Below are 72,089 nucleotides of genomic sequence, written 5' to 3'. Positions count from 1 at the left end.
CGCGTGTGCTTTTGAGCGTCAACCAGACAAAAAACGAGTGCCAAATGTAAATGGTTTGGGAAGAAAAGGCCGAGCCACTTGTCCAAAAGCCACCTTAACGGACTCGTCTTCCTTGTCAGGTACAACCACTTAACGATACTCCAGAGCGAAGGACTCAACCTTGACCGCTCTCTTATCTCTCCCACGCACGTATACGCACTCATCACTGAGATAAAACTGCGAGAGCTTGCTGTGATGACATAATCTTTCTATTATTTAAATTATCATTATAACGAAACTTGTCCGATGAACCTGGAGTGGCCGAGCTCGAGTCCTTCGAGAATTATAGTTTTTTCTCACTCCAAATTGTCAACCTGGTCCTGGACTCTCAAAGCAGCAGGTATTCGAGGAAGTTCTATCAAATGCTGAGATTTGCTGAGCTGTACGAGCATCTTCCTGGTTACCACCTAGGAAAACCTGAAAACTTGACAATTTTTTTCTTTTCATATTATTTCAATATTTCATATATTTCTAAAAATAACGAAAAAACTTGAATTTCTTCAAATTTTTCTATGAAAATTTTCATTTTTATTGAAATTTTTTCGTTTCGTACATTGCATTCGATTGAAATTAAAGTAAAAAAAATGAATAAATTTCATAAATTTTGGACGAATTGACTGCAAAAAATGTATTTTTTAATTTAAAAAAAACCAGTACATCGCTTCGTTTTTTTTTTCAAATTAAGAAATAGCCAAAGCTTTTAAAACTTACGAAAAGTAAAATGTTTTCCTGGGACTTTATTTTGGCCCGTTATCCAAGAGGATCATCAACAAAAATAAATTTAAAGTATCATTGTTTTACCGATTGGAAATAATAAATGGAGCAACGCGAAGCTCCAAATGGTACACGCGTGCAGCGAAAGCGACGTAACGTCTCTTCAGGAATAGAAGAACCTCGTTCACGAACACTGGTCATACAGTCATAAGCATTGAATCGTTAAGAAAGACGAGGGTGCTCGAACATGGGGACTCTTGTGTGGCAGCATCGGGAGGACTAGGGTTGAGGGCACGCAACAGTGGGTTTATGCAAAACGGCATTCCACGCTCGTGTGTCTACTCAATCCTTATCTAAAGCAGTTATATAGAGTCGTTGGGACTCGCGCCTTCTTCAGAAGGTAATGCACACGCGGGTCGTATCTCTCTCTCTCTCTCTCTCTCTCTCTCTCTCTCTCTCTCTCTCTCTCTCTCTCTCTCTCTCTCGCTCTCTCTCACTTTCCTCGGTACGTGCCTACACACCATAATATTGCTTAGGCTCTGGCACTTCACTTATATGTATCCATCTCCTTGTTTCTCTTTTCGTACCCCCTTATATTCACATTTACCAAGGTGTACTCGTTTCTCTCCGTGTCTATCAGCGATCGCCTCGTCCCTTCTCTCTTCCCTTTATTTCCGAACGCATATCCTGAACCTCTTTAACTGGCGCTACATCCCCCGGGTTATTTCCTCCTCTCTTCACTGCAGTATAGTGAATTCCATCTTTGAACACGGATCATTGAATTATGTCTCATTTAATTTCGTAAACTCTTTTCAGCTACTCCCATCGTCATATGAAGCAGAGGTGAGACGATTAAAAGTATTTTCGAAAGTGTAAGTGAACTTGGAAAAATGGTCGAATGACCATCACAGTAGTCACCGCATCATCGTTTATCGATGAATTCTTCTTTTCAATTAAAAGCAAGAATACTCAACGACGCCATAAGTTACGTCATATTCGGACTATCCAACTACACTCGAGGTCTCACCTTATTCAGAGTACCCACCAACATCGGACATGAAGTCCCATTCAGCCTACCCAACTACGCCTGAAGTGGTGTCTTTCTCGGAAGACTCAACCTCACCGGAAGTGACCATGAGAACCCTAACCACCTTGGAAGCGGCGACCAACGATGACATAACGCAATTACCGGCACCCCAAAGCCGAGATATACCCAATAACAACCCATGATTGGGTAAGCCATGCTACCGAGGCTTACCCAACAACAGATCACCCGACTAGAAATCACCTCATCCTTGATTAGCCAACCACCGATCATTAAACCAAAGGTTCAATGGCCAAAGGCTACCCGACTACCCTCTACGCAACCGCTCCGGAAGCAACCGAGGATATTGTATAGCTACGGTGATCGAGGATAACCCAAAGGATCCAGAAGCAATGACGGGTTTCCGGATCACCGATTACCCAAACAATCAGGAAGAAGCCACGGGGGCTACCCAACCGCGGACTTCTCAGAAGGTTTAAGGAGGGTCACTACATTCGTCAAAATGATAAGAAATTGATCAAATTTGGTGATAATGTTCTTCAACATCAAGTGCGAAGACACAATTTATTTTTTAATTTTCTTCTGCTTAGTTATCATCGGGTAATTAGGCATTTAAGCAGATTTCTTGTGCCCGGAATGTATACCTATATATATGGAAACGCTATGCTTGTACACGTGAAGTTTAGTGATCAATTACTCGATAACTGTACAGAAGAAAAATCTTAAAAAATTTGTATTGTCAAATTTGGCACTAAAGAATATGTTGACCAAATTTTATTAAAATCTTATCATTTTGAAATTTTTTATGTATTCAACATGGTTTAGCATGGCAACATTGTATCGTCGCTATCCACCCTCCTTAAGAGTATGGATCAGTCGACTAACCTCACTTGGAATTTTCGAAATCGAAATTCTTTGACACAGTTTGACTGATTAAAAAAAGGCTCTGTCAGCTCACGCAGAACGATGGCAAAAATCGACTGACAGAGCCTTTTTTTAATCGGTCAAACTGTGCCAAAGAATTTCGATTTAGAAATTTGCAGCTATCTCTCTCGCACTCACGGTTGCGATATACCGACTGATCCATCCTCTTAAGTGGTTTTTCTAATACTCCCAGTAATACAGAAGCCATGGACATATCTAATAGTACAGTCCATATTAAAAAAGTGATACTATTTTTAAGAAGTAATACAAATTACAAATTACACGGATAAAAGAGATTCGAGATGCTGCTGACCACAGCCAATAATCTCAATATACTATTAGATTGCTAGTCTAACATGAGGTTTTTCTTAATTTTATTATTTATGCCTGTGCTCCTGAGAAATGAAATATGAAATAAATAATCATCAAACAATCAACCATGGACTTCCCAACAACAGATTACTCGACTATGGTACCCAACACTCGAATTAGTGAAATAATTCATTAAAAACTACAAAACACACTACGAGTTACCAAACTACGGTTCATCCAAAAACGCACTATCCAAGTAAGCCGGAAGCAGCCCTGGATTCTACAGTCAAGTGAACTAGAACGTCGCGAGCGGCTGCCCAATAAGATGTGACGGAACCGCCTGACCCCCAACTACATCAGAACTAACCACAGATCCGAACAACGAGTTATTTAATCACGCGGTACCTGTTCACGTCGGAGTCAAATACTCATTATCCAACCCCAAAAGTGGGGTTGCAAGTGTTCTAGTTTACATGTAATCGACTAGGAGTCATTCTGTACTTTTTTTAAATATATTTTATCCCAGCAGGTTTATTTTTATTTTCCACGCCAACATCGCAGATCTTTGGGCAACAGATGGAGATCAATTTACATTTTAATATTGAATTTAATGATCATGGTATAAAATTCAATTGAAATATATTTAATATGGAAAAGAAATGAACGAAAATGAACGAAGGCTATTTACATCGTTCTAGCAGTGCCAGTCTGGGTCCAAATGACCCACTGGCAGTAACGAGGGTTTGTTGTTCGATAATAATTGGGCTGCTGGATTCATTCGAAGTCGAAACGACCAAATAGCTGTAAACTGTATTAGCAAGAAGCAGATTAAAGAGTAAAAATCAAAGAATCTTCATTTGTTTTATTGTTTCAGCTGCCGGAAAACTGGTCGATGGAGTGGCCAAGTAGTGCCTCGATCATGACAATGACAAAGACTAAGTACTGCAGTCGGCAGATTTGAAGACATTGCACTTGTTTTTGAACATTACTGATATGAAAAATCGGGGTGGAACGTGATACTTCAAAAATGACGTAAATTTTTACTTAATTTTTTCAATTTTTCCCCAAAATTGAAAAAATTTGAATTCCCAGGAAGTTTATTTTTTAATTTTTCCTTTCATTTTTTTTTTTAAATTCGCCTTTTTCCTCTCTGTTCTTATACTTTTATGCAACACACGTCGACAGCTTTTTAAAATAAACAGTACATTGAATTAGAATTACAGCCGAAAAAAAAACCACAAATTTTTAGGAGCTCTGCAGCCGAAAAATCCCGTTCGACCGAACTTTTGAATGCTTTAAAATTACAAAAATTTGAAGTACATTCCTTGATGTTTACGAGTAAAATGAACAAAGATTCTCAAAATCCTGAACAGTACAATATTTTCTTAGGTACCCCGTTTTGCCCCGGTCTCCCTTACAAGAACAATATTCCATTGAAACAGCAGTAAAAATATGTTCGTCCTCCAGTCAGAGCGCTTTTAACATCCCCAATTAAAGCAATAAACTAGAAAATCTCACTAAATCCATATTTGCCGATCTTTCCGTGCCACAACATGATAAAACGTTGTAACCCTCGATTAGTGAGAAACGTAAATGAGGAAGTTAATTATCCCGGAAGATTAAAGCACAAGAGCACGTCGCAATGTAGTAAATGGGTTATATGTACAGCAATATAACTTGCGCAGTTGTCTAGGGGGAAAAAGACGTTTAAATAGTGAAGAGGAGCACGCGTGCTTGGGCCGCGAACACGCGAGAAAGCGCGCACTGTTGGCAGAAGGGATTTTTGAATCATTTGATTTTTGCCAAGTCGCGAGCGCGAGCCGTTGATAGGCAGATTGCTCTAGGATAATAACGCGCCGAGGCGTGTGTGCTTATGAGCTATCTCTGTCTTCCGTAGCGCGTGGGTGTACCGAGAGGAAAGCGGTTAAAAGATACATATACCGGTTTACGACATGGGCTATGGTCGCAGCTCGGGGAGCTCTACTCGGTGGAGAGCGAGTTAAAACTCTTTTCCCATTCTGCGGTTGGAGAAAGAGAGATCCATGCTCGTGGATACGGGCGAAGGTTTGCTGGTGAACAAAAGGGCGTTGCTGGAATCCCCGTGGATCTTTGCACCTTAAACTCCGAACAATCTCCGTCCTTTTGTTCTCCAGGCTCACATCATTATACGTATGAGCATATATGAACGGTCACGGAGCTTTGCGCTTACAATATTCTATCCCAGGAGCGCCTTTGGCTAAATAAAAGTTCCCTTGAGTTTCATTAAAATCTCGTTCGCACCGCGAGTTTATAGACCCGTGCGGGAATTAAATTACGCTCAGATCGTTCTATAATTCAGTGCAATAAACGCGCGTGCGCTTGAAATATATACCGGTGTATAAATCACATGATATTGAAATTTCGAGCGCCACGCGCTACAATTTAATGGCCGTTTCAGGATCTTTCTCACCGGACTATTCCTTTTATCAAACGTTTATGTTTCGCCTCAGTCGAAATTTTTTTTTTACAACCGATATTCATTGATTACGTACGAGCTTTTCTCACTGCAGTCCCAGTTTATAGCAGAGTCATTTCACTCCGAGTATTGACAAAGTAACGCGAAGTTGTCTGCGTAACCACGAGTTTTACAAGCCTCATATTAGTGATTTTTTTTTTTTTTTTTTTTTTTTTACCTAGTCGAAACTCGAGTTTTTTCCATGAAAGACCGAGAAATCAGGAACGAGCTAACCGAAATCGAATGGGATTCAAACGGATTACGTTGTTCGTTCGATGCCAGTGTTTTCCATTACTACGACATTTAAAATCGATCTTGGACCACAATTGCTTTTATTTTTCCGACACTAGTAACCCTGGTACTACAATGATTGATCAGGAGATACCTTAATTGATTGTCTCAAGCTCTATGTGATGGAAAACTTGTTTTTACTCTTGTCATTCTGTTGGAACAGCAAACAGAATTAGTGGTAGAATTGAGAGCATGAACAAATAAAAAATCGACACGAGATTGGTTGGACGTGTTTTGACTCAAGAATCGTTTACACAAGCGAATAAAATCTCTCAAGGATATGAAAGCGAGTCGTACTAGTCAATTAACAGTCTTTGACCATATTTTTTCAAAGAACGGGCAATAGCACAATTATTAACAAATCTTGTTATGATTTTTTAATAGTAAATAATATTTGACTTTATTTCATTACGGCAAGGATTTTATGCAGAGTTATTAAGGAGTTTCAGTACAGAAGTCTAAATGTTAAGAAATTGATCAAATTTCGGGATAATGCTCTTCAACATCAAGTGCGAAAACCCAAATTTTTTTCAAATTTTCTTTTGCTTAGTTATCGAGTAATTACCCATTAAAGCAGATTTCTTATGCCCGAAATGTATACCTATATATATATGAAATACACGTGAAGTTTAGTGATCAATTACTCGATAACTATACAGAAGAAAAATCTGAAAAAATTTGTATTGTCAAATTTGGCACTAAAGAATATGTTGACCAAATATTATAAAATTCTGAATTTTTTGAAATTTTTTATGTTTTTAGCATGGTTCAGCATGGCAACATTGTATCGCCTGTACCGAAACTCCTTAAGAGGATGGATCAGTCGGTATATTGCAACCGTGAGTGCGAGAGAGATAGCAGCAAATTTCGAAATCGAGATTCTTTGACACAGTTTAACCGATTAAAAAAAGGCTCTGTCAATCGATTTTTGCCATCGTTCGGCGTAGGCTGACGCAGAGCCAGAGAATTTCAATTTCGAAAATTCCAAGCGAGGTTAGTCGACTGATCCATATCACTGTAAAAAATGTTATGAAATTTACAATACTTTTACTATACAGCGGTGTATGAATTTTACAAACTGGGTATATGAAATGAAAATTAATATACTTGTGTGGTAAATTTAAAAGAGTATTCTGCATTCCTATAACTGGTATGAAATTTACAATACATGATATTCAATATTCAAAACGGGTTTGAGAATTTTTCGAACTAGTGATGTAATATCCCATATTGTCAATTGGAAATTACAACATTTGTATATGAATCCACCTGTCGGAAACAAAACATTGAAAATACAGTACAACTTTGAAATTTATTTGCAGGTATTTGTGGTTCCAACAATGACCTTTCAAAAATGCTAAACGAGAATAAGAAACAAAAATTAATATACACGGTCAAAAATTATATTATGAACTCCTCAATAGATTTGCCATACATTTTTTTTTTCCATCGCATGTGCATTCATTTTCATATACACAAGTATAGTAATTTTCATAGGCTCCACTTTTACTGGCACAATACCCAGTTTGGATTTCAAAAATCGTATCTGAAATTTCTCACACCGTGTCCGCGTAAAAACTTCCTATACATGTATATTAATTTTCATACAGACATTTTTTACAGTGATACTTTTAACATGACTCGGTAGTACAGTGTGAAAAGTTTACGTCTGACAACATCGGACAACAGTTGACAGCTGAGATTAGAGCTTACCATAACCTCAAAAAAGTTCCATAGAGCATTGTACAAATGTTTACATTTATAGATTGTGCGACGTTGCCACAACTTCACGCGGGGTTATGAAATCCTGAGTTTCCGTGAGCATTTGCCCTCTTCAATTTTATATTTCTAATTCAAGATGCTCGTTGTGACCCCCTTTTTTTAACGAACCATTAGAATCCTAAGGGCTCAATGCATATAATAGACGTTTTTTTATCATTGACATCTCATATAAAAATATATGAAATTGTGAGTTATACAGGCTTCGAAGTCATTGTGGCTATGGGTGACACGTAAAATTGTGTTCTTTTTGACTAAGAATATTTCGATCATAAATAGTCGTTAAGAGACCTGGAAATTTCACAGAAATTAAGTATTAAACCTGGACTATAACATACAAGAAAATTAGAGCGCCATCTGAAACCGAGCCTAGTGCTCATGCATCCTTAACAGGCTTGTGTAAAGCAATATGGAAACTGCTGGTTAATATCGCCATATTAACAAAATTTTCAGATACTTTAAGCAGTAGGCTCACAAGTGAAAGAAGTTTTAATGTAGACTTACGAGCTACTCGAGTATTGGAAGTCGAGTAGCGAGACAACTTCCATGCATATAGGCTTTGGACGTAAAGAAACTCACTCGACTCAGAAAGTGCAAAAATGTATGACGAGTGAAAAAAGTTTTCAATAAAGACTCGTCGTACGCTCACGATGTCAGAAAGAATCAATCATATCGATGAATAATCATATCGACAGATATTTTAGTATATTCACAAAGTCACTTTGATTAGTCGTTGGGAATTAGATAATTGTCATATTCTTGACGATATTTATTGAGATTGATGACCTTTGTAAACAATTATAAATCCAAGAAATCAGGAACAAGAATCTTGTTTTAATTCATTCCATCACCATTAATCAGAAAGCTCTTCTTCCGAATTTAAGGAAGTTGAGGCTGTACAGTCATTTTTTTTACCCAAAAGTGATGACCTGTACCTTTCAAAAGTTAGGCCAGTTTACAGTTTGGCAATGTTGCATACACTTTAAAGAAAAGTTGGGGAAAAAAAGACGAAAAACTGGTGAAAGCTCAGTCGAAAACACGAACAGTGACGATCCTAGCCTCAAAAAACTGCACGGGAAACAGATTATTATTAATATAATCTCAGCAAATCTCCTAATAAATCTGAAAAAATTGACATTATTCAGCAAGCCTTGCTCATGTTGCCCGAAAAATTTCATATTTTTAGCATCATTTCTAACGGAGATATCATTGAACGTGTCTTGACTTCCATAAGGTTACATGTTATTGGGCCCAAATCGTTATTGATTTTTCTCAGCAACGACGCTCCTAAACTGTCTGAAAATTAAACTGATTTTTTTTACACTTCACTTTATAAGATGCAATCGGTTTAAAAGCGATGACATCATTTTCATTTCTAATGCCTCAACTTCCTTAACAAAAAAAAACAAACACACACAAAAAATCAACAAGAAGAGAAAACTCACTAAAATAAAACGCTCATTTACATTTTCTTCTGTTTTTCCCATATTGCCAATCTAAAAATTTGGTAACCACATTCACTTTCTTCAAACACACTCAGATCCAAAATTGCACTTGACTAATTATCCAATATTAGCCATCAGTGGCGCTGCTCTCTGCGGCTCACCCACCCTTTCGATCTTTCGCTTTGTGAAGTTCGATTTTAACGATCTGTACTCGCTGTACCGACGATTAGAACTGGAAAATTCTGTTGTAGGTTTTACTCCATAATTTTTCCACTGCGAAATGTCATTTTACGTTCATATTGTAACGAATCTTGCAGTTCGTTTTTTTACAATCTCGTTCGCCTTACGGTAATGGTAACTCAATTAATATTCTCTATAAAAATCAAGATCTAATTGAAACCGAAGCTTCGGTGCAGTTGACAATAATAGCATTGGAAAAGGAGAGAAATTTTTTTTCCCAATTCTTTGTAATCCTAAAGGTGTTTGAGCCGCAATTAAAACAATTTATCATATTCAGAATCATAAAAGTCTGAAAAACTCTCGAACTAGTATTTTTCGGCCAGTTTTTAAACACTACCGAGTCCATCACATCTCATTTCAGTTAACAAACTCGGTTACAGCTGGCTAAGTTGCAGAGAGGGAACAAGAGAGTGATTTCCGCTGATATCTTCATCTCAGAAAGACTCTTATACGCTAACTACGTTGAACGAATAAGAGAGAAGAGGCAGGCACTAGACTAGAAGTAAGTGTTTCGCTGAGTTTCGATAACACGTTGAGCCAGTATAGAATCTGAGCGTACAGGCGTTGAGGTCGAAAATATGTGGAATAAGAGGATCAACGGAAGGTGGAATAAAGTTAGACGTTTTAAACGAAGGTACGTTGAATCCCAGAGTGAGACGACCTGCGGTTACAGGTACACGAAGAGCACTGGAATAGTGTGTGGAGAAGAAAGCGGGAAAGGGAAGAAGAATTACAGAATAAAGCAGCTCATATAAATGCAGTAAAATCCTAGTTGGCCAATGAAAGTAGGTCAGCAATTTCGAAAATTAAAAGTCGTCAACTTTTCTCATGGATTGACGAGCGTTTTTGCTAGATAATTCAAATCATATCGGGACATTTTTATCACAATTCTTTTATGCAGGTGTTAAATTGTAACAATTTTTATAATGATGGTTATTACTATTTAATAATTATGCGAAAATCGCAGTATTTTTTTGACGACATTAGCAATATATTTGCAAGAGGAAAAACAACTGTGAGTGATCACTTTTACCAGTTACAAGAATAGGTAAATTTCGTATCTTTTTATAGTGATAGTGGGAAGTTTTTTTCGAAATTTTTTTCGAACACGTCAAAAGTCTTTGGCATTTTTGGCTTTTCCACTTTTCCACTCTTTTCCACAATATTCAAGACCTGGCTGAACAAAAAACTACGTAATTTGTCTAATAACGATAGAGAACTGTTGGAATTTAAATCCGCTTCCAGTACCAACATCAAAAGACCCTCGAATATGAAGAAATGTCGTTTAAAAAGCGCCCGATGTCTTGAGGTTTTATAATCACCGATCATATGGAATAGGAAACGAGTAATAAAAAATAAAAAGAAGGAGAAACGGAGACTCGGAGAGATTAAACATATTGAGGAGTATGTGCAACAAAGTGCATTTTATTATTAATAATAACATTGTTTTTCACGTGCGATGAACTCGTGGAACAAGAAGCGGATTTCACGTCGAATCACTTTGTCCTCCAGTAAAATTTTTAACGGTCAAATATTATTTTAAAATCTCTTTGACTGTGACCATTGTTTGCCAAAATAATACTAAATTTTCTGATCAAATTTGAAAAAAAATACGCTACCACCAACTGTCTGGACTCGATCATTTTACAGGTTCCTAAGGCCCAATTCGTCAGGGTATCGTTCAATATTGATGGGAAAAACTGCACCCGTAGAAAAAATTAAGCAACTGTTACTTCTTTCGCTGAATTGGAATCCAACATAGAGAGACATGACTGAGAGTGAAAACAGAAAAAGTCAGTTGATATGTGTTTTTCCGTGGGTTTAAATCAATTGCAAGACAATTTGTAAAGCTGTAAAAATGCACCCTGCAAAATATTCTGCATGTGCACCATTGAGAAAAATCACTTTTACTGGGTTGTGCAGGGGTGTGAAAGTTCATCCAAAAAAATATGAAGTTGAGCTTTTCACGTTGATAGTTTATACACCCAGTACTCAATAATATTGAAATCGATATGTTTTTCAATGCACAATTTCAACGAGTGGGGCCGGTTGGTACAAGGTGTCGTATTTTATAAAATAGAATTTATCTGCAATCCTGACGTGTTCACCATTTGGATCAATACTATTGCTTATTTATTTTTTTATTTCAAAGTTTAAGTTTGCATTTCCTGATCGAAGTTATCCAAAAACATGTTTACAATTTTACAGTTTTCAACAATTTTTCTTCTCCAAAGCAATTACTTTTTTTTTAAATTTAGTTCCAGAGCTTGGCAGATTTGATCATATGCTTTTCGAAACTGTTATCGATTTTGGTACTTAGCCGAATCTACGTGGAAAACATGGAAAAACATAAAATTCCTTCAAGTTTACTTCTCTTGAAATACATTTTTTTTCCCATTCTCATCATTTCCTATAATTTTTTATACATTTATACGATACACCTTCATTATTCCTCAAAAGAAGTACGGTGCATCGGATTGAAACTGCAAACGGATTTCAGAAACTTTTAAGAGGTACTCTGTTTTGCTGGAACTTTTTTTTTAATTGCAAAAAATTCAGCATTTTTTCGGGGTTTAGGAGTAAAAAATAATTTCTGAAAAGTTTTTACACAGAGCAATTGAAGATCGAGGTAATTCAGGAATAAAGTTCTCATACCAAAAAGTCATCTAAGAATAGAAATGCTTAGGAATGAAGCTGTTTTAGAATATTGATATTCGATTTATTTAAGAAGAAAGAAATAAATATTAGAGTTGCTGCATTAATATTTAGATTGTTGGAATTTGGATAAACTCCATTAAAATTGTTGGGTCATAATTCTCAGCTATTACATTCCTCTACTCAATAACAATCTGGAAAAACGACAAAATATTTTTGGGACTAACAATAAACGCACCAAAACCGTACTCGATTTGATTACGAATTTGCGTGGAAATAGCTCCAACCTAATCTAAGACGATGGGATTGTTTACTGCGATTTTTCTACATTTTCGTTTGCACCGCAAGTTTTCTGCACTGTCACTATGGCGTTCAACTGGAAAACAGTCAATTTCGGTTTAATTTTGTGGCGATCGACGAAAAAAAGGGAGGTTTATTCGCACAGAGCGAATAGTTGATTACGCTATGAAAAAAATGTTGACGCTTGCTAGTGGACGAAAGTGGATACCGAGGAAATAATTTCGTTGAATTTGCAAAGGCATTATAAAATGCATCCAAATAAATATAATATTTCGTACATTCAAGTAACCGTTCATTTGCACGGATTCTTCGTTTCGTCACACTAAATAAAAATGAGTATTGACGCAACTCAATGAATTTTGTTTTCTCAACGAAATTATATTTTTAAATCATTGATCGTGGCACGAAACAAGCTTGAAATTGAAACACGAAAATCGTTTGTTGACTTTGAAACGAGACTAAATTGCAAAGAATTTTCGTACACATCGAAGCTTAACTAAGGAAAATCATCAAAAACTGGTTTTATTCGCCAAAGCTTCCGAGCTCATAAATACCTGAATCATGAATGAAAGCTGAGGCTCCAGTGAGTGGATAGATTCGTAGAAAATTGAAAACGTGTGCGCAGAAGCGATCGATTTTTTTTTATAATCAAAGTCCAATTCATCCGTTCAGAAACTGAGCTGCGTTTGGAATGAAAAAAATGGTTTTATAGAATGAACTTTCGCGAACCTGATATTGTATTTTTATCTCAATCTTGGTCTGATCTTTACCTAAACTTTTATCTGATATTTTCTTATCTGAAGATTTTACAGTGCAGATACTATTATCTCGTTAAAAATGTTGCAGAAATATTTTCGAAACACGAAATAATATTGGCAAAACTTTCTCAATGATATTTTTAGTCTCATATTTGTGTAATTTATTTTTTTTTCCAGTTAAGCTTGAAAAGAAATATTGAAGAAGAAATTTCGAGCTCCGTTTTGGAATTGTATCCCGCTTACGATCTCTCATTCCGGAAAGAGCGAAACAGCGAAAAAGAGAAACAGAAAGGGGATGAAATAATCCAAGGATCCCAGGAACGGTAATCCCTCGCTCATAATCCGAGTTTCCTCCGAGAGAATAATGTATAATAGCAGAAGTAGGAGGGGACGAATAGAAGAAAAGACGAAGGCGTTTGTGACGATTGCCAAAAAATTAACGCCCTCTGCAACGTAGGAGAAAAAAATGTTACGCAAGTCCTTTTTCTTGCTTGTGTGTTGTGATGCGTTTTGTGGAGATGGGCAGAAGAATAAACAGAGCCGCAGCGGCTTCCTGGTGTCGAGCCACCTGTGTGTGTAGTCAAAGAGACCTTTTCGTGTCCTGGACCGGATGTCCCATTGAACATTCGTCCGTTTGGGTCGGCGGTTTTTTGTGCCTCTTCCTGACAAACGAGACTCTAAACGAAATGTAGTTTGCACCTTTGAGAAGCTCACGGGGAGACTGACCAGTGTCAATAAGCATTAAATTGTACGTTGGACGAGGGCAAATGCCTTTCGTATATTTGTAGCAACGCTCGGGTTACGACACGGCCTGTAACTTTCTTCAATGACGATTTTCCGTGAAATTTTCGTCGCGAAAACATCTGTAAGATTCACACGACGATTCACTTCACATCCTGCGAACAACTCCGACTCCGTGACATTTATGTGAGGAAAAAAATCTCCAAGTACAAACGGTCTTGCCGAACGAAGATGAAAAAAAGAAGTGAGAGACGCTCATCGAGTTACCACAACGACAATAGATTTATTTGAATTTCTGAAAGCATGTTATTTTCTTACAACCGGTTCTCTTCTCAAAAAAACTTTTTCACGGTTCAAAACGAGATGAAAAATCGTTGGTCGAGCAATCCGTAGCTCACTCAACGAAATATTTTTTTCATTGATTTTTATTATATTCTAAAAAAACAAATAAAACTATTAATAATGCATCTAGTGGAATAAAAAATCTGAACTAAATGGTGACGCAAATCGTAACAATTTTTTAATTCTGGTGTTGTTAAAATGTCGTCCCAATACGTTGAAATCGACTGGAAATCGAGACTTAAAAAAAATATATGGGTACAATTTTTTTTTACTCTTCTTGTGATATTTTTTAAACTTTTTTCATTTTATTTGAATTACACTTAGTTAGTGCCATTAAGTGTGCATAATTTTATCGTACAATAATCTCTTTTAGTTCACCAATGATAAGCGAGCAGTTTTCTGCATTCGTCCAATTGAATTTGTTTTCTTTATTATTAAAATTAAACTTTGGCTTATCAAGAATTTTCAAGTTTGAAAAAGATTTGCCCTTTTTCCGGCCCGACTGTAGGATTTCCATAGAGGAAAATTACAATAGAGAAGAATGAAAATTGATGCTCGAAGCGGCCTCAATTTTCGAAATATTCACCAATTCAATAACCCAAAGACTTTTTCTTACAAATTTATTTGAGCCCAATGAATTGGAGCAGCGAAATAGCATTGTTTGAGGATGAAACGAGCGCGTGTCTTGACTCGTGAATTGGCCGAATTCACACAGAAAATATTTCGTCCTCGAACAAAGGTGTTGTTAACCTGCCGAAGGAAATGCCGACTCGTGCCTCCCACCGGTAATTAGGAACTCGGAATGCATTAATGCAATTCGTTCTGCCCTGGAGGCAACAAGATTTTCGGGCGTGAACCGTCTGTCGCGGCTACCAAGAATAAGAGGGGGTCGGAAAATCCGCTATGACGAACATCTCCCTGTTTCATACGAGCCCCCGCCGAACAATGGCCAGCCGAAGTGGCGCGTGGTCGGCATTTCACGGTTTGCCGAATGAATTAGTCATTAATTTACGCCCGGATAACACGCCATGCGCCGAAGGAAAGATCCGAGGAAACTACACCGCTGCAGTCCGCTCTTTTTCTCTCTCGGGGTGCTGCACCAGACGTTGTCAGGGCTCGTAACCATTGTCGGTATATATACAAACACTTATACCTGATGGAGTACGAAGAGCGTGTCGTGGGTGTGCCGGTGAAGGTAATGAATGGCAGAGACCAAAGGGAAAGACCACATGGCGCGGGGAGTTCGTTTTCGATACTTTTACCCTCGAGGAAGAAGCTATCGAAGGCTGTAACTAATACACCCACCCGGGGATCGAATCTTTTTCAGGAAAGCTGCATTCGGGTGGGGATCAAATGTTGGAATGACTAAAATTTCGAACAGCTAAAATCTCGAGTTTATAAACTTGGAATGATAATATGGAGACAGATAGATTCGACTAGGGCTTTGAATGCTGAAAATAAATAAAGCAGAAACTGCAAGGTTCGAAGCACGTTTGCATCGAAAATAGAATTTAACAATCGCCCATGGGACGATGACTAAAATATCGATTTTTCGAAAATTCGACTATCACTCTGTCGATTCATAAATTACTACGGTCAGCGATACTGTAAAAATTCACAATTTTGAAAATATAATAACGAAAGACGAAATATTACTGAGGTTGAAATACTGAAACACCAAAAAGTCGAACAGTTGAAATAGCGAAACGTTAGAAAGTCGATCGATCCAAAATAAAGAAATGCAGCGGAGCTCCAAACACACGCGTCTCGCTCACCCACTTACTCAGACCGGTGTGATCTCCAATTTTAAACATCGCCATTTTGACTTTCGCCTTTTCGAGCCATCGCTATTCTGCATATTTAAGTTTTATAGGCTCGAAAAAATCGAAAGTGTAAAACAATTACTCTCCATTTTGAATTCGAAAATATGAACTTGACATTCAGATGGTGCTGTTAAAATTGCATTCGAAATAAAAACTATTGAAATATATATTTTCGGGTAAATATGAATTCAAAGAAGGAATTTTTGATTAAACGCGCAATCTGCTGAATAGTCGATCGGAAATAAGAATTTCGAATTACTTATTTTCCTCCAAGCTGATATGACAACTTTTAAAATTTTGAAATATCAACCGTTCTACAATTCAGTTATTCGACATATTGAACCCCGCCCCTGCATTCATCTCGTAGGGAGCGTCTCGATACTATTTTGTGAGTAACTTCTTTTCCATTGGGTTAGAAATTATTCGAAATTTTTAAGGAAAGGAAATTGGAATTTCGTAGCTCTTCGTGCATGCCACCTCATCAAGGTCGTGTCATAATTGACACTAAAAAAAATTCTGAACAGTGTAAAGTAGGGAGTTGCCTGTCCCGAGACATGGGTAGGCACTAGCTAGAGTTTTTTTTTATTAAGGAGGGTGGATCGCGACGATACAATGTTGGCATGCTAAACCAGGTTAAAAATATTAAGAATTTCATAAAATTTGGTAAATGCATTCTTTCAAAATATATAAGACAAAGTAAATTTTATTAGATTTTTCTACCACATAGCTCTCGAGTAATTGAACACTAAAGTTCACGTGTATAAGCAAAGAGTTTACATCTCGTGCATGAGAACTTCGATTTAACGCTCAATTATTCGATAACCATGTGGTAAAAAAATTTGAAAAAAATTGTATTCGTATACTTGATGCCGAAGAATGTTTCATCACCAAATTTGATCAAATTCTGATTATCTTGATTTCGTGATCCACCCTCATTAAGTATTCGAAGTTTGTAAATGATTTACTCAAAAATGGCTGAAATTAAATGGATTAACAATTGGAGAGGCTATTGGAAATATATCCAAAAATGTATTCTCAAAGTTTCATTAAGCTGTCACCACTTTTCCCAAGCTGATGTTCCTCCTTAATAGAATAAAAATTCAGCAGTAAAACAAAAGCAGCATCAAACTATTTTTCCCTTATTTCTAGTTCCTTTTGTTTTTGTAAAACATCAAATTACAACTCGGCAATTTCACACTACATAATAGTCGTCGTCATTTTGAACAACGCGTAAAAAAACGTTTAGCAAACTTTGAAAACTCTGCTCGAACAGGTGATGAAGTAAAATATAAATATTTCCTTCCGTCCACGCTCGAGGCTCCGATTGTCTAAGTCAGTCGACCAAGAATATTGTGAATTGTGGAGGAAACTCCCAGTTTCAAATTTACATATTCTGGAGTCGCTTCTACCACGCTGAACTTGTATAATGCGAAGGCGTATTAACCCTCCATTTTCTAGCATCATTTTCTCTGTCATTAATCCTCAATGAAATATCCCCTTTGTCCCAAAGTCCCATACACCAATAAATTTAGCTTCGATAAATAATTTTACATCGCATTCGAACGTCAAAGTTCATTTCGATCGAAACTAAATGACCGAAAAAAATAGAAAAACTGCTGGGAGCTCTCGTATCGAGAAAAACGCAATGGGATTGTGCTCAAAAGAGTTTATTCTTCACTGCACATTCTTCGGGTCCTCGGCGTCGAGCCGCCCCGGCGTCTCGGTGCATACGAACACACACACACACACACACACACAATGTTTGTCCACCTCTATAATTGTGAGTTCCCGAACAGGATATGGAACCTGAGAAGTGGCAGCGGGCGTAACACGCTCCTGCTTTCGCTGGTGGAAAAGAGAGGATGCTGCGAGGAAGAACGGGAGTAGAAAGACGTACTCTCGAGGCGTCGGCCACGAGCAGCACTTTCGTGTACGTTCCGTTTGGCCGTAACACATACTCTCACTTTATTTCTCTCTCTCGGTACGCGGAAGATCACACGGATAAGATGCTCGACAGCGTGGGTGGCCATCCGCGCAGGTCATATGCATCCTCACACGAATTCAGCATCGGTATCTGTGTAGCAACACACGCACGCTTGTGTAACACTCAAATCTTTTGCGCGAGATGGTTGTATACGCAGGCTGAAGAATAACGAGGAATATAACGAAGATCATATGGGAGGCGCGTAAGTGGGTAACGCTCCTTGCTCACGATTACGACTTTTTTCACTGGGCAATCGATTATTGTATGATCACTGTCCTGTACCCTGTGGTCGTGCTAAATAATAAAGAATTCTTCAACGTTTCCTTTTCCAGACGCCTTTACGAGGGAGGCTCGAATGATTTTTTTACTCTTTTATTTTTTACGCTCGATTTATCGCTGCTCGAGTCACAATGATTTTTTACAGTTCTCTCTCATTTCGTCGGCCCCGTGTTTTTCAATGCTTTTTATTTTTTTACCTGCTGATTACAGGCTTATGGTAAATATTCGAGATCGAGGGGTGAATTGAATTTGTTGCTGAATTGTTTCATGCACTTTTTTTGTCCAACAGAATACTTCGAGTTGCTCTAAAATATGACGAATCGAACTATTTTTTTTTTGTTTTTGTTTTTTTTCTTTTACACGTTGTCAGATTCAAATCTCAACGTCAACAATTTTGTCAGTCAGCAAAATAATAACTGCGGTCCTCATAATTTTGTCTAGCTAAGGTAGTTCATGCATGAAACGATTCTCTTAAGAAAGTCTCGAAATTTACAGAGTTCAAATGGGCAGTCGACTGACATGCACATCAAATTTTCAAGGGTTCGTCTTAATGGTCGTTTAAATACGAAGAAAAATACGAATGAACGGTTCTTACGAAGTTTATGAAAAAGTAGACAATAATAATGAAGTACGTAATGAAGGTTTTGGGAGAAATTTGAGACGATTGTCTTATTAGTAATAAAGATATATTACGTTAAAAATTAAGGAGGGTGGCTAGCGACGATACAATGTTGCCATGCTAAACCATGTTAACCCTCTCGGACCGTATGTTGCTTCTACGCAACACGCGCTTCCAGGCCCAATGAAACTGCATCGGTCAGTAAGGTCGGGGTTCTAACTGCCTATTTCAATCAAGCAAGGTTAGATTGCACCTTAGATACTCCTAAACCAAGAGATAAACTGCTTTAACTCATCGAAATATCAATATGAAGTCGGCGTTTCATGTTGAGTTGGCGTTGTGTGAAAAGGTGCTTTAGTTATCGCAAAAGAAAAGTGGGTATAAATTTTTTTTTCGTACTCCAAACGTTATTTCCTTTCAAAGGGAAGCTAATATGATGTATTTAAGGTATTCGGTGCTAGATTCATTCGTAAATTTTCCTGATTTTGCTCCCTAAGGACCTGGTGCTGCGCGCAGCGAACATTCAAAAATTCATATTTCCCAACAAAAAAACCGAAATGTCACAATGGATTCGGAAACTAGAAAGTATTTTGAGATAAAATTATGAAAGGAATCATTTTCCGTCAACGCGAAATAGGTCTCGGTCTGAGAGGGTTAAGTACATTAAAAATTTCAAAATTATAAGAATTTTATAAAATTTGGTGAACATATTCTTTAGTGCCAAATTTGACAATACAAATTTTTGAAGATTTTTCTTCTGTACAGTTATCGAGTAATTGATCACTAAAGTTCACGTGTATAAGCATAGCGTTTTCATATATATAGATATACATCCCGGGCATAAGAAATCCGCTTTAATGCGTAATTACTCGATAACTAAGCAGAAGAAAATTTTGAGAAAAAAAGGTGTCTTCGCACTTGATGTTGAAGAACATTATCACCAATTTTGATCAATTTCTTATGATTTTGACGAATGTAGCGACCCTCCTTAAACGAAATTGGTAACGAGCACTGGTATAAACCTCACATTTTCTTATTTCGGCATTTTGTTTATTTTTGGTTCGGCCCATTCCTGTCTTTTTATTAATACTTTTTTCTTGATCCATTTCTCATTGTGTTTTCCCTTTGCGCTCTCCAATGCGATTTTTTTACATGAAATACTATAGTATTTTAGCCAGGGACGAATAAAATTTCGGGTTCGGGCAGCGATGGATCCTCGATTGATCAATGGCTCTTTATTTCATTCGCCAAAAGATAAGTTGAAAAAATTTATTTACAATTTTGAATTAATAATTCTGACATTAATTTAAAGTGATTACATATCTTCAATTAGGGAGGAAAGATGGATTCAATTTAGACACCCATAAAATGCGATCATTCTGGGATGATCTACCTTAAATGGGCTTTCGTTTGATGCACTGAAAACATTTTTTCTCGGTGCAAACAAATGAATTTGCTTTTTTTCACACGGATAGAATATTTTAAAAAGTTTTATGATGGAGAAAAATCGATTGGGAGCCTCATTCTTTGGAATAAATTTTGAGAAATCATATTCGTTCTAGCCCATGATGAATTTAGGTTAGATAAATTTAAAAATCACTTTGAACAGTCTTTGTTTTAAAACGTTCTTCGGAGATTTGGGAAAAACAAAACAGTAACAAATTCGAAGTAATCGTTTGCGTCATCGCAGTTCGAGTAATGAGCAAAAGCAAAGACAAAGATCCAACAAAAATTACAGTCTAACCGAAAACCTTGTTCAACATTAATGCACATTTTTTTTCCCCTTCAAATTCTATATTTTTGGGCTAATTTGTAAAATCAATGATTATCTAAATACCGGGACTTCCCCCAGAACCAGTGTTTGAAATATTTTTTTTTATATTCACTGAGATTCATTTTAATTCGTGTTTCAACGAAAAAAAAAATATCAAAATTAAGGCTGGACTCAATATATGCATAAAGGCTCGGACTTTTCACACGATTTTATCGATGAGTGGATTCATGAGTCGAAAATCAATGGAACCGAAATGATTTTCGGGAATCAGATGAGTATATGTCCCTTTCATTAAAACTCAAAATGTCGTCACGATTGGAAAAGTAGTTAGAAAAAAAAATGAAAATATTTAATAAAATTTGTTTGAGCACAAAATATTTCAGTTACATTGTAAGAAGAATAAATAGAAAAAAATAATGGGACCACTTTAGTTATGAATTTGAATTCATAAAGTTACTAGAATTTTTTGGCTTTTCAATGAAAAACTAAAAAAATCCATTGCAAAATTTGGTCAGTCGATGGAGCTATAAGAAACACGAATCTCAGAATCTAGAAACTTGTTTTCAAACTTTCTATGACAATAAAACGATAACAATCATTAGATGGAAAAACGACGAATTAAATGTAGAAAGAGTTAGAAAAATAGGCTCGTAATAAATGAGGACGAAAGATCGGAGACCCGAGATATTTGAGATTTAAGAAAGTTGAATAGTACCTGCAGGGGATCGGACGTATAATTATGAAGGATAATTCTTGGGCACTTGAGGGTGCACCTGTAGAGCTGTTGAGTGGCCATCCCTCTCGAACCTTTCACTTTCCGCACCATTCCTCAAACATTCTCTTTCTTTCCTTTACCTGAGATATAACAGGACGATTGAAAAAAAAATTTTTTTGTTTTTTATATTATTTTTTATGCAAATCGATCAAATATTCAAACTTTTATTTTTGATAAAAGTAATTTTCAGTGTATAAAACGTGGTATCAAAATTCTATAAAGATTCTAAGTGCTTTCGGTAGGTTAGAAAAATATATCACCAGTGAAATCATGGAAATCAATGGTTGTAAGACTTTCAATTTGAGAAAAAAAATATTGTCAAATAAATACACAAGTTTGCACATCGGATTATGAAAAAAAAAAAAAATTGAAACAAAAAAAAATCTGGCCGTTGGACTCGGCGTTTCTTTTTCTAGCCAATATTATCCAATTCATCTTATACTCACGAACTCAAAAGCCGAGTAAAACACCAATTACAACGGTCAAATTTTTTTGTTTCAATTTTTCGGTTTATAATTTTTTTTCGTTCGTTATTATTATTTTTTTTTTTTTTAATTTGTGTGATCCTTTTTTTGATCGCAATTTATTTTTTGAATGTTGTGTCTTTGTATTTTTGACCGTTGTAATTTTTTGCCTCCAATTTTTCTTCTTTTTTTTTTTTTTTTTTTTTCGTAATCCGATGTGCTTGGCAACTTCTGCATTTATTTGATACATAAATACATAAATCATCGTAAAATAGAAAATAGTAATTGATGAGCCCTGTTGAAAATTATCTCTGGACGCGGGTGCACCCGTGTAAAGGTGTTAAGAAACGAGAAAACAGCGATTCGATTTTACGTTAGAAACTATTGAAAAATTTGTTGTTTTTTATGAAACCCTGAAATGTTTGGAAGTGATTTTGAAATCGGCATGTCTGTATACCGAGAGGCGGGTGCTGGAGGTTCAAGGGACACGAAAAAGGCCCGAACGAGCAACGAAATGGCCGAGCGTTTTATAGAGAAGAGTGTCCGGTTCCCTTTGTGTATGCTACCTGTCTTAAGACGTCTCTCCTCTTCAGCTCTCCCTTTCATTCTTTTATTTTCTCCTCATTTCATCATTTTATTTTTCCCGCTGTTTATCTCGGCCCGAAGACACAGAATAATCGTACTCGAAGCCCGACGAGGAAAAAGGGGGGCCGAGAGATGGGCGCGAAACCTCTGAAAAGAATAATATAAGATTGTAAAAAACGCAAGCGAGCGAAAAGGAAAAGGGAATTTCTCTTTTTGTCAGATCATTTGATAGCCCGGCATTCCTGACCATTTGTCAGACATTTGATAGCCACACGTGGGAGACACGGAATTCTTCTTGCACCTCTTCCCTAACATCACGTAATCGAACGTTTTATGTGCGTTCATCCCATATATAAATATCCACGAAATACTTTTTCTCTCTCTTTATGCCCTTTCTTTTTTCATCCCCAATCGCTGCGCAGATCACGTTCCATGTCAAAATTGACACAGTACTTTTTAGTATAATTTTTCCTTCAATTTTGAACTCTAAATGTTTTTTTTTTTTTTTGTTTTTGAACTTGGATGAATACGATTTTTTTGAAAATTCCTCACTGTTCAAGAATTTAAAGTAATTAAAATATCTGGAGTTCGTTGATATTCGTAACTTCTGGAAATGTCTCTTGAAGTCGTGAATTAAAAAAAAAATTAAAAAAAAAAAATAAAAGTAGCACAATTTCTGGAAAAAAAAATTATTGTGGTTTCAAATTGAAAAAAAGGTGTGAAAATTAGTGTTGATATTGAAATCGTTTCATTTTTACAGAACGACAATTTGAGATGAATAAAGTATCCTGCTATTATTTTTCAATGAATATCTTTGTTTCTGGATTATGCAAAATTTGGAAAAAATTTATCAAGTTCAGCTGCTGGTCTGAGACAAGAATCTAGGTAAATTTTTTCCACCTTTCGGGAGAATATACACTGCCGGCCAAAGAAATCAGCATTTCGACAAAAATTGATTTTTAGAAAATCTCGACCAAAAATTCGAAAAAAATTCTAGCGAGTACATTTAGCCTTTTGACAATTTCGCTAAAGCCTCATGTTTTAGTCGTGACGCCGTGCTTTCTGAAAACGTTATTTTTTCGGAAAAAATGGAATAACGCCGCGATAAAAAATCGCACGCAACTTTTTAAAGAACGATATAAAAGCTAGTACTCTCCCCTTTATGTTTTCCATGGTGAATACCACTGAAAAATTTGTCTGCTAACCATGCGTGCGATTTTCAAGGGCCAAGAAAAGGTTGAAAACTGCCAACTTCAAAAGCATGTACCAGACCGAAAAAAAAAATAGAAAAAAGTTTCATGAGAGCGCAAATTGAAGCTAGATGTGTCCCCTTTAACATGCCATTTGCAAAATTTTGATACGTCCTTCGTTCATTGAGCAATCTAACTTTTAATGCGTCAAGAAATTTCAACTAGCCTCCCCATACTTTTGGCCACTAGTTCAAAATAAATTGAAAGACTGAAAAAACATTTCAGTGATTTTGCCCCAGTCTCCCCAAGTGAGTTGAAAAAATAAAAATCAAGTATTTTGCACCAGCGGAATTTCAGGAAATGGCAAAAACAAAAAGTTTATGTGAACGCGTCCTGCGATCGGGGCACACGTGTTATTTGTATGATATTAACTCGTGAATAGGAACGCGTAACATGCTGTGGGCAGCTTGTAATATATTTGTAGATCGCGATGATAAGGGACATGCAGCGTCATTGGCTCTTTCTAGCCGCAGCCCTTTGAGCCGAGCGGCGTTTTACTGCGAGCCGAGTTGCCCGTAGCACACTCACACACATGGGCAAACTGACGAGCTCGTGGCGCATATGGCCACGTGTGTTCATGATCTGATAAGGAAGGAACCAATTGACTGCAATCATACCGGGGCAGGGTTAGCAAATTAACTTGGGAACGAACGCATTGATTCGTCAAACCTTCACCAGCGCTCGCCAAGGTTTCACCTTCCGGAGACGGCACAGTCGTTAGCTTTGAACCAATCGTATTATGGGCTCCGTGCCAGTTATCATGCACTTTTTGCTCGTGCATTTTGAAGCTGTGAGAAAACGTTGTTTTTTATGCTCCAAGGATGGAAAATAGTCACGATGGCCGTGGCATTTTTTTCAAAGTTCTCCAAAGATTCCAACGTTTTTGCTAAGGAAATAATGCGAATTTAAATTTCTTCTTAATCCTTATGGTTTCGATTTAAATTTCTCCCCCTTCGACAACTTTTTTTCCATTTTATTCGAGCAGGATTTCCGGAGCTACCAGCTTCAGCGCCTTGGAAGTCTTCGAATCTCATGGTGAATTAGCCTGTGAAAATTCGTCAAGGATTGTTGATTTTTTTCATCGATTTCGTGAAGTTTAAAAAAAAACAGTAAATTGTGAAAAAATTCATGTGTATAAGAAATTTCCAAAAAAATTACTGAACAGGCCATCGAATAAACACGTGAACGATTATGAATTGTGATATTTTATGTTTATTCTTTCAAATGCTGTCCGACGCTACATTTTTCGAGAACGTCAGATCTGAAAACACTGATCAGTGTCGATACAGCTGCAAATCCGAAAAATTTCATCTACGATATTCCATAATTTTTGAATGATAAAAACGCGAGCAGAACACACGAGCCGTGGTACCAGCAGCCTGCAATTGACACATTATTATCGACTCGATCTAAAATTTATTTTCCCACCAAGGGATTGACGTCAATCGTCAGTGAAAGATGAGAAGATTATTGCCTCCAATACAGGAAAAGGGTGCGAGTACAAAGATTTTCATGGTAACGAGAGCCTGCAATTGACGGGTTTTATCAAGCTGCGTAATCTTTTAAACGAACAAGGAAAAAATGTGTCGACTCATTCATCGTTAGTGCTGGTTGAAATTTAGGAAACACGCAGTGTTTCCTAAATTTCTGAAAGGCCACGCTCATTTTCTTACTCATTGCATTTTTCTGGGATTCCAAAATTCCCAAGTTCAAATTGTCTCGAAAAATTGTTGATTTTTTTTTCACAAAATCTCCAAAATTATCTGACTCACTGTTACAAAAACGTACGACCAGTTGAGAATTCGATATTTTTTTTTTTCGAGCACTTCAATTTGTTAAGGGCTCCCGTGTGGTAGCCGGAATTGTTGGGTTTTTTGCGATTTTTTTGAGGCGAGAAAAAAAAACATTGACTCTTGAAATTTTAAAGGTTTATTTATTGGTATTTCAACTTTATGATAGAATTTTTTAACTCTTTCGGGTAGATTCGGTGTTAAATTACTCCACAGGAACCCATATGTTTCTCCGTGCTCTCCACGATTCCGAGGGATCGGTTAATCTGAGATGAAAAAACCTAAGAACTTTTTGATTAGCAAAGCAGTCGCTGTCTCCTGAACTGAAATCATATAGAAATATTAAAAATTGCACGATCTTCGTGCTTCGAAATACAAAATTTCGATTTTCGATTTTCAAATTTTTAATATTTCTGTATGATTTTAGTTCATGCGATAGCGATTACTTCACTAACGTAAGAAGCTTTATAGTTTTTTGATCTCAAATTAACCAATTCATCCTTGAAATCTTGAAGGCGATAGAGAAACATTAGGTTCTTGTAGAGTAGTTTTACACCGAAACTACTCGAGATATCAAAGTTAAAAAACTCTATCATAGAGTTAAAATACAAATAAATAAACCTTTCAGATTTAAAAAGTCTACGTTTTTTTCTCGCCTCATAAGAATCGCGAAGAGCCCCCAAAAAATTCGACTGCCACACGGGCTGACCCCCTTAAATAAAAACCGTCGTTCGAGACTTTTTTCCCCAAAGAATTTGTACTCGCATACCGATTAATCTACTTACTGCATTTGAATTAAAATTTCCTAATTATAATCAAATAAATCATTTAAAATTTAAGCATCGCGAGTCCATTTTTTTCACGAGTTTTATTATCTAGTTTCTCCTTTCAATTCCACTTTGGAATTACACTGAAATGAATCAGGCAATTATTTCATTGCGTGCTAGAAGTAAACTGTAATAAAAAGCCTTTTGGCCTGACTGACTCGATGCTCGCAGATCGAATCAATTTATTTAATGAAGCCAATATGCTGCCTGCTGTATCTACGTTATTTCATTCCAAACGGCTGCACGTTTTTTATATTCACAAATTAATCGGGCACCCATCACTCTTTCAGCCCGTATCCTCCATATATACATATGTACGTTACATTCCCGTGCTGGATGATGACACCAGCAGCGGAGTCAGATGGCACGAGAAACGACGAGGCACGCGACATACCGAGGCACGTGACGAGTCGAACAACTTTTTTTTTTTTATTTTATTTTTTCCTCCTCTCTTGCTGCCAGAACAGACCTTGTTCAATGAATTCAGTGAACGAATTAACTTGAGGGCTAAACTCACCTTACGGAATTCGTTCCATTTGGAGGGTCGCACCGTTAAGGGGGTGGGGGGGGGGGGGGGGGGGGCTAAATTCAATTTCTAATGATACATTTTTTTCGATTTACATTAATGAGCTTTTTGCAGGTCTGTCAATTATTGAACGGTTATTAAACTTTCAGACTGTTCGACAAAGTGAGATCGTTGCTCGAAGTGAAAAGTGTTGCAAGGATAGAAAAACTAGAAAAACAATTATAAATTTTGTATTTTGGGTGTGTATATATTTGACTGAACTGTTGGTGGAAAAATGATTTCATCAAGTTTCTGATGAATATATAAGAACCGAACTAATAGTTTCGCGAAGCCGGGAATTCATTTTATGAAATGACAAAGGAAGGTGATTCACGAGTTTCCAATGACTTTAAGGTGGTTAACGAAGTACTTTGTGAGGACACGAGAAAAGCGTTGATTCACTCGAAATTTCGAGCCTCTTGGCACACACAGCATTCGAAAAAATGTGTTCTTTCTGAATAAAAATGTTCGGAATTCTTTTGTGGCGGCGACAAGGCTCCGGGGGAATCGTCATGTTGACCCAACACTAGTCGAAACTGCTCTCAAACAAGTTGTCGAACGCAGCGTGGGTGTGAATGCAGAAGAGACAGGAAAAAAATCACCCCCGTCGATGAGAAGAAGAAGTTGCGTATTTCTTCGCTCGTAAAAACGCCAGTTTCGGGATTCACAAATATTTAGATGTATGTGGGCTAAAAGTTGAGCAATACAGATGAATTCCCGGAGCGAATACGCGGCATAAAAGCACCTTGCATTGTTGAGAAGCTGTCAAAGCGCTCCACAGGTTTCCCCGTCAAAGGTAGCCTCGCCAAATTCTTTTCGAATCGTAACGAGATTATTGTAGGCGTTGAGGCCATCGAGAATAATGGCCACAAACCGATCGACAATAAAGATCCCACAAGGAGATGATTTATCACGTGGAGGGAGAAAAAATCGAGGTCAGCAACTGGAATGACAAAAAGCACTCTGCAGGAACGTTTTGCTGTTCAATTTTCCGGACGGTTCTGCTTTCCACTATTCAAGATCGAAGATTTCTTTTTTTACACGTACTACAGCCATCAAAAGACCGGAAGATGGACGACGGGTACAGAACTGCATTGTAAAGGCAGTTTCAATCGAATACCGAATCTTGACAACTCAAAATGGAGAAGATATTTTGATGCAAGTTGAAGACATACTTTTATCTCAATTACCAATTTTTTGTGGAATTTATGAACGAAAAAAATGTTTGCTGAGTGCCCTTGAATTTATTGTTACTCTGTGAATTCATAAGGAATTGAAAATACGAAATTTTTCTTAAATCAACTTCATTCGACGATTCATCGACTCTCAAAACTCGTTAATTGCGATAAAAAAACTGTTACGCATTTTTCAAAGGAGTCGGAAAAGTGAAACGAAAATGAAAAACTTTCAAAATTCAGATACCTGGATTCACGTCGAAAAACGAGGCTATGATCCCTTGTCGCTGGATCGAACTAGAACACAACGAAACAAATGATTTCACAAATTCACTTTCACCACGTTCAATTAGTACATTAAGGTAGCCATACCCGAAGGATCGTATTTTATCGATGTCTAAATTGGATCGATTTTTACTCCCTAATTAGAGATATAATCACTTTAAATTAATGTCAGAGTTATTAATTCCAAATTATAAATAAATTTTTCCAACTTATCTTTTGGCGAATGAAATAATAAGCCATTAATTAATCTGGGATCCGTTACCAACTGAACCCGAAATTTCATTCGTCCCTGGTGAAAATTCTATAGTTTTTTTTTTATGTGAAAAATAGCATTAGAGAGCGCAAAGGATCAAGAAAAAAGTACTAATAAAAAGGCAGAAGGCCTATGACAGAAATGGGCCAAGCCAAGAAGAAAAAAAATGCCGAATTGAGCAGATGTGAGATTATACGAATGCTCATCACCAATTTTGTTTAATCTTTAACCTAATATATTTTTTTAACTGGTAAAACAATCGTCTCGATTTTTTTCTCAAACCTTCATTATATACTTAATTAATATTGTGTACTTTTTCATAAACTTCGTAAGAAGCGTTCATTCGTTATATGGAAAGATGAACGATTTTTTACGCCCAGTCCCTGTAACCCTGTATATTTTTTCTTCACACTTAAACACATTTATTTAAATAAGACGTGCCTTTTCAAATTTGATGTGCGTATAAGTCGACAACCCAATTAAACTCCGTGTAAATTTCCAGACTTTCTTAACAAAATCGTTTGGTACACGAACCACCTTAAACTCGATATAAAAACATTGTAAAAATTAATTTGAGATCGCGATCCCCAAATTATGAACGAATTGAGAGTTCGTCTGATTAATTCAACGAGAGGGGATCGGCAGAGCGTTACTGTTGTTTCCAGGGCCCTTTAGGCGTATAAAATAATGCACAGCTCGTGCCATTCACAAATACGCATATAATATACGCAGTATTTTAATGATGAGCAACCAGCACGTCCCCCCCTGCAATGGTTCGTGCCAGATGACTCTCGATGGTTATCTACCCTCTTTGCCACCAGCAGACGCCTTCGATGCACCCCCTCGTTGATGCTCTCCAACACCACTCGCAGGAATGACGTTGTTCCTCTCTAACTCGTCGACTGTCCACGTGCCACGCTTACCGATAATAAACTCTGCATGAATATGGATACATGCACGAGTCCGTGAACAACGCATGTGACCTTAACGGCTGATTCTTGAACCGCCGAGTTCAATTTTTTTTCCACCCAGACATCGAAAAACTAATTTTCTTGTAATTTCTAAGATATTTTGGGCAGTCAAGCGACTCTTTTCAGTGAAAAAATTTTATTTTGGTGGGTGTTTCTATCGAACTTTTGTGAGAAAACTGAATATTTTTCATGGCACTTTTTTCATTTAATTACATTCGTAGATTTTATTTTCAACACTATGCGAAGGTGTACAAATTAGTTTGATTGTTTAGAGATGAAACATTTTGTGTTTGGTTCTTCACGATTCACCTCGCCAAATCCAATTGTCAATCGATCGTGGAAATCTCGATCCATAAATTTCCACTTTTTCTAATAATATAATGCTAATATTATATAATATAATGCTAGGAATAATGCTAACATTTCAACTTTGTTATTGGCAGTTATGAGCCTCCGATGTCAAAGGCATTTCGTATTTCAAGGAGTTTTTAATTAATGTAAATGAATAAAGGGAGAGTTGACATACAGAAAAAACTCGGACTCCCTTGATCTGATTGTTTTTTCACACCCTTTATTTGCACAAAACACCAAAAAATTTGTATCACAATCAATCAAACTTGAACATCAACTTCAGCACTTTTATTTTCACAAAGAATATTCTATGATAAAGATCATTTTACAATTAAAATATTATATTTCAACGGTTCTGAATCTCAATACCTCAACAATGTCGTCACTTATTTTTTGACTGTTATACAATAATCATCATGCTGACGGACAAAAGTTTTCGGTGTGGTTGACTCGTTCAAAAAAACAAATATTATTGCTACTTGCACACACTTAGGTTTGTTAACGTGAGAAAGGCACATTTTTGTGAAATTTATATTTCGTTAAAACCATTTTTTTATTATAATTTCGTAAGATAAAGTAAGAAAGTAGTGATTTTCGAGTTCCCTTTCTTTCTTGTGCCAAGATTCGAAAACGTTACCAAACTATTTTTCAAGAATAGAGTTTACAAATCGTATCCTCGATGTTTGTATTTTTGGAATATGTGTTTGGTTTTTTTTTTTTTTCATTCGAGGCTTATCACTCCAAATTAACGGTTGGATTGTTAAAAAAAATGTTCAATTTTCAGAGAATTTAAATTTTCTAATGACAGCGAATTTTCAATTAGTTAATAAATCATCCATGAGGTCCAAAGTTTTCTCGGGTCGCTAGTCGTTAATTGACTACTACTTAAACAATATTAATTTATTGCAAAGATCGATCATCTAGTTGAATATGGACGATGAAATATTTTCCAATGGAGCAATAATTTCCTTATTTCTACAATATGTTTTGCTTAATAGATGAAAGGACTGTTCCAATGAAAAAATGAATCTATTTAAAACTAAAAATTATAGTCGTGCGTATTCAACTGAATGACTGATCTTTTCAATAATTTTTTTTCTCTGAGTCAGTGCTTATTGATTTTTTAATTGACATCAATTTAAAAATATTTTTCAGAATTTTAGGAGATTCGATGTGTGCGTATGGATGCGAACATAATAGAGAAAAACTATTTATGTGAGTTCATTAGCCCCAAACGAATGCTGTTTCACCTGCCCTCCCCTCTCTGCATTTTTTTTCAATTGATTCAATCAATTTCTACCAATCCACTCATAGTAGCTTAGTGTAATCAACAACATCTGACGTTCAGAAAAATATTTAAGACTAGAGAAAGTAGTGGAATGACCACAAATCATTGTTTGAAATTCAATTTTTCGAAAATCCTAAATCGAAAATCAGAAAGCTCGGTCAGCTCACGCAGAATGGCAAAAATAGGTGGTTTTATATATTGTAACTTAATCATAATCCTGCAGTAAAATAGCACCAGTGTTGCCTGCCCTGTTGTTCAATAAATCACTTTTTTCATATATAATAACTCTTTTCAATAAAATAATTGATTTCGGTAATTATCGATGTGAATTGATATTTTTAATATTTCAACATTCCAATTTAAACGAAGGAGCTAATCATTGTGTTTTTATAAATTGAACGCTAAAAAACGATTCACTTTTTAGACAAGACTAGAACTCTCTATAAAGTTTTCATATGTCCGCTAGAACATGATTCATCTTCGACCGCCAACAACGAATTTCGTTTCGTATAGGAAATACAAGAATGAGCAAGCTCCTTTTCCTTTTTTACGCATCGAAATTCGGTGGTACATGATTTCAACGAAAAAAAAAAAAAAAAAAACAATAATTTCGGAATAATAATAAATTCTAAGAAATCGATTTTAGGTTTCGTTTCGACTTAATCGGAGCAGAATTTTTTAAATACATCTGTAGTAGCGCTATGAAACTTTATAAAAACGATTTTTTATTTTGATATCTTTAAATGGGATAAATTTTTTTTTCTCATTTCCGCAAAATTTAGCTCCAAAATTATCGAGAAAATAAAAATTACGTGACCAGGCACTAGTAATACGACTGCTTATCGGCTAATTAAAAATCAATTTAATTTTAGAAATTCGAGGTTAGGTTAGGTGACCGATTCACCCTCGTAATAATGCCAACCTGGTAGGGTTTCTCTTGATAACGCGTGTATGACTAAAGACTTCTTAAAAAAATGCTGAATCTATATTTTTTATTTTGGCTTCCTCGAAGGGGAAGCTTTCAGCATTGTTCTAAAAGCTTGAGAAAGCAATTTGTTACTTTTAATTTTTTTTTAAATAAAATTTTAACTCATTTATGGACTTTTAACTTTTCCAAATTTCCAAAACGTATATCAGCTCTATGATTTTTTTTCTAAATTTGTATTTATAATTCAATTTTGAAAAGGTTTATTACGCAAAATTATATATAAAAATATCATTATTCTACATTTTAGTTAGTTTTTAGCCAAATATGTTCGTGATAACTATCAACATTCCCAATAAGCATTTATAACGATATGTATAAGAAGATAGGATCTCTAAAAGCTTTAAAGCAAAGTTGAAAAAATACCATACTTGGTATTATCCAAATACGATTACTATAATTTTAATTTTGTTATTGTTTAATATTTTCTGGTTCAGTGTGAACGTGCTTAAAATGTCTTACAATTTTTTAAAATGATATTTATAAGACATGTTTTCCTTTGTGTGTCTGTGTATATTCGTGTACTGTAAAATTGAAACACATATTACTTCGTTTCCAAGCTTCTGTTTTCAAGAAATGTTAATCTTTACAACTTCTCGAATCTCAATCTCGAATCAAATTCTCGAATCATTGTTTTTTTTAACATAATATTGATACATTACGAATTTCACGTCATTTTATGCGAACCGCAAGCTTTTTTATATTTTAAAAATAACAAAAAAGTATGTCGTTACTCACAATCTATTTATGGCTCGGATTCGCAATCAGTTTTTAAATACAAGTCGGTATTTAAGTCTCGTTTTCATCAACGTATGGAGTGTTAGCCTTTACAAACCAGGTCTTAAAAACGCGGACTAATATTTGAAAACTGACTGTAAATACAGGCTTGTGATGATTATGATGAATCTGTTGGGAATCTTCATATTTTATTTTAAACACTTTTGTTTTCGAGATGCATCACGAGAAAATAAACCGATACAGATTTCATAAAAAAATTTTTTTTAAAGTTATTACAACAATACAAATCAGTTATCGTTTTTTTTTTTTATAAATATTACTGTATAAAAGTCATCAATAATTTTTTTTAATCATTGTTTCGGTTTATTTGGGGTGCTTGTTTAGTGAGAGGATAACAAAATAAAAAATATAGCACCTCATAGAGTAAGCTTTGAGCATCGTGCATCTTGACCATTTTGAGGAAGCCATTTGCAAGTTTTAATTTTCAGCATTTTTTTTGTATACAAGGAAAAATGTATTTTCTCTACCTTTTTTTACGAACAGCAATTTATTTCTTTGTTTAAATTTATTTAAAAAGACTGAATGACAAGCCATCAGAAAAAACAGTTTGCAACTTTCGATTTTCATCGTTTTTCTATTTACATTTAAATTAAATAATTCTGACAACTTTGCTGGAAAGTATAGAGGAAGTACAGACTTATACACGATATTTTACAAAATTTCCAAAAATTAAAGCGGTTAGACGATTTTTTGAAAAACTCATATTTTCGTAAAACTCAAAAAATCATAAAATGTAAACCGCTCAACCGATATTTCCCAAATTCAATACCAACCTTCCTATTATGATAATCTATTTACAAAAAAAAAAAATGAGTAATAAATCTTAAAATTTTCGGAAGTTGGAGCGTCGACACTCTTTTTATGAAAATTCCAAAACGTCGTAAGATTCTTATTTTTTTTTTTTAATTCTGATAAAATTATCAGAGAATGAAGAGCTTGTATACGATTAACATCTGTGCAAAACGGTAGCCCTGTATCTCAAATAATTTTCGAGTTATAAGCGTTTGAATTTTGCAGTGCCATAACACACACACTCACATACACACACACACACATCCGGACATTTTTTCTAGATATGATTTTTCGATGTTTTGGGACATTTTGAGCACATTGACATTGAAAACAGGAAAAAAAAAATTTCATCTACACATAGCTTCCTCTATGAGGAAGCAAAAATCAATCATTCGGTGGCTTTGATAGAGTTCTCTACCTGAATAAACAAAAAAAATTATATCTTTTTTGAGCGTTCTAAAAAATCGTTTTTAAGTTTTACTCGAAAATGGAAATCGCCAGTGAACAACCAACAATGCTACCTGTTATTAGTAATTAGAGTAGAGTTTTAGTATTTTCCGATATTTTTCGTTTTCTTCGATTCCAATTACTAAGGTAGGAGTATTTGTCATCCTCTTATTAACATTGATAAAACTGGTAAACAAGAATCTGTGATTTCATCTGCATATCAAAAACTGAATATACATCCGATATGAAATTATCTTTCAGAAAACTCCCTGTAAAGTTTTCGCACTTATGCAAGAACAGATTTTTTCTTTGAACGCCGACGGATTTTGTTCCGTATCGGAAACACAAGAGGGAGTGAGCTCTTTTTCTTTTTTCTATTCATTGAAATACGGTGGTAGATGATTTCGGCGAAAAAAACAATAATCGATAAGGAAAAACCAATAGCACCAACTATTAGTAAGCTTTCGAATACAAAGTCGTCATCATTAATATCTTTTGGTTGATCTCGCTGCATGTCTTTCCATTTATTACTGTAGTATCGGGCACTCTCGTAATACAATGAGTCGATTGTTCCGGTGCTGTGCAATCGCATTATTAGTTTATCAATGCATGCACGATACGGTGAACCTTTCTTTACTAGGAAACTGTAATTTTCTGTCTTCAAACGAGGTTTTGCAAGCTTCATAATCGGTCCTTTGTAATTGAACATCAACATTATAAAAGTCGCGGTAGTTTTGTTTATCAAACAAGTGACATTTTTGTATTTGCTCAATACTTCGGCGCATTGACTTGAATCTTCGTCTTCAACGAATCTATTGCTCGATATCATTGAGTGATTATCGAAAATGTTGGCTAGTAATTTTAAATGTTCGGCTTGCCCGACGAATGTTAGCCCCGAATTGGCCAGATCTTCCAGAGTTTCATACTCAATTTCAACAGTTTTTTGAAAAATGATATCTGTTACCGAGGCAAAAACCTCGGCAGAGTAAATGGCAGAAATGGTAAGTAAACAAGTGAAGATAACACGCTCGACGTTACGATGAGGCTGTTGAGGTCCTGGGAAGCCGAGTAGTAAACATCCGATGTGAAAGGCTCCCCATGAATCAGAGTCGATTCGAAGTAAACGTGTAAATGCCCAAAATATGAAGATAATAAGGAGAGTCAATGCGGCTGCCACAAGGAAATTCGTTGACACAGTAATTTCTGATTTCGTGAAAATCGGCACGACGAAATGAATTCCTTCCACTCTTATCGTTGTTGTTGGTTGCATGAGATCCCCGTATTTGGCGTCTTGCGGGATCGACACACATAAGATGTCGGTATCATTTGTTTTTGGATCGGAGTACAGATTTTCTATCATAGCGGAAACATTTGAGGTTAGGGGCATTTCATAGAATTTCGCAGAAGCATTGAGCGCTTCTAGTAGAATATGCATCAGCTGAATGTCAGGATCGGCACTAATCCAAGATGATGGCGGTTGTTTTCCTTCATGCGTGTTCCAACCACTCACCATCAAAGGGTGGCCTCGCAAGTTCTTAACTTTATTTGGAAAAAGATTATCCATTCCGGTCTTCCATGTCATCCTCGTGTACTCGTCCTCGAATATATTTATCCAGTGAACGATCGGTAGAAGCGAAACTTTTGGGTCAGCAACTTCGATGATGGTTAAATCGAACATATACTTGCTCCAAGCGTATCCCAACAATTCCTTAACACGATTACTTGGTTTCCGACCGAGGGATACGATGAGAAATTTCGGTGCATAATGATTCTCCGCTACTTTTGTAACGGCGTCGATAAATTTTTTCATTTTTGAAATCTGCAGAACACTGCGAGATTCGACCACGAAGAGGAAAAGAGTCGAGGAAGTTTCCGGTACTAAATCTTTTGGAAGTTGAAAATTTTTATCGAAATTGATTCTCCATATGGGCACATTCTGTACCAACTTGATGAATAATTCGTCAACCAGGGGGTTCTCGAAGTCTTTGTTTTTGGCGAGCCTCGACATGAAACTGACTTGTTTGAACTCTGATTTTTCAGTCACGTATCTCACCAGATCATCCACCCAAACCGTACCACTCACAAGATTTTGAGTAAACACAAAATACAAGAGCACTCCATACGCGATAACCAACTTTTTTCCACGGTCCATCCTGAGTGGCTCTATTTTCTCGACTGACAGTCCGGCACGAGTGTCTGCTTTCATTGTAGACATCGGAATAGCTTTTTGTTATTGATTCGTCGTCAGATGCAATTTTCGTTTTTCCATACGTTCGTGCATACGAAAAAGTGGTGGTTTTTCTTTCAACCTTCACAGTGTTACCCAGCAACGCGAAGCATTACAGAACACATTCCACTTCATTAGCTGATGTTTTGCTGACGTGTTCGCCAAATGGGTCTGTCCTTTTTGCGACATAATATTCTATTCCTATCCTTTCTATGTGCCGTTTTGCCAAAACCTTTCTCATTACTGCCTTGCACTTTTCGAAATCGATCTCTACATACGTCAACATGCAATATCGACTAGCTATTTTTGAGTTCTTTTCTGAAACTCGGTCAGACTTTCTATCATCGTTAAACGAGAACCTGTTTTAGAATATTTGTTTCATAACAAAATAAAGTAGAATCATCACATCAGTTTCCTAACATGTTTCTATAAATATTCCAAACTAAGAGATTAAAAAAAATTTTTTTTTTTTATACTCAATTTTATCATTATTTATTTAATGTTTATATGAAGGCAATATTTTTAAAAAATTAACTAGCAACGGCGCGTAGCAGCAACAAAACTAATGATGATGCTTGGCAACAATTTATGGCAATGAATAAACAAAACCATGGCAACAAATTAAGGTCAACATTTCGATATCTCGAAATGTCTTTTTTAAGAAAGGATAACAGAACAATAGAGAAGTGTGCGGTCATGGCTTGCTCTCGATTATGTGCTACAGCTTCGTAAATATTTCATATTTCGGTCAGAAATCGTGATAAGATACTCGGAATCTATTATACTTTTAAAATACATGAAAAAAATCGATTTTCCGAATCCTGATGACCAGACGACACCCTTAAATTTGTCTTTACGAATCCTACAACCCGAGCTACACCGGAATTGGAACTTTCGTGGAAGGTTTTTTGCTGTCAGTTTACAGGGATAAAGAGTTTTTAATCTGAATAGAAACATATAGAATTTAACTACAGTTGAAAATCGGACTTTCATTGTTAATTCAGTTCAGAGGTTCATGAGAAAGCGATTTATGTCCACGTCTTGTTTTCCATTAGTATTTCGACGTCTTTTTAAGAAAAGTATTTCAACAATTTTTTGGAGTCCTGTCCAAGAAAGTAGCAAGTCAGATTCAAGTATAACCCCGAAGGTCAAAAGTAATCCGTTAAATTAAATAAGACTTTCCAGGCGTGTGTACAACGTCAGGCTGCATGAAAAAAATAGCAAAGATTGCACGTGTTTTGCCAGATTTCATTAGCTGCGATAACATGTGGGGTGTGAGTACAGATTAGTACGGACAGGTCCGTTACCGCCTTGATCTTTTCCCGTCCATATTTCTCCAGCTGACTTGGCGGTGATCGGAGAGTCTCCGGCATTTTGTATAATAAGCCACGCTCCGGAACACACCGTGGGCGTTTTGACGACGATATGTTCCGAGCTCAAACGACATCAAGTTGAAACAGAAACATGGATATTGATGGCAGAGCGAAAGAAACCCTACCGGGAAAGATCACATCATACATGAGAATCTATACATGTATTTCGGTTCTTCGAATTCGTACGTCAAGTATCCGTACATGATATAAAGTAAGCGGTAAAAAAAGAGCATTAAGGGATCGCTCTCATGGTGTCGGTATTATTGCAAGCGTGCCGTGGGCTGTATAAATGTATGGTGTGTGCAGCCAGACTCGAGACAGGTTGCGAGCATCGTTTTTTCTGAATGTATAATTGTGTATGCGCATCGGTATCTACAGCCACGACCAAAAGTGTTGAGAACTGCCATTTGTAGTTTTAGCCAGTAGCAGACTCCGTCATAGTCTCTTGCATCATGGCTTGGTAGATACTCGATTCCTTCCGTCGGCGTCATCCAAATTGTCGATCCATTTGACATCGGAGATGAAGATCACTTGCGGTCAGTGGTATTGGCAACTTTCGATCACTGTCATTTCGGCCAAATCAAATGAGAGTATTCAACTTCCGAAGTGGTTGACTCGATCATCGAATCTAAGCACCATCAGCTACATTAAATCGATCGTTGGACGTGGAACATACCATGGAGAATTGTTGTTATAACGGTGAGAATAGTAGTGAGAGGGCTTGAATAATTTCACAGTCACAAAAACTAAGATTGAGTCCAAGTACTGTAAAAACAGCTGAATCAATGCTACATTCAAGGCAGAAAGTTGGACTAGGCATGACATTGATATAAAGAATCCAATACTTTTGGCCAAGGCTGTATATGTGGCAAAAGTTTCAAGAGATCGGCGTTTTTGAATAAACGAAAGCGGGACAATAAATCGATGAAAATTAAATCGGATCTATCGAAATGTCGATAAACGCCGAACAGAGAAATCCTCGTAATTATGTACCTTATACATAAATGATCGGATGATTGTTAGATGATTTTGCGTGGAGTTCATGCTCGAGAATGGAGATGCGAGTGTATGAGAGAGAGAGAGAGAGAGAGAGAAAGGGAGCAAATGAATGAAACAAGACGAGAAAGACTGCCACGAATGGTAAATGCAGTTCGAGAAAGCTCTATTCCTTGAGTACTCCGGAATTGAAGAATACACGTATACACATGTGTGTATTGTGTGTATATAATATGGATACTTCATGGAGATAGCATATGTATGGTTAAGAATATCGCGAAGGCGTGTAGTACGCGGTTGTCGAGTGCCCACGCTCGTTTATATACACCATCTCGTCGGACGATTCCGTACAAGTTGTACGCGTATTGCTCACAATCTCCGGATACGTGTGTATAGAGAAAATTGCCTTACCCCGATTTATGGATGGATTCCTTCTTCACCAAGGCGCAATAAGGCAAAGTGCACATTGAGGACTAAACGTCCGATGTTGGCGTATATTACGAAGCTTATATCTCTTTCCTGTTCGTGGATAATTAGGTAAGTGAGTGTAATATATCATAATTAAGATGTGATCCATTCTACTGCAACTATTGTTAAACAAATTTGTACGTTGCTTACGAGATTGTGGAAGTTGTGGCCCCGGTAAATGTCAAAGTCTGAAGGTCTTTGATATTATATTTTCAACTGGTCTTATTTCTTGTTCTCAATTTATTCTTCCCGTTCAACCTGCGAATCAGTGTTACGAGCATAGGAATCGTTTCGTCTGATTCCCAACTATCTGTGTCTGCTATTTTAGAACAAACTTCATCGTAAATTTTATCTTTGTACTGCAAGTTTCAATGATATCGAAGTTCCTCAAAAATCAGACCGTCTTGTTACCATTATCATACATTTTCCTCCAAGATATTTCTCATTCAATATGAACAATAAGGAACATGTAGAAGACAGTAGAGTAGAATGGCAGCTTTAATATAATGAAGTTGCTGCGAAGTATGTTAGCAAGTTTATGTTAAAATGAACAAAATTTTCATATAATAGCAGGAAATTCATATACTTGCATGTCACTCTTTATTCAAAAAGAGCCGCAATTTATAGAAATCAATTGCATTTAGTACGATGATTTGAAGGCAGAGCTTAGCAAAAATCGCAAGCTTACATCCAAACATCAATAGTTTGAAAGCTTGTTTGCCGGCAGGTTTGCGGCTCTTTGTACAAGATGTGGCCATGCTTCCCAATTCACAAATTATACGACATGTCGTACCGGTCATAAGACGAGCGGAGATCCGACTATCCGGAGCTAACTCATTGGCCAGAGTAGGATAAAGCTCCGGTGACCACCTCGAGACTCCCGGGTTCCAAGAATCTTGTGGATCGAGTAGAAGAGTGTAACGGGTAGGAAAGGATACAGAAGCAGAGCGGTATCTGCTGTGTCTTTTCTGAACTCTTCTCCGTGGCGCACGTCCCATGAAAGACCAAACGACACCACCGCGTATGCCACGATTTTAACGAAGAGTAAAAAAGAACAGCAGACGGTTAGAGAAGAGGTGGAAGCAGGGAGAGAAGCTAAATCAGAAGTGGACACAGCGAGGAGTGAGATGGTTTATTCAGTTGGAATCGCATTGGGTAGGCACTGAAGAAGAAGAGGAAGAAGAAGAAGAAGAAGATAAAAAGAGAGAGACCAAGATGGCCCCGTGCATGTTCCAATGTGCCGGGGTCGCACCAGGCCCCAGTTAAGGTGCTCTCGTTTGTTCCTCGTTTCCAAGTTGCATATATGTGCCATGTACAAACTCAACGCTAGGGTCTCCCATGAAACCTCCTGGCTGGGGGTCGAGCGAGAAAGGAAGAAGCAAATGGTGCAAACAGCGAAATGGACAAAGCTGGAATGAGAAAGAAGCTATACGAAGTATTTCCCGCGCGTCGAGAGAGCTACGGAGCTCTCGTATCTACGATCATTCCGTCCACCTGTGTTCCTCGTATTGTCAGGCGCAGGACGAACTAAAAGAGGGGGATGCCAGTGATGTAGCCAGGTGAGAAAGAGCAAGAGTACGAACTGGAAGAGTTCCAAGCTGGCTATACCTGGCCCCAGGAATCCCGTGAGAATTAATGATTCCGACCCCGAGGAGCCACAGGCCAGAAAGCTTGCACGGCCAGAGGCAAAGACAGAACATGGTAGAGCGATGGAAGAGTGAGACAAAGGACAGAGAAAAGTCACAGAGTCAGGCCCCAGTGCAGTAGAGGTTGACGAAGCTTTGGGCCGTGTGCACGGTTGCTTCCCTGTGACCTGACATACCCAGCATCCATACTTACCACTGATGGGTCACTTTGGCTTGATGAACCAGGCGCTACAAACAAGGTGACAGTGGACATACAAACGGCAGACCACTTGATACCTAATTTAAGGTGTCTTGGATACGATCCTTCGTGAAATGCGACAAGGATCATGGCCCAATATTGGGCCTCATTTCCAATCAATACGAGGTCACAGGGAGATTTTCGTGGCATGACTGCAGGACACTTGCTGTCTCAGCGAATTCGCAGGCCGCGGAAGAATAGCGCAGGATTATAAAGTCTTTCGTAATCCCGACTCTTAATTTCACAATTCTTTGGCTACATAGTTGGAGAATTTGAAACAGGGTGAATCACCTGCCTGGTCGCTTGAAATAACGAGGCCTCGTTTTGTCTTGATCGATTTTTCTTATCCCCTGTACGGTACCCGGGCAAGCATTCGTTCCAGCTTGAGATTTCGTATCCCCGTAGAAACGAGCGTACCCATGATCCCCCGCGACGCACACAAATGTATATACGGAGACCGTTAAAGCCCACTCTGCGAGCACCACCACTGCTGGCTGGGTGCGATATCATCGGTAAATGCAAAACAGAAGGAAGCGAGGATAGTCGCCTTAAGTCCGTTGTCTCTGGTCCATTGCTGATGTGGAAAGAAGAGGAGACCCTGCCACGGAGAACAGAAAGCCAATGGAGCTGGGCGAAAAGACGAGCTTCGGTGGTATAACAAAATGTTACATTGGTACGTCGAGTTCGAGATATCGACGGACCTTTCGCGACGGGTTTCCCGGCACTGAATCCTCCTCGGCGTATTATCATGTATTATATTACATTTATAGTCGACGGTAATACTGCTCGTAAGGCTGAGTACGTAGCCTCCCCGCAGGGTTCACCTCTATCGAAGTAGCTTAGTGCGCTTCCGATCGATCTGAGATTGCGCTCGCTACAGTGACTTCTGTTGCGCTTCTGGGCCAGGAAGCAGTGAAGCTTGGAATTTACGACGGCATTGAACAGATCTACACGTGGCTCTGTGGCATTCTACTTCGATCCAAGATGATTTGATTGTTCGAACCATTCGTCCCGGATAAGGCTACTTTGTGGTAATCGAAGTGGAATGAAGAAATGATTAATAGTCCACTTGCCTTTAACGTAGAAGAGTCCATTTTCGTTTATATTAAACTAGTCACAGAACCTTTTAGTTTAATCACCTTTAATCTGCTTCTTTAACTGCATTTCTACCGAATTCGTGGTAGCAACCAAAGGAAAATAAAAATTCGTGTCAAGACGAGATCTCGCCGCCACCTGTGAACCCCTATTTTTGCATGCCCTTGGCGTGGGTGTTCAACAAGAAAAAATGGCGTTTGTCTTTGTTACTGGGAGTCACCAACTCCCAAGATTTCATTCTGTATACGATATATCGCCGAAGCAATACAAGTACGTACAATGCTACATGATGCTGCTTGTGTGCCGTATGAGGTCCCCCGTAGGCGGTTGCGGGCAGGTCGACCAAGCGAGTGCAGAGGACCGCGAGAGCTGTTACTGGGTGCGCGCCCGCGAGCACCGATGTTTTATCTTCCTCCGAATAATAATGCGAACGCCCGCTTGCGCTTCCATGAGACTCGCCAGTCTGTTGAGAGAGGGACACACCCCGAATGAATAAAAGCGTTGAGGACTCTGCTGGCTACATATTTTAGGCATTTGAATTCATGCACTGGCTTTCGAATCACACTTCTTCAAATCCTCTTAACGTGGATTCGGAATATCATTTTCAAACGAGCAGTGCCATCTGGTTTTTTGAATATTGGTGATTGATTGATTGTCATGAAATTTGATGAAACGTTAACATATACAATGACAGCGGATAGACATTGGCGGTTTGAGCATCGACACCCACTGGAAACTGTGGCCACTGGGCAGCCTTGATTTGCCAGTGGAATCAGAATCTTGAAAGAAAGCACATCAGCAAGGTTAAAACAACACCCTAACAGATTTGGCGACCAAACATTTTCGGTCGAACAATCCGCTAGGGCAATGTCACATTTTGCGCTCAAGAAGAAGTTTGGAGTCTCATCTTCGTAGTCCTAACTGTTTTTGCGAACGTACGCTTTGCAAGTGTCATACGAATGAAATTCTTCAGATTGGTATAAATGTCTGACTTCAAATTAGTGTAACCTTGCATCATTAATTTTCTTGATTATTGGATTATTCATTCGTCATTCATTAGTTTGATTTATAGATCGGTTATCATTGCGGGAGGTAAATGTTCGTGAGTTGACAATTATTCTTATGAACATTCGACATTCTGCTGACATTTTGGCTAGAAGATCACTGATCGTTTAATGAGGAAACTCCAGGGTTTGGGAATATTGAAGCAAGGGAGACTACGAGATTCGACTCTTCCAAGTTAGTGGAAGTTATTTTAATTCCAGAAGATTTCTGACTTCACTCTTCATTGCAGTCCCTGAGTGCAAGACTTGTCGATTATTTTCTCCGTTATGGAGGTGGTTCAGTAAACATTTGTGGCAGATCTGTTTCCCTTATAAAAATGTCAGTCTATGTTCAATTGCAATTTCTTCATTCATGATTAGATTTTTCTACCTACTCAGTTTGTATCTCATATATCGCCATGGACACGAAATATTTTCCGAATATGTGAGTGATCTCTGACTGTGTGGTATTTTTTTATTTCCGAATTACGGCGTACGCACGTGCCGGGACGTATCATCATGTCGGGGGGATCCTTTTCTTCTTCCGCTTCGTCGTCTTCACGTTCTTTCTTTTCGTCATTTTGTCATCAAGTTCTGCGCCAGCTCTTTCTTCCTCTCTCTCTCTGGCTCTCTTTCTCTTTCTCTCAGAGTGGGTTCACCAAGCGTGCAATCGCTTTTATCCTCATTCCTCGAGCGATATCACTCCATCATTTCCTCTTCTCTCTCTCTGGCTTTGCTCTTTGATACGAATTCTTCGTTTTACTTTATTTTTAGTGAAGGCGCGACGACGACGACGACGACGACGAGTCGCTCGTGCCGTGCTGGCCATGACGGCACTCCTATATGTTTTATATACGAAGGATGTCCGCTTGCCTGCTTGGACTGCTCCGCGCCTCTTCTTCCTCCTTTTTGATCGTCTTCTGAGAGACCGAAGCTACGACTCTGCTATATATAGTCGGACTATCAACAATGACAGTGAAACGATCTCTCTCTCTCGCTCTGGATGTCCCTGCTTTGCCGCTGAGTGCACCTCACTAAATATTCAGCGACCTCCTCGAGCGCGATAAATGTTGCCGATCGTGTATTATATATACGCGAGGTCACGCGCCGTTGTCCTTTTCCTCTTCCTCTCTTTCGCTCACCCTTCTCTCTCTGTCTCTCTTCGTACGGTGTGCAAACCAAACTCCGTGACGATTAAATTCGAGCACGACTTCCGCTCGACGAATCGCGAGATCCCTCGCTCCTGGTGCTCCGCACTCGATGCCCTGGCTCTGCGTATGCCTATATTTTAACATTTATATGCCATGCTTCGTGCCCTTTTTACCTGGTCCCTTAATCTCGCAGGTTCACTACTTGTGACGCCGTCAGCCAAGTGTTTCAACCGGAAATGAGCGTTCTGGTGACCCGACGACATCACTTGATATGAAACATGTGACATTAACTTTTCGAGGGACACCGCACCCAGCAAAACCATCCATTATGATGAGGCAGCCAAGCTCAGTGCAACTGAAGAGATTATGAATTTTTTTATGCGAATGGAAATAAACTCAGGATCAGAAGAAACTGCATCGGGATTCACGTAATTTGTACAAATGTTTTAATCGTTTTTTATCCGAATAAACGCCTGCCCTGAAATTCCGAATTTATGATTTTAAGTGAGTTTTTTTGGTACTTGGTCCTGTCGCTCGATCACTCTTCGCTAAGGGCATCGACTGTTCGAACGAGCAATCACTATTCCGTTGACTCAACGACGTCGTTTGGTTCGACAGAGACATTTTTTCGCAGGATAAATGAGTGTATGCTGAGATTCCTCATCGGAGCAACATTCCTGTACGAGTGCGTATTGATAAAGATGATATTTAACTCGGGATGAGGAGGAAGTGGAACGAAATTTCGTGGTCCGAATCTCGGCGGTATAGAATGAAGTATAAAAATTGAAAGGAATCGGTACGGACTCGATGCCGAGTACACGAGCGCGCAATGTGTAAGATATCATTCAAGTGGTTCCAGGTCCGATGTTGCTCGTCGACGCTGATGAGCGCACACCACGGGGTGAGTCTTTATTATATTCGATAGCGTTGGAGGACGCTCCTCTCGCTTTTATCAGCCGTAGACGGTGTCCTCGTTCTCTCTTAAGGGGTCCTGTGATTCGCGGCCCGAGACACGATCGTTTTTATCGCGATGACACGTCTATAAAGATCTCTCCCAAACCCTCGTGCGCGCATATTCGCCTCGATATGGAGGTGTACTTTTATGTGTATTTGTGAGACGAACAGTCCGCATGGACCGAACGATCTCCCCTAAACTCTGGCCGATCGAGAAATAAATGAGAGGCGGTTATCCCAACAGCTGCGAAAAGAATCCCGAGTCCAGTTTCCTTCATACGAATAAGATGCTCTTTCGACGAATCGACCCAACTGTCTTGATCGATGAATTTTTTGTCCGACGATGCAGTTAAACTGAAGCAAGAGGAAGTTAGAAACGATTTCGAATTGTGTGCAACTTTGAAAAAAACAATAGATAGAAATAGTCCACTCTACTCCATCGATCGATAGATTTTAGAGAAGCTCCTCTATCTGAAGGTTCGTTATTGTTTCGGTACTTCTGAATTATTGATGACATCGCTTATTTTTCTTCTGCAATTTCAGTCCAATGCACCATGGCTCTTTCCTTTGAACAGCATATAAATGAAGTTGAAGTGTATAAAAACAGAAAGAAAAAAAAAAGAATTTTCAAAAGAATGTCACATTTATTTATTTGTTATTTTTTAAATAAAAAATTGGAGATAGGAAAAAATAATGTTCATAATTGTTTAAGTGCCATTTCATATCTTTATTTAGTTACTTAATTTTGAATGAACTTTAATTTGAGATGGAAAAATTCTCAGAAACATCGCAAGGATAAGTAATTATGATAATTAGCAACAACTTGTTCAGTTTCGTGATAAACGATAAAAAAGCATCGAGCTCTGAGCTCACAACTCGATGATCGAAGTGACTCGAAAGTGATTTTCCGCGAAAACCATTCCGAATTATTCTTATAAATGAAGAAGAATAAAAAATATTTTCGATCCCCCATTCATCTGCGCGCGGGCGCGTGTGTGTGCCTGTGTGCACGTTTGTTCGTTTTCGTTGAAAGCCAAGCTCATGGGGAATCTCTCGCGTATAAGGCTCTCCGGGCGCTCCGCCATGTCGCGGCATCTTTGTCGGCTCGGCTGGTTCTTCATCATCTGAGCTGCCGATATCGGGGAAGCCAAAGGGAATGGGAGAGAGCGAGAGGACGAGCGAATGAGGAAGAGAGAGCCGCAGGACTTCTCGAGAGTGAAAAGCAAAGTGAGGTCTCCAGGGAAGCTCGAGGCACGTACAGATATATACTCGCATCGAACATAAAGGTACGAATCTGAAAGGGGCAAAAATGATGAAAAAAACGAATAATAATAATTTGAGATATGAAAGATGAAGAAAGACGAAATGATGAGCGTTGCCGGGGACATACGATGGACAAGAGAAACGAAGAACCTGCTGGTCTCTTTCCAAGCTTTATTATCGCTAGAGATTTTCTGGCCATGTGTAGCTGTTTGTTTTTTATTTTTATTTTTTTTTTCGTTTCTCCATAGCTATATCGATTTTTTTCACAATCACATAACTATATATCGTCGATATATAGACGATAGCGATCATATATTAATTAGTACGAGACTCCGAGGATATATAACAAAAAAAACGTCAATATTTATACGCTCCGAGTGCGGTTATGTGGGTGGAGGAGAGAGAGAGAGTACGAGTTATTGTTGTTTCTTGGCAAATTAATAGATCTTTCCGGGTATTAATCCTATCGATATATTTTCTTTTATTTTTCGCTAATTGAAGCTCCGTAGAGGCATCGAGAGTTATACTTTAGTCCGGGCTCTGCACATTTAATATAAATATGAAACTGCTCTGTGCTTTCCTTCATTTGATTTTATTGGTGCGAATTCACTTTTGAGAGCTTTGACCGAGTATCTTATCGAATGGGACTGATCAACTGCGGCATTAATCTCAGTGGGAGGATACACAGAAGCTCCCATCACGTATATCGAATTTCAAGGTGCGCCTTTATTCACCTTTCACGTATTGACTGATAGCAACGCTATTGTTGGGCGCCAGTTACTCAAGATTTTTTCGTTTTTTTATTCCCATGTCCATACTATAAATTGATGGTTGTAGATTCTATCTGAAAGCTACCAGATATTTGTGCTCGACTATTCAACAATGCTGATCGAACACCATTTGTTTCCTTTCCTGATGATTCAATTTAAAACTTTGGCAATTCGAATTTTTCGAAGCTAATTCCACTCCGACGAGGTGACAAAATTCAGTTTTGGTTTGGCGCTTTCTTGAATTATTCGTGAGTGGAATTGTAGAGAAATCATTTTCAACTTAAAAATAGGTATAAATATTCTGTTTAAAATATTTATTAAATAATAAAGATTGAAGAAAAAAATAGAAATGTTCATTGCCTACTGATGCTAAATATTCACCAATCGCACACACAACCTGAACATCGACACAGAAAAACAAGCCTGAGAGGAGGCCCAGATGCTTTGGTAATTTCCAAGGTAATGAGGACAACACCATTTTTTTTTTGTCTCGGGGAGAAAAGAAAAAACAGCGGTAGAGAGAAGATCATCGATAGAGAAAGAACGATATTGATTGAGAGAAATAAGGAGAGCACAATTCAGTATATTTAAACTGATTCAGTTATTTAGTTCGTGATCCTTATAATCAAGGTGAGTTTATGAATAATTTATTTATCTCAACTATAGAATGTAAGGTGCAAGACGTAGATAATTCTCAGCTCACACGTTTGTATCCATCTCAATGTCGAAACTCTATCTCATCGTGTGAGTCCTGTCTTGCACATCTCGCCACCTCAAATTTAGTAATTCTCTTTCAATCTCAAAATTGACTATGAATGATTCTCCTCGAATTTACTCTCCGATTCTCATTATTCTATTACATGAAATGATGCTTCTTCAATAATCAGTATGGATCAATAATATAGTTTCTTTCAGGGATTACCAAATGAACGATTATAAGTTCCACACATATACTGAAAATATTCAAAGTCAATGTCTTACTAGCGAGAGAAAAGCTACCAATTATTTGGATGCGTGCATCTCGAAACGAGCATTTTCGAACGAATCTCCACGAATATCCAAAGTTTCACTTCTTTTTATATTCTTTACACAGTATCTATTGTTGGATCATTAGATTAATCTTTGACTGTTTTAGTAAAAAAGACTGCGAACTTGAAAAAAAAAAAAATAATAGCGAAAGATCACAAACGAAAATCTAAAATAAAAAGTAAACTTTCATGTCGTATTTTGTCTCGCACTTTTCGCCTCATTCCTGGTCTTTTCGTCTCAAAGTTCATCTCGCCATTGCCAATTTTCCATAGTGACTATTTGGATCATCACACATTAAATCTTACAACGTGACAATTTTTTTTTGTATTTTTCAATAAAAATAATTAGTATCACAAAACCTGTCGTTAGTGCCTCACACTCTCACAAAACTTCCCATAAAGCATCGAGCATCCTTAGCTCGATTATTAGCTCTTTTATTTTGAATTCCTTATTCATCGACTGCTAACTCTCCTCTGAATTTCTTGACAAATATAAACAACAAAAAGGTCATTTCATGTTCAGGAAATATCTCGAATGAAAAGATCCCAAAATAAGTTGTTTTTTAAATATTTTCAGCCGTTGTTTAAGGAGGGTGGATCGTGACGATACAATGCTGCCATGCTAAACTATGTTAAAAATATAAAGAATTTCAAAATGGTAAGAATTTAATAAAATTTGGTAAATGTATTCTTTTAAAATATATAAGACAATATACATTTTTTTAGATTTTTCTACCACATAGCTCTCGAGTAATTGAACACTAAAGTTCACGTGTACAAACAGAGTTTACATAGAATATACAATTATACATCTCGTTTATAAGAACTTCGATTTAACGCTCAATTATTCGATAAGCATGTGGTAAAAAAATTTGAAAAAAAATAGTATTTGTATACTTGATGCCAAAGAATATTATCACCAAATTTGATCAAATTCTGATTATTTTGATTTCGTGATCCACCCTCCTTAAGAAAGATCATGCGTTACTTGTGATTCAAAAAAGCAACTGAACTTTTTTGCTCTTTTCATGATAAAAAAAACGATAAAAATGTATTCCCGCAATAATTAAAATTATAAGTAACTTATTTGTTGAGATTGATAAATGTTTAATACAATGATAGCGGTTAAAATACTTTCGTAGTAAAATCGTCAAGCATGGCAACAGCCATTTTCTATTTATATGCATATGCATATCTATATTTTGAACCAGCTGGCTCATTGTGCTCCCGCAAATCCTCCACAGTTTATGTCGTTATTACTCGTTGACCTCCAATAAGTGTTTTTCTTTTTCTATTCCCAAGTGATTTTCACCGGTAACAAGGCTTTCTCAAGACATCATTGATATCTAAAAACATTATATTTTCTTATTCTCGTTTTTGATTCTTTAAAGTTGGAAGGATCCTATTTCATTGAATCCAAATCCTCGCACAGGAAGTCTGCTTGCCATAAGAGCCTGTATGTAACCCTTAAAAAAATGTGATTTTCGTTAAGGAAGTTGAGGCATTAGAATGAAAATGATGTCATCGCTTTTAAACCGATTGCATCTTATAAAGTGAAGTGTAAAAAAAAAATCAGTTTAATTTTCAGACAGTTTAGGAGCGTCATTGCTGAGAAAAATCAATAACAATTTGGGCCAAATAACATGTGACCTTATGGAAGTCAAGACACATTCAGTGATATCTCCGTTAAAAGTTATGCTAAAAATATGAAGTTTTTTCGGCAACATGAATAAGGCTTGCCGAATAATGCCAATTTTTTTCAGATTTATTAGGAAATTTGCTGAGATTATATTAATAATAATCTGTTTCCCGTGCAGTTTTTTGAGGCCAGGATCGTGACCGGCCGTGTTTTCGACTGAGCTTTCACCAGTTTTTTGTCTTTTTTTCCCAACTTTTCTTTAAAGTGTACGCAACATTGCCAAACTGTAAACTAGCCTAACTTTTGAAAGGTACAGGTCATAACTTTTGGGCAAAAAAAATGACTGTACGGCCCCAACGTCCTTAATTGTTTTCTCGACAACTAGACGTTCCTATACAACTATAGATCCTATAATAATTCCGGAAATAGATGCACAGTGTATATTTCTAGTAAATTTAAAAATGTTAACTCTCAAAGTTGGAATTTTCGATTTCCATTAGATTCGCGTGAACTTCCTTAATGGTGAAACAAAAATGAAAGGATACTTCTCTCGCGCGCGTCATTATTGCATCCGCATTCGATGATAATATCAAAGTGTTCGAACCTCCTTGACCGCGTACCTGAGTAAATTTTGATTGAAATTGTCTTCAACTCATTCCAGTTGCAATAATTAAATACGGGCGCGTAGTATGAGATTCAATTACACTTTTATGTTTGCCGATACGCGAATCACTCAATTACAAGGATAATTATCAAGGAACACGCGTGCGGAGGGACGAGGGTTGAATGCGCCAGGGAATAAATGGCTGCTAAGTAAGTAAATACAAGGGAAGGAAGTTGAGGTTTGAGAATTCACGGAATTGTCGCGCCGGTTTTAATTTTCTGGTAATAACTCGTTGCCCCGCGATCCGAACGTATAGTTTTTTTAATCGTATTTACAGCGAGTATAGATTTACCGCGACAATATAATTTGATCTAATGTAGTATATATCGTGATTGCTGCACCACATGCAGACGCTCTGGGGTGTATCGAGGGGCCTGCGCAAACCGAATGAGTAAGAGGGAGAAAGAGGCTCAGGATTAATAAGAACGTACTGGGTGGTTTATAGGCGAAATTCCCCGTGGACCCCGCTCGAATTTATCCACCGTTATCCGCAAGCATCACGCGAACGAAGATCCTCTCGGGACCGAGGATTACTTTTTTTTTGTGCACCGCTTGTGGTGCTGGATGAGAAAAATTGAGTTGATGCTCTCGACTGTAATCTCTGCTTAGCTCGAGCGATGCATTTTTTAAAAGCCTCTCCAACAGATATACTGCACAGTTAGCAGCATCTCATGTATAAAAATAAAATGTTGCTTATTATTTTATATGGTAGGTGCATGCAAACGGGGATACACGATGTACCTGTTGGCGTGATTACGGCTGCTCAACATCTCGACGACCATCGATCAATGTACTCGAGTTTATGCTTGTCCAGGTTGCTAAATGCTTCTTGGCTGCTCTTCAACTAATTATGACAATTTCGTGATTACCTCTAATCTAGTCGAGAGCCAGAATCTTCATGGAGCAAGTGAAAATGTTTCGGGGAATCGAAGCTCAAAACATGAGTGCAAGTCATTTTATTTTTGACGATTATTTTCCTAATATATTAATCGCAATATAACTGTTGGTAATTCACTTCAACAGAACACTTTAGTACATCGGTTACGTGCAGAGTATAAGTTCAAAAAAACAATTGTTTGTATAACAATCGAGACGTGATTGGATTGAAAAATATGAAGGAATTCATTGATAGAACATGTGGTTACATAAATCAAATCAGTTTTATTAGATCAACTATTACCTGTTAAAGTTTAACTAAATTTCATCAATTTTAACAGTTTTTGGTTTATCGCATTTGGCGAGTCGAATTTACTACTTTTTTTCAGTGTATTGAAAGCTTTTTTGATCGTTTTATGGTTGACCGAATTGTTGATTCTGATTTACTCAATTCTTTTACGAAGTATTTCATTTTTCGGTGCAATTTCCATTCAATTTTTTACGCCATAAAAGCCTTGTAAAATTTGTTGTAAACGAAAAAAAAAAAAAAAAAAAAAAACATTCGTTCGGTCACGAGCTGTATTCATCTACGAACAGAAAGACTTTGGTTTTTTCGTTCGAGGTTGAGCTATAACACGAATTATGCAGACCATCGCAAGGACACTGTTTTTTGAGCTCCTTATTTCACCGGGTGGATTTTCCAAAATTCTGCTGAAATTTTTTATTGGTATCGTTCGAATATTGCTTTATGACGTGCTCGACATTTCGCATGGAATAATTATTTTATATTTGATTGAAACAAAAAAATGCTTTTTTTGCCTTCTAAACAAATGAATTGTAAGACAAATGTGGATTTTGAACTCTGTAGAATTAACAACTTTCGTCTAATTGCAAAAAGAAATCGAATTTATTGACAAAATTAATGTACGTAAATATTTGTCAATGCGATTATTCTGTCGCATAATTTTGCCCCTTTTTGTAGCCAAGCAACCAACTTTGTTAACGATTGATTCTCATGTCGCAGCAAAGGTAATTTTTATTTTAATATTTCAATGTATGTACGGCCTGGAAAAAGTCTCGTCCCGTCCTCGTTCCTTATTCGTGATGGCAATGAGTGTCCGATCTTGTTACAAGCATCCTTTAATAAACCAGCCACATAATTCTGATTCAACAAGCCTGATTTGAGATAATGGCCACATAATCGTTATCGAAGTCGCGTTATAGTAGCTCCTATATAACTGCTTTCGTACATCGCAAGGATATTCGATTCGATAACATTGATATTAAAATGTCCGGTTCCTTCACACTTCTGTTGATCTGGTTTTCTTGCGCTCTGCTCCCGTTAAATACACATGCGGACACGTATACAGGGTGTTGCATTTTAATTGATACGGAAAAATCCTCCGGAGATTGAAATTAATGAATGTAGGGTTTTACATTGGATATACTGAAAAAAAATACTATTTTCTTGAATTTTCAATAAGATCGTGAATAAAAATGAGATTATGACAAATTTCTTTGCTTATTTTGTGCACTATTAGCATACAAAAACATCATTTAAATACAACGTGTCTCGATCAGAGGATGGGTCTGAGCTGGTGTTCAAATTTCAAAAATGTATAATTTGGAACAGAAAATTTTTGAATTTTTAGATTCGATATATCACTAGCAACGGGCAAAACTAGGGTTTTTAATTTACATGCAAAAATAACAAAATATCGGCGAAAAAACTGGAAGAAAAAAATTTGCATAATTTTTCACTGCTTTTTGTCAAAAAAAAGGAAAAGTGATTATTTTTAAATAAATCTACTTCAGTCGGTTGCTATGGGTGTCCAGAATATGTGGTGAATATTTGATAACAGGCAGTCCCGTAGTTTTGAAAATTTTAGCACGTAACGTGGTGTAAAATGGTTTTTGTAAAGGCGAATTAGCGAACTCGCGTAGTTACGTTTGAGGAGCGGAAAAATCAGTTAGACTTGAATCGATTAAAAATAAATTATATGATAAATATAAAATTTCAAGAGAATATTGTTAAATGTCTTTATTTTTGAAAATTGTAAAGAAAAATCGAATTTTTCAAAATCTTAAAGTAAAATCCTGCCTTAACGAAGGCACATTGCTTCTCAATTGAGTTTTTGCTTGAAATTTGAACTTTTACAAATTTTGTGTTTTTCATGACCGACGAACTTGAATACCTCGCAGTTCTTGAAAAGTCGGGGAATTTCACTCGTCTTCGAAACGTCCTGAAAAAAAGCTTAATTTTGTGAAAATCTTTGATTTTTTCGATGTTTTTCTCATTCTCTTCGGATTCCAATAATATCAATAATTTTTCCTGTCATTTTGGTCCTTTGAATGAATTTTTTTCACTTTTTTCTTACTTTGGATCGAGATTAACACGAGCAATTGAATGTCATCACATTATCAATTAATGAGTTTAGGTATCAGAGGAAGAATATTTTTATCGTTTGCTAAATCAATGAACGTAAGTTTTGATTCATCAGTTACCTTAACAATCGGATGAAAGTTCTGAAAAAAAATTTTAATTTCGTTAATTTTCTGTCTAGTCACCATGGAAACGCGGTTTTCAAAACCCAGGAAAAATCGATATTTCTCAACACAAACTCTCACTTATTCAACCTAGAAAACATCAATGTACGTATTTTCACGTTGGCCTTAACTCATGTCTGGAAATATCATTTGCCAATTAGGAGTAGCCTTGGCCACTGAAAAACTCCATACTTGTCTGTTTTGTTTACCGCGAGTGTTGTTCTTTGCCTTCGTTCGCCTACCCCTGGAAAGGAGTGGAGAGAAAATTGCGAGGAAACAAACATTATTATTGATTCTTTGCAACGTTGAAGGCTCCCAACAATTGCCCTCGAATGCTTTTCCAATCGTTAGATTAGCTCTGAGAAAATACTATGAGAAAATAAATTTGTTAAAAATCAGAAGTCAGAAATTTATAAAAAATTTTCTGACTCAATAAATCATGGCGAAAAACATGAAATCCGTGGACTCCAAAAAATCGAGTTTATTCATTCACTCAGGTTTTCCAGCTCCACCGAATTCTACTCGCTACGATGAATACACCGTTAAATTGAAAAAAGTTTTGTGGAACCAAAATATATTTTTTTTTCAATATAGTCCCTCAATTTGTACTGATTTTTTGACTAAAATGTTTCGGTTCAATAAGCAACGACATTTAAGAAAATATAATTCCATTCTAAATAATTTTTCATGGTTTGAGAAGAAATTCACACGAATGCTTGAGGCACCGATTCTCATTGATTTTAAAACTGTTGACTGATTAAACTCCTGCGTTGGCTCTCCATCTCCAAAGCGTAATATTTACATTAAATAACGATGGATCGAGTTTAGGAAACTATGCCACCAGAAACATTCGTTACCGTAAAATTTGCCACCGGAAAAATAATCGGGTGCGTTCGGAAAATTTTTGTGATTTTTTAAACAATGTTTTATTTTCAAAAAAATTCCAAAAGAATTAACATAGAATTTAATGAAACTATAGTTTAAATAGTAAATTTTAACAGTTTTTCATTAATTTTCCGATGTTAACTTTCCGTTGGCGAATTTTCCAGTACGAATTTTCCGGTACGAATTCCGGTTGTCCGAATTTCCGGTACGACCGACCGTTTCCCTCAGAGCCATGAATTCCGTTTATTTGATTGTTTGACATCTCCATAGAATCGTGTCTATCGATCGTAACGGATCACCCGTTATATGCGTGCCCCGTTCATCTAGAAATATTCGGATTTATCTTACCAGAAGTATATATAGTAAGCTGGGCTTCTAGACTAGGAAGTCTCCAAGAGATTCCAAGAGATGCGAATGATTCTTTTTAGGTTAATAAATCATGAGAATTATTTCTCATCAGGACGTTTAATTCTCGTTCAATCGTATTGAATTGATTTGTTTTTCTTCCTTGCCCGTTATTCGTAGCTTCACACTTCCGTTCCACAAGATATTAACGTGCACTATCTGCTCGAGATATACCTGCATTTTGTGCCATCTCACGCAATGGACCATCCGCAGCGGGAACTAAGGAAAGGAAGATTGAAAAAACCGTTTTTTTTTTTTTTTTTTTATCTTTTTACGTTGAGGAAATAGAACGTGAATCCAGGTTCGATTGAACGAATATGGTGTACCGCTGGTATTAGATTCTCCCAGGATTGAACGTACATATCCACGTGGCGCCAGTATACCGAGATATGCACACGTACTGCATAAATTTAACCCCCTTAAGAGTTTTCACTCTCTTCGTGCGAGTGGTGCCGGTTTTACGCGATCGGTGCGACGATACTGTTCTATAAGTACATATATAAACATGCGAATGTATATATTTGTATACATTCCCTCATCTCTCCACACGGTCTCTCGTGTTCTCGCTTATCAATGCGCTCACGATTACCGGAATGCGAGCTCGCGATCCGCAAAAACATAAATCAGCTGGAGGCTTTTGCTCTTCATGTGTGCTCGCCATCCTTTTCTGTTCCTCTTCCGTACGCGGGCTCGCTCTTTCGAACGTGCGTATTGAAACGTGCTGGAAAAAGATTACGACGGAGTTGATGATTTTTCGCTCACACGTCCTCGACGAATAAATTTATTGTAACTAACATTTTGGAATTTTTTTTTCGATGTGGCACTAATGTGAGAATCTATAGATGTGCATATTGAAGTTTTGTTGTTTGCATATTTTCCAAAAAATTGTACAATCGCTGAAGTCATTTACTGTAACTCTGGTTATACTGCGATCCGTTGCTTAGAACAAACATTGTGTATTCAGTGGAATTTTATATGATTTACTAACAATTTTCTCATTGATGGTTGATGGAGGGATTGGAAAATAAATGGTTCAATTCCGGAAGTGTTTTTTCATGAAATGTGATTAATCGAGAAAGGGTTAAAGAATATTACATCGGAAAGTTGGTAATGGAAAATTCGCTACCAAAAAATTCGTATCGGATATTGACTACTCTAAGATTCGTATCAGAAAATTCAACGCTGAAAAATTCATAGCGGAAAATTTGTTACGGGAAGATTAGTATTGGGAAATTCGCCACTGGAAAATTCATACCGGAAATTTGGAAGATTAATACCGGAAAATTTGCCACCAGAAAATTCATAACAGAAAATTTTCCACAGGAAGATTAGTACTGAGAAATTTGCCACTGGAAAATTCATACTGGAAATTTGGAAAATTTATACCGGAAAATTCGTCATCGGAAGATTAATACCGGAAAATTTACCACTACGAAATTAATTCCGGAAAATTTGACACGAGAATATTCGTAACGAAAAATTTTCCGGTTCGAATTTTTCGGTGGTGAGTTTTTCGTTGACGAATTTTCCAAGATCCTCACGAAATAAAACTCATTTGAAAACCATTTTTCATATTTCAATACGAGAATCCATCCAGGAACTTTTTTATCGTTCAGGAATCAGAGATTCGTGGGTTATCATCACGAACGTGATTCTAACAAAATTTCCTTGTAATCAGAAGGTTAAACAATCACCTTGGTCTCTTAAGATTCGAGGACACTAATTGATGAATAAAAATAAAAAACCATGGAGCGTGCCATATTACTGTCGTTCGGCATTTTCCATGTTAAAGCACAATTATCGAAAGAAAATATTGTGGTACCGACCACAACAATTACAAAAGTCGTTGTCATGAATACGATTTGAAAACGTTGTTCGAGGAACTTATAATATCGATAAGGATGTGAATAAAGCAACTTTTTTCGACACGTGCAACAAAGGTATTGTTTTCAAATAATAATGAAAATGATTTTTACTATTGTTTCACACCCAAGTCCTTGGCTTCCCGTTTTTTCTTTTCCCCTGTTACCATTCGGAAATTCAAAGTGTTTTTCTTCATATGACATCTGACTGCGAGATTTTTTTGTCAATTCTTTAATTTTTTATTTCACTGCACCATGTCTACTCAAGATCCTCCAGGCCCTGGAACCCTGAAGGTAAGCCCGTTGAAATTTTTTCACTCATTTTTGTCTTTGAATAGAGGACTTCAGGATGAACACGACATTTACTGCTGATGCCAAACAAAGTACTGTCGATGGTTAGAAATCTCACCCAAATGCCATGGTCCAATTGAACCCAGGATTTGACCAATTTTCATTATTTTTCATGAAACTTCAATTTTAATCACAAGAAGTTGCTACCTAACGTATACCGCAATAAATGGTGACGTAGACTTTAGCTCCGTGAAATACCACCAAAATTTTTTCAAAACGACTGAACCAAAAAATTGTTTTCTACACTTGTAAAATATCCGAAATGTTGAAAGTACTTTCTAAAAAAATCAGTTATCAGTATTCCCACTCACATTCCTGGATATATTCGATGATTGCATTTGGGGGGAGGGAGGGGGGAGGCGTCAATTCGGAGAAAAAAGGCTCAATTTTAATACAATACAATACTCAATTTTAATTTAGTATTTTTACAGGCTACTGATAATACAAATTTATTTTATCAATTGTGACGTCATAATACAATTTATGAACAACACTTCCTGAAATTAAAAAAATCAAATATCAAAAATTAACTCGATGGTAAAAGAGGCACTTCGGAAAACAGTTGCCCATCGCCGAAAAGAATAAATCGACATCTACTCGACTGGTTCTTTTGAAATTTAGCCTACTACTGTCTCACATTACTTCAGCAGGTATCTACGAGAGATTTTTTCCAATTTTTCATAATTAATCATTTTACAACAACAAATAGGCTTTTATTTTTTAGGCGAGAAATCGGTGTTTTCACTTCCAAGTGTCACAAAAAATAATAATAATAAAAAAAATCTGCTACCGTCGAGTTAATTATTGATATTTGAATTTCCAAAATTCAGGGCGAACTGTTCATTTATTGTATTACGATGTCACAATCAATCAAATAAATTTGTATTATTTGGAAGGTCTAAAAAAATTCTTAAAATTTTTTCCACTGAATCGACGTTACCCCCTCCCTAAAAGAGAAAGATTCGAATCATTGAAAAAGCTTTACCTCTATTTTTTGTACAGAAAAATTGCATCAAAGCTTACAGCGTTAGGAGTTGTGACGAAATTATTAAGCATAAATTATTGGGGAGAAAAGAAGAAAAAGTTAACCCCAAATGAGACATCTTTTCTTGATCGAAGGAGGAAAATATTAAAAATTTGAAAAAAAAATTTCAGCTCAAGCTGTTGCCTTTTTTGTACTCATCAATTACGTTTTCAATTCCACCGGCCTTGAAGGATTTCAAGAATAGATATTTTTATTTAAATAAATTCTCAGGCATTCAAACCAATAAATCTCACGTAAAAACAACGTTCTTGGAACGAAACCATCTACTAATCAACTAGATTCTATCCGTAACCGAATTGTAGACAACTGAAAAAATATCCATAAAGTTTTACATCAAAAGACATGTCTGCATGAGCGATTTTTTTCCAGTCTCCCGACGAGTCGGAATCAGACTCCGAGCTAATATTGGATCTGAGTAACGCTTATCGAGAACACAATTTTATAAAAGCAAGCGTTTCCAGAGAATGTGACATGTGCCAAGAAAAGTACGTAAGATTAGAATCGAGTTTAATCTTTTGGTGTTCAATTGTGCAAATGAGTTTTTTTTCTTTTTAACAGAATAGGATTTTATGACGCGGCGTTCCAATGTACCGATTGTCATAAAGTGGTTCATGCCGACTGCAAAGATTCTTTCCAAGCTATGTGCGTGCCCGTGTCGAGTAAGCGTCGTGGCAAATTGGTACAAATCTTTCTTCACTGACATCCAGACTCAGATCCTTCATCTTTAAAATCATTCTCTTCCCATCGAAACCTATATTGAAAGTTGATTTTCACATTTCTTCATCTTCTGCATCCGTTTGATCGGGTGGGGGATCGTCCAAAATAATAATAATAATAAATTGATTCAAGAAGTCAAAGATCGGAAAAGGATTTTCGGAATCAAACGTCATGGGTCGACTAGAAAACGATTCGGCTTTAACAAAAAAATTGCAAAGCACCATCACATCCCAAGAAATTCTTCGATACAAGAAATGAATAATGAAAAAAATTAGTTACAGGGAAATATTGCTGATTATGCGCCCGTGATGCCGCCAATGGTACCATCTCTAATCGTCCAATGTGTACAACAAGTTAAATTACGTGGTATGCAAGAACCATTCCTGTACAGACAGGAAGGCTACCCAACCGAAGCAAAATCGATACTAAGAGTATATCTTGCTACAAAGAAAGTGGGGGACTTGAGAAGAGTCAGAATTCACACGATCACTCTGATTATCAAACTATTTCTAAAGTCGTTAAGCGAGCCACTCATCACCGATGACCTCCGGGAGCGTTTTGTCACCGCGTCTGTGAAGTTAACCGGGCAAAAGCAGGATGAAGCACTGCGTCAAGCAGTTTCGGAACTTCCGGTACCGAATCGTGACACTCTCGCTTACCTCATTCGTCATCTGCAACAAGTTGCTACCAGTCTCTATTTCTCTGGGACAAAACAGAATCTCGCCATTGTTTTTGGACCCATAATGGTCGGTGGAAGCTCTCGATATCTGGTACCACCTGAGCTGACCGTTGAACCACGTCATCAAATTAAGGTCAGTTTTCCGCAGTCAGATGAAAATGAGATTTTCGTAGCACTTTTGTATTGGAGAAAATTTTTCATGAATTCGTCTAAAAGTCTCAGCGTGAAGGTTTTTTGGGTTACTAAATTCGAGTCTGCAATCGGATTTCCGAAATTCGAAATGGCGAACGAAAATTCAAAAAATTGTTTGTTTCTATAGAACCTAAGTATCTTATGATTTCCGAGGTCACTAAATCTGAAGCCGAAATCGGATTTTAATCATTTCAAATGGCAGATCCACTCTGACACGTGAAGTTTTTAGTTTTCCTCCAATTCAGTTGATTCGTACATGAGCGCTTCAAATTTTATCTCGCCATGTTGGATCTGCCATTTTGAAATTTGGAAATCTAATTTCAAATCCGAATCCAACGATCTCAAAATTATTTACCAAACTACAATCGAATCGACAGTGTAAAGATGTTTTTTTTTTCAAATGCCCCTGTACGTGTCGTGACAACACAAATGGCATGACTTTATTTGCCCCCTATGCGTGTCACTGATAATCAAGGGGTCAAGTTCTGTTGGATTTTTCTGATAGGTGAATTTTCATGTGCTTCATTTCATCCCCAGGTTGTCGCGGACTTGTTGAAAATTAATCCGAAATATTGGGCTAAATACGCCGAGCCCTACCGTCCTCAGGTAATTGTCTAGCTAATCATGTCGAAGTGAAGTTTAAACTGCCGGTTACGACGGATTCCAATGCCTACATGACGCTATCAAACTATCAAGTTCCCTTATCCAATCAACTGAATTTATTCCAGAAATTTGTTTATTTCAACTTTTTCACGCGAGATTAGAATACAAAAAAATGTCATTCCGATTTCGAGGCTCTCCTGCTATCCTTTGATATCCATTCCGTTACAGGCAAGACGTCTCGAGCCAACACCAGGTCGTAAGATGTTTCGCAATCCCTACAGCAATCCGAGGCACCCTGTGTAAGAAGAGTTTATTTTGGATAATAATTTCTATCGTTTATATGTTATATCTGACATTGTATAAGTATTAATTCGCTGTGGTAATACTTCCAAGATAAATTGCAACTGCAAGTGCAATGCACAGTGACTCTTTTGAAAGTTTTCATGATGAGAAATTTCTCGAAAAGTCTTAAAATGAAATAACATAAGATTTTTTGTGTGAGGATCTCTCAATACCATGCAGCAGCTAATTTTACACTGAAGTATTTCATGCATCATGGAAGTATTTGATTGTTCAGTATTTAATTTGTCAAATTGTCAACAACTGTAACTAGCCAAGTATCAAATGTTCGATTATTACTGCTTTATAAGAAATTTTAAAGCCAATCTATCTAATTTGCATAACAGTGGGTTAACATCATTGTTTTTCTGTTTCAAACTTTACTGCCTCTGAAAGCTGGCAAATTGTGGAGAGAATCGGAACGAATATGAGGCATAACGTCCAACCCTCAAGAATCCAATAACGTTCCGGAAGATCGTCGCTATACATTCGTACAGTTTTTAGGTAGGTTGAGTGTGCAGTTTGATTTTCAAAATCTGGAATACAGTATGTGTATATATTCAGAGCTTTACAAATAATATTTTGCTGGCTATACGATTTCATTGGCATTCCCTCAAGAATGAAAATATTTTAATTTTAGGAAATGGCTTCAGTGGCGCCGTCGTGACTGGTTGATAATGTAGGTAGCAGCTTCATCGGTAAAGTTTTCTGCAGTTTCTCTCGCTCACGGAAAGAGTGATAAAGTTGGGAATAAGTCAGTTGCAATCACATCGACGGGATTCTTTAAGAAAGAATGGAATTTCAGAATGAAATTAATTTGTGTTTGGTAAAAAATAAATATGCACGAAGGCGAAAAAGGCTGGCTTTGTTTTTAGGGCTATTTCAAAGAAACTGCCTCCTCCTCTTATGATTTTTCATTTCAAACTTCAAATTGTTTGAAAGTGAAATTTCGAAGTATCCATTTATCCATTCATTTACAGGCTTGAGAATATTCTTGAAAATTTTAGTATGTTTTGTCTAGCTCCGCGTCGACGAGACGGATCTTTTGGACATAATCTTAGAGAAGTAAAGGTTTGTTGGTCAATAATGTTTACAGAATTTGTATATTTATTTCTATGATATTTCTATAGTTTCTTGGGCTATATGCACTGGAAAATATTCATGAAGAATTGGTTTTTGGATTGGAGTGTAAAAACACAAGAACCAAAAATCGATTTTGTGAAATTTCTGTACAAAATGATCGAGTAATTTCGAAAGTCGTGACCAACTTTAAATAAGGTAACGTATCGGTTAATGAGGCCCGAGTAACGAAAAAATCTTATTTACCGATGGCATACGAAGCGCCAAGTGTTCAAAAATCAAACTAAAATTCGTTTCTACCGGATTTTGTCACGAACATAACGATTACGTGAATATAAAAAATATCAAGAAATGTGATTTAATCAGCTGATTCTGGCTTGTGGTCTGTTTTCGGACACCAGATTTTTCTCACCAACGCGATGAATAAACAAAAATATGTTTTTATACATGTAAAAAGAAGTTCAGCCAAATTTTTAGTTCTTTATCTCCACCCATTCCGGAGTTATCGGTTTTTATTTAAAAAATGTATATCTCTGACTAAAAACATGATAATGCTACTTAATATGGGTCATTTTTCTTAATTCTTAACGCTCTTCCTAAATAAAAATTAAAAAACTGAGAAATATTTTTTTTTAATGCTTTTTCGGCCTTTTTTAGTCGAAAAATTAGTTTTTCATTCGATGGGACACTTTCGATTTTTTCAAAGAAATTTACGAAATTCTACGTTAAAATAGTACATTATAACACTAGGACGGAAAAGTTTTTCGTATGCGTGTTATACGAAATTTTATATTACGAGGTGCGGAAATGGGGGTTTTGTGTACGCGAAGCGTACGCAAAAGCGTCCATTGCGTGATATAAAAAATTATTTTTGAGCCCTATTGCAAGGTGGGCTTCAAATACAAAACATTACAAAATACTATGGGTATTCAATTTTCTCAAAAAAAAAAAAAAAAAACAATAAATAAATGCGCAAAATATTGTGCTATCCATACTAACCGTTATACAAAAGTCGTTATCACGAGTCCGATTTGAAAACGCTTTTCGAGAAACTTAAGGCATCCATAAGACGACAAATAAAATGACTGTTTATGGCACGTATCACGAAAGTATTGTTTCCCAATAGTATAGCCAAGACTTTTGTTATTTTACACGGAATTTTCTATTGGTAAGTATCACGTTATTTTTGTCTCCTTTTCTACTGCCCGTTCCTTTTTTTCTTCTCGCCGGCGGTAGAGTAATTTTTTCTGCTCTTGGTCTTTCGACAGTTCCAAGCTTCAGTGACGAGTCTTCGGATTGTTTTAAATTCGTTTATTTTTTATCCCGTAGCTACCATGTCAACTGAAAATCCGGATGAAATTCGGGTAAGTGATAAAATTAAGAATTGAATTCGTGATATTCGAATTGAATTGAAATCCTCTTGAAATTCATCCGTTAATTTTGGATTATCAAAGTAAACCTTGAAAGCTCACATCACATTCATTCCTTTTGAGGCAGAATACCACCTCGATTACAATTTTTTTAAGAGTTTTTAATGATTTTTTTATCACAAAAAATGGGTAAAAACAAAATAATTTTAAGACATTTGTTACTATAACATATTCAGTTTGAATAAAAAATTTTAATGTGGAAAAACTTGAAAATTGAAAGTAAGTGACGACAAAGAATAAAGATTTTGAGGGGCAGTCTCGGTCTGTGTGTCATTGCAAATCTCCTTGTAGGTTGATCCTAGAATAAAAATAAAAAATGCAATTTTGTCTTATTAAGAGCAATACTTTTGGTCTGTACGTAGAGTTTTTTCGAAATTTCGATTTTTTGAAAGGATGACGTTCATTAAAATAAAAAAAGTGAATTTTTTAGGATAACAAATGTTGCTCAATGTGTGCACCAAAACAAAATGGCAACTTTATCAAAAAAATTCTACGTATATCTTTAGACTGCACTATGCAGAAGAATTATACACGTTTTATAATCCAGGTTCTAATGCTTGCTTGTAAACTTTTTTCTATGGAAAGTTTGATAACTTGGACAAAAACAAAAACAATCCCATTTAACAAACAGCATTTTGTCGGACAAAGATCCAGCTTTGATACGCTTTTTTGAAACATTTCAATGATTTTTTTACTCAATACCTACTTTAGCGTGGGACCGTTTTTCGGCATTTTTGAGATATTTTCCAATGGTGTAAAAGTTCCATAAACCAAATCAAGCACAACCAAAAATTGGATCAAAACTTCACAGATTTTATTGAAAAAAAAAATAGCTCAGCCAAAGTAATTGTTGACTTTTTTGCACTTATCACTTATGATTACAAACACACCGAGCTCGAAAAATTTCAAGGACAAACTAACAAGTACGAACTAATTACGTCGTTTGCGGATAAAAGAACGATGAAACAAAAGCGCAGCTAACAGAAATCGATACGTCACGTATTAACACCGTTCTTGGAACGGGATCGGTGAGCTGGCTTCAATAACCAACCAGCGGTTGCTAATCAGGTTGGATTATTTATGAAAATAATCGAAAAATATGAATTGAAAGATTTTGCTATGATGAATCGAATTAAAACTGCAGTCGTTTGTAGTTTCTGCATGTAGGGTGAAGTACAATTTAACGTATATTTTCACATGACGCCATGGAATATTGATGTTTATTGAAATTATAGACTATATGAAAACTGGAAAATTTGACTGAAATTCCAATTTTTAGTTTCACTGATATGAATTTCATCGAATTCAGCTCCATCGTGATTTGAGCGAAACTTTATTCCGCTCAACATTCGAAGCCCAAACTGGCTCCATGTCAGCTTGTCCGAACCAAGAATATGGTCTCACTCGAGACTCTTCGAAGGTCTTTAGATAAGAAAACGATGATAAAATAGCGCATAAAAGATGCTGAAAATATGTCGCCGAAATGCTTTATTTCTAGCCTTCTACTTCAAACGCTGGCAGAATCGGGTCAGGATCAGATTCTACAGGAACATCAGGATCGACTTTGAAAATCCGAGAACACGAGTTAACACCAAAACGCGTTGTGATACTGAATATCTGTTTCGGGTGTCGTAGAAGGTATGATTCGAATGATTTCATACTTTAAAATATCTGACGGGAAGTATTATAAAAAACACTTGAGTCCCGGCTAATAAGTTTAATTGACCACTGAATATTCCATCATTCATATTATCTACTATATGCAACCGATTGTTCCTGCAGAATAGGATTTGGCAAGATGGCGTTGAAATGCAGAGTTTGTGACCGAGTAATTCATACCACATGCCAAAATTCCTTTCCAGCTTTGTGCACGCCACCACGAAATGCATTGACCCAGCGTGGCAAAAAGGTATTGTATTGCCTCCGAACATCGAACATTTTCATTGAATAATTTTTCAACAAATTTTTGGTACATCGATAAACGATGGGAAAATTAATAGTTGCAGGGAAATATTGCCGATTATGTGCCAAAGATGCCACCACTGATACCGTCCCTCATCGTCCGATGTGTGAGAGAAATTGAATATCGTGGTTTGACAGAAAATTTCTCTTATACACCGAACGTTCGTTCCTTCGAAGCCAGGTCATTGGCAAGAGAATATCTCATAGATAAAAAGTTAAGGAACTTGAGAACAGTCGATCTGCAGACAATCGTTTTGACCCTGATGATATTTTTGAAGTCGTTGAGCGAGCCACTCGTCACTGAAAAATTGCAGGAAGATTTTATCAAGGTATCCCTGAGGATCAGCAACGAATGGAGGCATCAAGGACTTCGTCGGTTAATTGAGCAACTTCCGCGACCTAATCGTGACACTCTCGCTTATTTAATGAGTCATTTAAAACGAATGACTGCGGGCCCAACATCCGATAAGACAAAAGAATATATTTGGGAAGTTTTTGGCCCCATAGTGGTTGGTGGTGGCTCTAAACATCTGATTCCAAGCGTGATGATCGTTGAACCAAAATATCAGGCTGTGGTCAGTTTTTCCACGATCTTTATGTTTTGTATATAAAGCTTCTTTTTTCATTTTGTTTTTATGTTACGAGAAAATTAATATAATAGAAATAATTAACAAACAAGGTTTTGGGAAAAAGCCTTTATCGCATAAAAAACCCAATTTATTGAACGAATTAAATTTAACAAAAGATTAACAAATTGAACAAAGTATGGTGTGAATATGTGTAGTATGTAAAAGTGTGATGAAGATTAGGAGGATATTATTCTCGACTCCGTGGATTAGTATGAGGAGGAATTTATTTTCGACTCCTTGGATTAGTATGGGGAGGAAATTATTTTCGACTCCTATGGACTTTAGTAAAAGTCGCTTTTATTGAGGGTGAGACCTCGGGCTTTGGATCGGCTGGCCAGACCGATCGTTGCCGTATTTGATTGATTAGTTGCGAAATGTTGTATTGAAATATAAATTAATATTGAACGTTTGGACTGCACGTTTAAATGTTACGTGTATATCGCTCGAAGTCTCGCGATGAACTGTCTCTTCAATTCTTTTCTTCTCGTTACTAAAACACGACGATCGTTCATTTATTTTATATATACATATAGCGATTTATTTTGAGCGTATTTTATTTTTTCACCGCTTCCTACGGAACACTTTATTCTTTTCGATTTAATCGTTCGACATATATTTCAACTGTTTTATTTCATTCGCAGGTTGTCAAGAGCTTGTTGGAAATTGAATCGAGTTATTGGACTTCTTTTCTCAATGCCTACAACCGTCCGGTACTTTTCCAACTGATCATATGAACCAGATCGTGCCATCGACTGCAATCAAATTTTTATCTAAACATTTCAAACTATAATACAGTCTTCCTCGATCAATGTCATTCAATGGCAAAAAGGGAGTCCATTTGTTCTTTCTCTGTGAACATTCGTTGGTTCCAATGTTTTTCATTTTATTCTCATTTTTCTTTTCAATTTTTAAGTTTATTTCTCTTTTTTTTATTCAATTTTTATTCCTTATCTAATTTAAAAAAATGACAATTTAATTTTTTTATCTTTAAAAAAAAATTTGATTACTCGCTGTATCGGCTTACCTCGCCTATAAATATTGGAAATTATATTTTAATTTCAGGTCATTGGTAGAGTCAAGAAGAGTATCGAGAACTTTGTCAGGGACATAAGGGATCGAAAACCCGAATCCGAGGAATCAAGTCGCGGGATATTAGGCGAACCCCTTCCCAGACGCACGTCATTCAGTGATTTCATTAGAAATCCACGCAACACTGTGTACGTTTATTCTTTTCCAAATTTACGGCGTTTTCCTGCACATATTTTCTGATCCAATAATCGAAATCCATGAGATTTTTTCGGAATTATAAATTGAGTAGAAATTTGACAGTGACCCTCTTAAATGGTATTCTGATGAAATATTTTTGGAATACTTCAAATAAGAAAAGGAACAGCGTAATTTTCTGTTTATAGATTCAGCAGCATTATCGAGTTATTAAGTATGTCACTGAACGATTCCTCGAATTGTAAAACCGCTTTAACTATTTGTCTGTAATTTGTTTCGCTTTTCCAAAGTTTTATTTCTCCATTCACAGAACTCGGCTCATGAGAAGGAATGAAATGGGACCTCGAGGAACTTACGATCCCGCCGAAGATGAAGATTATTATGCTTATTACGATGATTGATTTGGTCAGAAAGAACCATCATACCAACCTATTCAATCATTTTTAATATTCCATTGATTACATAATTTTATTATCATCTCCTTCTGAGATACGTGGTTAATCCAACATTTGATTTTCTGTGTCGAATCTTTTATGCAGAATAAAGATACTGTAATCGTAGATATCTTTGAAGCGCCTCTGGCGGTCATATTTGAGAGCATTCGCATTACCACCTGAGGATAAGTTAGATAGCGGCTGTACCGGTAAGGTTTTCTGCAGTTTTTCTCCGCCCATGAGGAACGTGGTGTTAGAAATCGCTACAGCCGGGTAGGGGGGTTCCTTTGGACGGGGAATAAAGAGGGAAATGATTTATCGGCTACACAAATATATGCAACGGCAAAAAGGTCGAACTTTGTTTCTAAATATCGAATGAATAAAACGAACTTTGGAGTGAATTGAGTAGTTTGTTTTTTCGACTCCATGAATATGATGACTCGAAGATTTTGAAAAATCAGTGACGCGTTTCTCGAAGCGAAATGAATTTTCAACGATACGGATAGGGAAGTTTATTCGGAAATGCGTTCTAATCGTTCACCATTTTTCCCTTGATAAACTCTGCGTTTGTTTATGCGAAGTTGAGTTCAAGCCGATGCATCAAGGCTCAAGGGAGCTCATGAATATTCATCGGACATGCTGTTCGCGAGTCTGGGTGGAAGGAAATCGAAGATGCACCTCAGGCCTTCTCCGACCCTTTCTCATTCGATGTATGTTCGTAAGATCATCATATATATACACGTAACATTTTCGCTCTACGTAAGAATCAGACTGGCGTATAAGCTTGTTGATCATAAGTGGGTTTGTTTCACTGATTGTTGTCGAAACCGTTGACGAAGAGCGCGGGAGAAAGAAAGAGAGGGCAGCACTGTTGCACGTGTGATTGGAGCTGCACTGGCCCGGGGGGGGGGGTCCTTTTGAATATTCAGCATGCATCGCTATCCTCATCGACGAGACCAAGTGGTTTAAATACATGAGACTTCAGAGAGTGACTTCTCGGCGTGCGGCGCCTCTGTTGACGGCGCCTGTCTCAGCTCAGTGTTTCAGAGTGTTAATTGATTAGCTTCTATCATTGATTTATTGCATGATTAATCAAACTTTGGTGGCTTACTTCATCCGCTCGAAAACACGTCCTATGGTATTCATAGAAATTAGCTGAATTTTTTTATCGCGATAACCATTCGTCATTGATACCAAATCGCAGAACTGATTTTTACCGCACTGCCCGGCATTAATCTTTCAAATACGTATAATTACGTGATCGAAGTGATAATCCTTTTTATATTCATATCATTACAGATAAAAGAACATCCAATACAGCTATAAAAATAGCTGAGCTTATACAGCCCCCTTAAACTCCTCCCTCGCCGGAAGCGCCAACAAATTAATTCGTACAGTTATCAGTACCTGGCCGTCTTAGCAGCTCGTCGTATTTGTATATAGAGATCCTTGTCTGCATAGAAAAAGAGGAAGAGAAAGAGAGTAGAGTTGCAGGAACGAGATGTATCTCACGCTGATTACTGAGATCATCCAATACGCGTCATGCATACAGGGTGTCCAAATTCATACTCAGAACAAAGTATATGGAATTCTTGTCGGAATGTGGAGACGAAAATGAAAATTAAGGGAGGCGAGTGGTTTGGAACGTCGAGTAGCTTCAAGAGTGCTCAGTAATTGAACTTCTGCACGTGGTTTTTTGGAGCACAAATAATGTAAGAATATTACCTGAAGTTTTACGTGATTTCATGATGAATATTTTGTGTCAAAATTTTCAGAAGTTGCTCGGAAGGCTTGACCCCCCTGGCCCTTACGATTTTTCGATCAGAAAGAGCAAACGAAAATTTCGGATGAAACATTCTGAAATTAATTGAAGTGTAAGATAATTTCCCAATTTCGAATAGTATCGCGATTGTGTGATCGCGATGCTATACTCTCCACCCTCTTGACGATTCCACAATGTACCACATTGTAACTTTCCACTTACGTTGCTGTTTGTAAAAATATACTTTTTTAGAATAAGGTACAATGTTTTTGTGAAAACTAATGGCACGAAACTGCTGAAAAAAAAAACGGTATGGAAGCTTGTGCTTCCAGTTCCGAGTTTTTCGACTTTTGATAATATGCACAAATTTTGTGTAAAATACAAGGTCGATTTCACCATGAAAAAATTTCGTTCTGAAAAGTTTAATGGAAAAATAATAAAAAAAATTTTTAACAAGTGAGACATCCCCGATTTTCGAGGGTCAAAAGAATTTATAAAGGCAACTGATCGTTTTTTCATGAGAAAAATAATCACACCGCGAGCTCCGATCGTAAAAAGACCATTAAAATCTTTATCAGCGGCTTTTGCTTTAGTTTTGTAGATTTTTTGAAGCACAACTTCAGATTCAGCACGTTTCTTGGCATACTTCATCCGGTCGGCTTCGTTGTCGTTGACTAGAAAAAAATTAAATGGACTTGATTCAATAGGGTATTTTACACCACGTAAAAAAATATATAAAAATACATGATTATGATAGATTTCGTAAAAAGTAAACGAGAAACGTCAATATTTATTCATAAAAATGCAATGTAAATTTTATAATTCAATTTTAAAAATCGTCTTTTTTCAACTGTTTTTCAAATGTCGAAAACGCCATCCGCCATATTGGATTCCAATGTGACGTCACTCCGATAGTAAACAATCTAGATTCTTATTGTGCGCTCTGTGTTATTTTGAAATTTTACAAGTTATTATGCACGTTCGTGGACTTTTATCATTCATTTGATTAAAATTGCATTATGGAAAACGGTTTTGTGAAAGCAGATAGTACAAATCTACCAATGATAAATATGTTGATGGTGGCGATGAATCCACTATTTTTGTGGCATTTTTACACTTGTATTATTCCATTCAGGCACGAGACACCAATGATATACCACTATAACTCATTATTTTTACAAATCTTATTACTTGGTCTTTCGCAATTGTATTGTTTACTAACGGAGTGACGTCACAAACCGAAAAAACATGGCGGCTAGCGTTTCCGCGCGAAAATTGAAAATCATAAATAAAAAATAGTTTTCAAGACAGTTTTCGGTTTTATAAAATTGAAATAAAAATTCTACTGGTTTATTACGATCACAGGATTATTTTAAAACAGTTTTCAAAAAAAGGTGTAATACCCTATTCCTTAAGGGAGCGCTTTCAGTTTTCTTGACCTGCTGAGGCGTCAGAATATTTTTCTACAGATTTTAAAAAAATTTTCGTTTCTAAGTTTACCTTAAAACCGACATGGAAAGTCGAGTTTATTCGGGCTGCAATTTCTTGTAAGCAAGTAAAAACTCTTAAAGTAATTGACAAAAATAATAAAACCGAGAGTGTCATAGAAACAATGACGTTTCTTGTATCTCTCAATCAATACTCACCCTAACTTTGTGGCGATAAATTTCGTAAAAATAATAAAATCATTTTTTAAAATAAGACAAAATTTTGCAGTAAATCCGTAGAAATGGTCCAAATAACTACGAAAATAATCTTCAAAGAAACACATACAAAACTAGCTTGACGAGTATCAATAGCCTTAATGATATTGATCCTTTGTCAAAAAAGTCACACCAAAATCAATCAAGAAAAAAATAGTTAAAAAAAAACAATTTTTCCTCACATCGAATCAGAGCATCCAATCCAAACTGACGGTGCCAACACTCTACAGTGAGACACCCTATAAACATATGCATGCGTTCAGAATTGTACGAGCAATCGATGCAGAAAATAAGATTGGAGTTTTACGCCTCTAGCTCCCGGGTGGATTATCGATTCTCTCCTACATATCAGAAAGAGACTGAATTATTGAGGAAAAATGAAGATGAAAAAATGAAGATTCGCTGAACTCCTACAACGGTCCAGTTCAAATATTATTACAAGCTATACTTAAAGAACACACCAGCATATAAATAATAATGCACGAGGCGAGTGATAAGAATAATTTTTAAATTAAAGTGACAAGGTAAAATCGTCCTTTTGATCTGTAACCGCAATGAGCAGCTACTTTATCGTACTTGCGAGGTCTTCTAGTACTGAGATACAGCGAAATGCACGTGGTACATGTATACGTGTATACTTGTGCATATGC

At 36.9% G+C, this 72,089-nt stretch overlaps 2 protein-coding genes and 1 long non-coding RNA gene across 3 annotated transcripts; all 3 read left to right on the top strand.

Moving 5' to 3' along the window:
• Positions 1-57,438: 57,438 nt before the first annotated feature.
• LOC122418272 (rac GTPase-activating protein 1-like) lies at positions 57,439-62,072 on the top strand. Its single transcript, XM_043432406.1, has 8 exons — positions 57,439-57,583; positions 59,055-59,170; positions 59,244-59,364; positions 59,678-60,214; positions 60,811-60,879; positions 61,105-61,175; positions 61,612-61,719; positions 61,856-62,072. The coding sequence occupies exons 1-7, from the start codon at positions 57,545-57,547 to the stop codon at positions 61,676-61,678; spliced, it is 1,020 nt and encodes a 339-aa protein (XP_043288341.1). The 5' UTR covers positions 57,439-57,544; the 3' UTR covers positions 61,679-61,719; positions 61,856-62,072.
• A 1,436-nt stretch (positions 62,073-63,508) lies between these two features.
• Positions 63,509-68,100, top strand: LOC122418224 (rac GTPase-activating protein 1-like). Its single transcript, XM_043432333.1, has 7 exons — positions 63,509-63,659; positions 65,224-65,363; positions 65,508-65,634; positions 65,726-66,262; positions 66,958-67,026; positions 67,379-67,533; positions 67,851-68,100. The coding sequence occupies exons 1-7, from the start codon at positions 63,630-63,632 to the stop codon at positions 67,939-67,941; spliced, it is 1,149 nt and encodes a 382-aa protein (XP_043288268.1). The 5' UTR covers positions 63,509-63,629; the 3' UTR covers positions 67,942-68,100.
• An 853-nt stretch (positions 68,101-68,953) lies between these two features.
• Positions 68,954-70,476, top strand: LOC122417971 (uncharacterized). Its single transcript, XR_006262411.1, has 3 exons — positions 68,954-69,112; positions 69,274-69,686; positions 69,750-70,476. It is a non-coding gene; the product is annotated as an uncharacterized lncRNA (long non-coding RNA).
• The last annotated feature ends 1,613 nt before the right edge of the window (positions 70,477-72,089 follow it).

This window comes from Venturia canescens, chromosome 11 (assembly GCF_019457755.1).
Source record: "Venturia canescens isolate UGA chromosome 11, ASM1945775v1, whole genome shotgun sequence".
Taxonomy (NCBI): Eukaryota; Metazoa; Arthropoda; class Insecta; order Hymenoptera; family Ichneumonidae; genus Venturia; species Venturia canescens.
The sequence above is the reverse complement of the archived record's forward strand: the minus strand, read 5'-3'. Positions and strand labels throughout refer to the sequence as shown.

What these genes read in the sequence shown, in the direction of transcription:
- LOC122418272 (XM_043432406.1), top strand. Translation starts at nt 57,545, where the DNA reads ATGTCTACTCAAGATCCTCCAGGCCCTGGAACCCTGAAG. An exon ending in CAGGCCCTGGAACCCTGAAG is followed by an intron (nt 57,584 to 59,054) that starts GTAAGCCCGTTG and finishes ATTTTTTTCCAG; the next exon opens with TCTCCCGACGAGTCGGAATC. An exon ending in TGTGACATGTGCCAAGAAAA is followed by an intron (nt 59,171 to 59,243) that starts GTACGTAAGATT and finishes TCTTTTTAACAG; the next exon opens with AATAGGATTTTATGACGCGG.
- LOC122418224 (XM_043432333.1), top strand. Translation starts at nt 63,630, where the DNA reads ATGTCAACTGAAAATCCGGATGAAATTCGG. An exon ending in TGACCCAGCGTGGCAAAAAG is followed by an intron (nt 65,635 to 65,725) that starts GTATTGTATTGC and finishes GAAAATTAATAG; the next exon opens with TTGCAGGGAAATATTGCCGA. An exon ending in TCAATGCCTACAACCGTCCG is followed by an intron (nt 67,027 to 67,378) that starts GTACTTTTCCAA and finishes TTTTAATTTCAG; the next exon opens with GTCATTGGTAGAGTCAAGAA.